Genomic DNA, 60948 nt, shown 5'->3' with positions numbered 1-60948 from the left:
TCTCCAGTTAAACCCCTCTCATTCTCAGGGATTATGTCCCTGTAAAGAGTGTCTAAAAAAAGTCAGCAGATGTTGTGTGTTGTATGGACCAAGACGGGGGATATGGGTGAGGACGCCGTTTTCTGAGATGGCTGCACACATAGTAATATTCCCTTCTCGTTGGCCTGGGACATCAATGGTTGCTCTCTGTCCAATGAGATTCCTTCCACGTCTTCTACCTTTTGCCAGATTGAAACCCGCCTCATCAAGGTATATGAATGTGTGCAGTGGTTCCCTGGCCTCCAGCTCCAGTACATGCTTAATTACAGAAGTGAGAACAGGGAGTGAGAAAAACTATAGCCTAACAACTTTTCCTGTGTAACATAATGCATTTTGGATAACATATTGTAGAGTATGCACGGTGAATACACATACACAGAACTGTCATGTAAGTGTAGTGCATGACACTACACAAAGTAAACAGTTTGCAGCACTGATAATTAGAATAAGCATAGAACACATACATGTTTTACCTGAACATACTGGTGACGGAGCTCCTTCACTCCGTCGCTGTTCCGTTCAAATGCCACATTGTACAATTGTTTCATGCGCATTTCATTCCTCCTGAGCGCTCTGTCAATTATAGCGACTGAAACAGATTCGATATTCCCAAAGATGTTGTCATCCTCTATAACGGCACTTTGTATCTCTCTTAACCTTATGGCATTGTTCGCAATAACCATTGCACAAATGGCTTCCTCTTGTTGCGGAGTAAAAAGGGGCCCTCTTCCACCTCTGCGAGTTTGTCTTGCAATCCTTTGTGGTGCAGAGTAAAATTACAGTAAATTTGGCAAATCTTTACTGTAACACTACTGTACACTACAATACACTAAATGTGTGATGCAGTAAAGCTGTACGTCTAAATGTAAAAGGTACAGTGACAAGTTCTTGTCCCACTGCAAGCTTCATGTATGACACGATGACAGTAGTGCAGTGCAGATTGTTTAGTGCTGAATTACTGTCCATTTATGCACACCTGTTCTCCCAACGAAATGTTTGAATAATTGAATTTACAGTGGTTCTCCCAACATTTGGCTGCACCCTTCGACCAGCCTCAGCCATTGTGAGGCCGTGATTGACAACATGATCCACAATTGTAGCCCTGATTTCATCAGGGATCTGCCTATTGGCCTCTTCTTCCTCTTCCCCTGTTTTGTCGCCGTCCCCTTCCTCCCCGCACCCTTACCCCTCTTCCATGAGGCTGACCTTCCATTTCTGTGTCACAGTATTGTAGAAATGGTACACACTATGTCCTGCTTGGTTCATATATGTTTGTAAAGTGGGAGTTTATGGGATTCAGCTCTGACAGTGATTGTAGAGAAGTGGTTTATCATTGGTTGCAACTAATGCTTCACACACCCCTTCTCATCAGTGAAATTTGAGATTCATCTGAGAGAAATTATTCAATTTAGGAGACATTTTCAGGAAAAAAAAGATAAAAAAAAAATGTGTAAAATTAGCTTGACAGATTTTGTATGTAATGACTCAAGCAATGAAATGAGGACTATTAGTTTTATATGGAATGACTATTCAGCATTCACAAGTATAGTTAATTTTGACTGACATGACATAAGCGAATGATAATGTTGTAAATAGCAGAGAGTTGTATGAAAGCAATTGATGCATGTCCAAAAGCATTTGCAATTTGTTCGAAGGAATGAGAAACTGCTACTATGATGTGCACAAATGACTAAATGTTGTGGAGATTGAACTAACTGTTGTGCAAATGTAAAGAGTGATGTGAGAAATGCACCAAAGCGACTGAGAAAAACTGTATTTGCAGAAAATGACAACTGGTAAGTTTTTTTTTTTAAATACAATAAAAAAGGCCACGTTTTCAGATCTCAAATAATGCAAAGAAAATTGATGTTATTTTAACTTCAAAAGAGTTCAGAAATCAGTATTCGGTGGAAGAACCCTGATTTCCAGTCACGTGTCTTTTGCCATGATCTCTACTAGTCTCACTGATGTTGGGTCACCTTCTGCCACTCCTGGTGCAAAAATTCGAGCAGCTCTGCTTTGTTTAAAGGCTTGTTGGAAACATTTGGGATAATATAAATATACAAGTCAACAAAATATATAACATTGTTCTAGTGATTTTGGATACTTTATTCAGTACTTGGCCTCTGACATTCCGTAATTTCATTACATTATTGTCATCAAAAACACTCAAATGATATCTATAATACATTCTGTTGCCTCGGTTCTGTTTAGCAGTGGGTTATATTGCTGCTCTCCCTGCTCTTATCCATTCTGCACCGCACTGATGAACAGAACAGATCTACACCACCAACCCAAACTGTATGCTAATTCTTACCATCTTTGATGGTAACAGTCCTGACAGAATATTAGATTTTGTATTGCCTCTGATCAAATAATTATCTAATACAATATTCCAAACAGGATTATGGAAAAAATGCCATCATAAATGAGATAATTATCTGTTTTTATTTATTATCTTGAACTGATAAAATTATCTCGCTCATAGACCATGCACTTTGAAAACATTCAGTCAAATCTGCATAGTTTCTTATTCATTCCTGTGCTTCAGTCGGCACCACTATGCTAAGGACAAAATTCCAGCTCCTTGTAAAGGTGCTGCTTAAGCCAGGGCATCACAGAGAACACACTGATGTGGAAGTCCCGGGCGTCTAGAGGCCGGTCATCTCTGACAGCCGTCTTCGAGGCACATGTCTCCGTAGTGCCCCAGCTAATGACTGCCACCTGTGAGGGAATAACAGAAGATGAATGACTTCAGAAGTCTCTTGTTCACACTTGTAGTTTGGTTCCCTTTGTTCTTTAGGTCTGGACCCCCCACAAAAAGTAAACATATAGTCTTGGTTCTCTTAGCATTCACACTATACAAAACAAAAAGAAACGGCTTTTATCACATTTTACAACAGAACTTATCGAAACATCCAAAACAATGCTGTGTGCTGGGCTATATGTGCTTGTGGTATTTTTACCAGCTGAAAACATGTGAAGAGCTTAAGGCAGGAACTCCTCCGTCACACTCAAACAAAGACCTCCTTCAAGAAGATGCGGTTTAAACACCTGTACTGAACTGTAATGGGCAACATAGCTCCTATGACAAGAAAAAACCAGGGTGCGTCCGAAATCACATACTTCCCTATGACATAGTAGGCGAAAAATAGTATATGACAAAAAAAGAATGTCCGAAATCACAGTACTCATGAAAGAGTAGGCAAAAATTTCTACTTCCAGTGAGATTAAGGCCACGGGAGAGGATTTGTGAATTACAGTGAAGCGACGCAACTGATGCTGGTAGATCACATGATATTGACAACATGTCGAATGTAGTACGTCTGGACTACGTTCATACTACACAAATTCATATATAGGACATACTTTTTTGAAGTCACACAGTAAGTACTTATTCAAAATAAGTACCTACTCAAGAGAGAGAGCATGGGAGTCTGGTGCTCAAACAAGGAGGCTAAAGACCACAGTCTCTAGTGTTAGTCGCTAGAGTGTCTCTTGAGATCGGGGGAGTGAGGTTTACATACAGCTCATATTGGTCTACATCCGTTGCACACACACACACACATACACACACACACACACACACACACACACACACACACACACACACACACACACACACACACACACACACACACACACTCGTTTTCCCCCTAAATGAGGCGTACTCCACATGCCAAAAAACTATTTTAATGGAAAGTTGTTTTTCACACTTTCCATTAAAATAACTTTATAACATCAACATATTGCATAGTTGTGCTTGGAGACAGTTGTTTTATTTGTGATGATAATGCAATTAAAAATGCCAAAATGTGTGGACATCATTTTTAATCAGGCTATCATACAAAGAAATTATAAACATGCAAAAACAAGAGGCAACAAAAGAAATATTAATAACTGAGTATGCTGTAGTCTGTGTTCTTTCCAGTCTCTTCCAGTTTTTCTATGCATTTTTTTTTTTTGCATAACATTGTAAACCTGTAGCTGTAGTTTGCTTTTTTGACAAATAATTTTGTCAGATACATAACCAAGTTTAGTGTTTTGTTCTTCCCTCATTTGTAATATTTAAAAAATATATTAAATATTTTCCTCATATTTTGATGTTTTAATTGAACCATCATTAAAAACAAATACCCTCCTCCTTTAGGCCATGTACATATTCACACTTAATAACACTTATGTCCCTATAATTCACTTATCCTGGTGATAAATATTTTCCCTCGATTCAAACATAAATCTAACACAATTGTCTATGTTTAAAGTCAGAATTAAATGGAAAATCATCCTAGAAATTTCATATTATTTGCCAGTGATATCAAGACATTCTTTAAAAACAAGTAATATTATCTTACATAATTTTGTTTCTCAATTAAATGTATTATTAAGACAAAAAGTTTTGAAATGCATTTTAACTTCCACCTCTGTGCTCTCTTTTTATCAAGACAAATGAAATCTGAGAATAAACTACAAAGCACTCACTTGGAAATATCGCATCCTCTTACGTAGAAACAGAGCTCCCCCAGAATCCCCTGCAAAGAATTACACTCATTATGCGTCATCTCAGTGTGGAGATATGAATGTATATTTAATTTCTTCAACCAAACCTTTGCAAGTCATTTTATGTCTGTTATTCTCTGTTCCTCCAGTGCACATGAACCTGTCTGTGATCACTTCTGACAGAGATGCGGTGCTGTTTTCAGGGAAGGTGGATCTTGCTTTCTTTATGCATTCACCTCTCTGTGGAATAAAGTTTTATATTATTATGATATACATAATTATACAACAGTTCTTCTGGTTCTTGAATCTCATTGGCTGATATTCTAGAGATAACAGCTCTCCTACCTTTTCAAAAGTTTATTTGTGTACACCCGGTACTAGCAAAGTGTACCTAATGAAGTGGCCAGTAAGTGTATAGAGAAGCTGGAATTGTGAGTCCCGGCTCAAGGTCCTCCCCCTTCCCATCCCTGTTATTTTCTGACTCATCTACACTGCATTATCTAATAAAGGCACAAAAATATTAAAGTTTTGTGATTTTGTAAGGACCGCACTCACTTTTGCACCACTATGTATGTGGGTGTCTGATCGTTCATTTCCCTGTCTGATGAACTGAGCCGGAGTCTCTTCCAGATGGAGCAGGGTACTCTCTGTTCATGAACACAAAACATTCATCTTATCATAGAATTATTATTATTATTTTTTTTTTATCCTTTAGCTAAATATTATGAGTTTTAGTGTGTTTTGAAATTCAATATTATTCACTATAAATGTCTTCATAACAATATATGAATTGAATTTTATGAATACTCACTGTGCTTATCACATGTAGCATCTGGATCCAATCTGAGAGCCCGGTTTGATGATTTGGTACAAGGCAAACAAATGGGCCTGTGTATAGATGTAATATAGTAAAGGATTAGTTCACTTCAGAATTCAAATTTCCTGATAATTTACTCTCCTCCATGTCATCCAAGATGTTCATGTCTTTCTTTCTTCAGTGGAAAAGAAATGAAGGTTTTTGAGGAAAACATTCCAGGATTTTTCTCCATATAGTGGACTTCACTGGGGTTCAACGGGTTGAAGGTCCAAATGTCAGTTTCAGTGCAGCTTCAAAGAGCTCTACATGATCCCAGACGAGGAATAAGAGTCTTATCTAGAGAAACTATCAGACATTTTCTAAAAAAACAAACAAAACAAATTATATACTTTTTAACCACAAATCTTGCACTTGAGATGCTCCATGCATGACGTAATCATGTTGGAAAGGTCACGCGTGACGTAAGTGGAAGTACCAATCCACTGTTTACAAAGCGAACATGCAGACTAAGTCAAACGGCCTTTACAAAAAAATATTAAAACAGTGATGTCGGACGATTTTGAAAATGAGAAAATAAGATGGAGTTTTTCTTCCTACCGTGGTACTTCCGCCTACGTCACGTGTGACCTTTCCAACATGATTACGTCATGCGTGGAGCATCACAGAGCAGAGCAAGATGAGCATTTGTGGTTAAAAAGTATATAATTTTTATTTTTTTAGAAAATGTCTGATGGTTTCTCTAGATAAGACTCTTATTCCTCGTCTGGGATCATGTAGAGCTCTTTGAAGCTGCTCTGAAACTGACATTTGGACCTTCAACCCGTTGAACCCCAGTGAAGTCCACTATATGGAGAAAAATCCTGGAATGATTTCATCAAAAACTTTAATTTCTTTTCGACTGAAGAAAGAAAGACAAGAACATCTTGGATGACATGGAGGAGAGTAAATTATCAGGAGATTTGAATTCTGGAGTGAACTAATCCTTTGATTGGTAAGACAGAACTCCAAAGCAGTTTGCTTGTTAAGCCATGACATACTGAATACTGTTTCTGGTTCGAGTCTCTACTCTGTTTCAACTGAGAATACTATCTCAACAGCTGTTTATAAGCATTATTTATTTATAGCGCACAGTGTACACAAGCATTATTTTTGTTCTCCACATCTCTTTTTTAAACACCAGAACAGGTTTTAAGTCCGCAAGCATCTAAATATATATCCAAGGGAAAGGGAAGTTGAATTTTACCTTGCCTGCGATGATATCGTAAAGTTTTCCCTCATCCTAATCAGAGCGATGTCGTAATCATAAAACTCATTAACATTCTTGTCCTTGAGGCCTTTCACATTATACTGTGGATGAAGTATCAACTCCATGGCTTTAACTTCACTCTTACCTTTGCAAGAGAATTGAAACATAGTAAATGAAGTTAAGCTCCTGTGCATGACAGGATAAAATCAACATCAATTCAGAGTTGAACAAATTCACTGTTCCTTGTCAAATTCATTACTGAATGTGATTTTAAAACTTTCTTCAAATTGGCTTTTAGTTTTAGCTGACTTTATAAGAGATTTTCTTTGAGTAGCATTAGTTACCTTGAATTATTCCATAAAAGTGTTGGCAAAAACAACAATTCTTACCATGGTAAACTTTTATGTCAGCAGCACTGGCAACTGATACAGACTCTCCAGTCACCTTCATTAAGCAGTGTGCAGCTGTCAGTACCATGCTCTTAGTCACTATAGACCCTCTGCATGTTTTAGGTCCCTGGATGACAAAAAACAAACAAAAAAGCACTTTAGTCTTTATCTAAAGTTTTATTAAAATGTAAAAAACTCTTGCAATGAATTTACCAACCCAGCGAAGATCGACGTGCCAAGGTCTGGTGTAAGAGTTTTCAGACTCTTCCTCTTGGGCCACTCCACACTTCGTCACAGCAGAATCACCTGATTTGTACAGTAAGGCATTATTATTAGTAAAGCTGCTTTGGGACAATATATCTGGAGAAAAGATATTCAGATTGAAACTGAAAATAAACATATTAAAGTCTCCGGACAACGATTTCAACTGGAGGACCCTAAAGGTTCTCTGATATCTGATTACTCACTGATCATTCGGTTGAACACAGATCCCAGCTGTGTATAGTCCTTCAAAACAAAAATATGCTGCTCATCTTTCTTGGAAGAGGCAATGCTTGGGAGATCTTTCCTGTTAACTTCTCCTCCGACAGCAAACACATACACATCTGTGAAACATATGAATGCACACAACTGGTTAAACTAAGAAATAATCATTAGGCTGTATTTTCTGAAACATTAGATTAAGGCCTTCACAACCACAGCTACACAAAATACACCCACAAGGAAATAATGTATGATAAACTGGCTTACAATACCTCAAATAATTCACATGCTCCCAAATAATCTGCTGATCAGATTGAAAAGCCTTCATGTAAACATGTCAAATGATCTGATTAAGACTGATTTGAAATTCAGTGGTGTATTCCTGAAATAATCTGATCAACAGGACAAGCATGTGAATATGATGATCTTCTCAATCGGATTCAAAAATAGCTTGCACACATACACAGTGCTGTGATTTGTGTTTACCAGAGCACTTTTATAATAAGATCTCTGTTTACACACTGTTAAAAATAAATGCAATTTTTTCAGGTAATGGTCTGTTTTTTTTTTTTTTTTTAAAGAATTTTCCCGTTTTTTTCAATGAAAGGCCTGTTGTTTTACAGATATTTGCTAAAATTTTAATTGACATAAAATTGCTTGTATTTTGGCATCAAATTTCTGTTTTTTAAAAGGAATTTTTCTGTTTTTACAGAATAATGTATAATTTTATATAAAATGTTGATTAATATTTTACAGATTTTGTTCTGTAAAAATAGAAAAATGGAAATGAATCTATAGCTACAGAAATCTGCAGTCATTCAACATGTTTTTCTTAGCATTAAGGATAATGTTTTGGTTAAAGTGAGGGTTTAAGGTTAAATAATAGTATACATACACTGTCAAAATATTATTGTGATTTTAATGGTAAAAGACTGTAAAAATGCTACGATAAAAAACTGTTCATTTGTTAACAGAGATTTTAATGTAATTTTACAGTAAAATGCTTATAAATTTAGTTTTTGGAAGTGAAAAAGAACAAGTCATTGTTTAATTTACGGTAAAAACAAAACAAAACAAAAAAAACATGTGAAATTGACATTCCCAGAATTCCCTGCATGATACTTCACATATGATTTATTTTTGTTGAAATAACTCTGTTTCTTCTTCTTCAGTTGATGAAATACGTTTTCTTCCCCTGTAAATTTAAGTTAAATCTGTAAAACTTAAATGTTGCTACCATATTTTTTATGGTAAATGTCTGGCAACCAAATCTGCTTTTTTTGTTTCTTTTTTTTTTGTTACAGTGATGTGTTTTAGAGGTGTATGACTGTATTCTAACAATTAATGAATGTAAAAGAAAAATATTTTATGTCTGGTTTTTATGTTTATTTTGTGTAGAATTACAGTAATAAACAATAAATATAGGACAAGAAATTGCTGGGTTTTTTTGTTTTGTTTTTTACAGTTTATGTTTTTTTTCTGACAGTATTTTTCTGTTTTTAAACAGACATTTTCTGTCTCACCAAATTTTTATTTATTTATTTATTTTTTTTTTTGTACAGTGTATACTTTTAAAGTCTTACGAACATGCATGTGTTTATTTACATCTTATAAATTGGTCAGTGGAGGAGACTGAACTGTTTATTTGATAAAAAAAAAAAAAAACAGCTTTCAGCTTTCCTTTAAAGGGTTAGTTCACCCAAAAATGAAAATTCTGTCATTAATTACTCACTCTCATGCCGTTCCACACCCGTAAGACCTTCATTCATCTTCAGAACACAAATTAAGATATTTTTGATGAAATCCGATGGCTCAGTGAGGCCTGTATAGCCAGCAATGACATTTCCTCTCTCAAGATCCATTAATGCACTAAAAACATATTTAAATCAGTTCATGTGAGTACAGTGGTTCAATATTAATATTATAAAGCCACGAGAATATTTTTGGTGCGCCAAAAAAACAAAATAACGACTTACATAGTGATGGCCAATTTCAAAACACTGCTTCAGGAAGCTTTGGAGCGTTATGAATCAGCATGTTGAATCAGCTGTTCGAGCCGTAGGCAGTTTGACACGCGATCCGAATCATGAATCGACACACTGATTCATTTGTGCTCCGAAGCTTCCTGAAGCAGTGTTTTGAAATCGCCATCACTATATATGTTACAGTTCCCTCGTCTCCAAGACTCCATTTCCCATGACCCTCCTGTTTCTACACCTGCACTCACTTCCCTCGTCAGCTCCTCATCATCACCCATCACCATCACCTGGACTTCCTCGTTTGCACTCCCTATATATATGGACTCACTCCCTTCACTCCTTGTCTGTTCTTAAATGTTATATTGTAGTGTTTGGTTGTGTGTTATGCGCCTGCTTTCATTAAATACCCATTAATTGTGGATGTCCGTATACGACTCGTCTATTGCAACCAGCACCCGTAACAGAAGAACAGACCCAAACCGTTGGACCTCCACATCATATAATGGGTATTTTTCTGACTCCTGTGCTTCCTGTAGCCCTCAAGACGGACGAAAGACTTTGCCATCTGCGGCAGAGTGGCAGGCCGTTGGAGAGGTATGTGGAGGAGTTTTTGGAGGTTTCTCATCTGGTGAGCTGGCCTGATGCCTGTCTTAATGCTGTGTTTTTGATGGGACTGGACAAGAACGTTATTCGTTATAACGAACCAGCCTGTCATTTCTCCTTAGTCGATTCCCTGAATGTGATTCTCCTATTAAATGGTTCTAAGTTTGAAGTAGATAAAGCTCCTGAGAACCAGAGTCCTTGTCCAGCCCCACCAGCAGCTTATCGGGCATCACCAGCTCACCTCACCCCAAAACCCTGCACATACCGCTTCAACGGTCCTGCCCACTCCTGGCCGCCAGCCGCCGCCGAGCCCTCAGCTCCAGCCGCCGCCACCTGATCGAATTTGAGGGGATGGACTTTTCCATTCCCCTTCGAGCCAGCCACTCCAGTCTCAGCCGCCGAGCCAGCCGCTCCAGTCTCAGCCGCCGAGCCAGCCGCTCCAGTCTCAGCCGCCGAGCCCTCCGCTCCAGTCTCAGCCGCCGAGCCCTCCGCTCCAGTCTCAGCCGCCGAGCCCTCCGCTCCAGTCTCAGCCGCCGAGCCAGCCGCTCCAGTCTCAGCCGCCGAGCCCTCCGCTCCAGTCTCAGCCGCCGAGCCCTCCGCTCCAGTCTCAGCCGCCGAGCCCTCCGCTCCAGTCTCAGCCGCCGAGCCAGCCGCTCCAGTCTCAGCCGCCGAGCCCTCCGCTCCAGTCTCAGCCGCCGAGCCCTCCGCTCCAGTCTCAGCCGCCGAGCCCTCCGCTCCAGTCTCAGCCGCCGAGCCAGCCGCTCCAGTCTCAGCCGCCGAGCCCTCCGCTCCAGTCTCAGCCGCCGAGCCAGCCGCTCCAGTCTCAGCCGCCGAGCCAGCCGCTCCAGTCTCAGCCGCCGAGCCCTCCGCTCCAGTCTCAGCCGCCGAGCCCTCCGCTCCAGTCTCAGCCGCCGAGCCCTCCGCTCCAGTCTCAGCCGCCGAGCCAGCCGCTCCAGTCTCAGCCGCCGAGCCGCCCGCTCCATGCTCCTCCACCCACATTTCCATGATGTCTCTGGGACTCCTTGTTGCTACCCTAAACCTCCCCAAGTATTTTTTGGGGGAGGTACCCAAGTACCCGTGGGTGGGGGACATGTGGGGAATACACATGGGGGTGGGCTCCGAACACTGCCGTGGCTGCCCACGTCTCCTGTCCCGCCGTGGCTGCCCGCTGCACCTGTCCCGCCGTGGCTGCCCGCTGCACCTGACCCGCCATGGCTGCCCGCTGCACCTGACCCGCCATGGCTGCCCGCTGCACCTGACCCGCCATGGCTGCCCGCTGCACCTGACCCGCCATGGCTGCCCGCTGCACCTGACCCGCCATGGCTGCCCGCTGTACCTGACCCGCCATGGCTGCCCGCGGTACCTGACCCTACCCATGCCTCTCCCTGCACCGGCATGAGGTCTCCAGGGCGCCCACCCCCCCTCCCCGGTGTTCCATCTACGGCGCGTGGTCGCGCCTACCGGGAGGGGGAGGTACTGTTACAGTTCCCTCGTCTCCAAGACTCCATTTCCCATGATCCTCCTGTTTCTACACCTGCACTCACTTCCCTCGTCAGCTCCTCATCACCCATCACCTGGACTTCCTCGTTTGCACTCCCTATATATATGGACTCACTCCCTTCACTCCTTGTCTGTTCTTAAATGTTATATTGTAGTTTGGTTGTGTGTTATGCTCCTGCTTTCATTAAATACCCATTAATTGTGGATGTCCGTATACGACTCGTCTATTGCAACCAGCACCCGTAACAAAATAAGTCATTATTTTGTTTTTTTGGCGCTCCAAAAATATTCTCGTGGCTTTATAATATTAATTATAATTAATCATCGGATTTCAACTAAAATATCTTAATTTTTGTTATGAAGATGAACAAAGGTCTTATGGGTGTGGAACGACATGAGGGTGAGTAATAAATGACAGAATTTTCATTTTTGGGTGAACTAATCCTTTGAAGTATCTTCACAGCAAAAACAACAATTATACTAACTGTGCCTTTATTTCTCTGAACGTGGCGACTGGACACTGCACATGTGCTTATGTTTTCTTAAGGATATATAAATGCATGTGAAAATGTGAGTTGCATTGCAAATTTTAGAGTTCATATAAACAGATTCAGAAATGCTACAAATCAAACTGAAATTAAAATAAGGGAAGGGTAAAGGTGAGTTAAATGGACACTAAACACTAAACTATACACTTGTGAGATTTTAACAGAGATGTTTGTGTTGCACAGAAACCAATGTTAGCAACTGTAAATTTTAGGACTTGTTAATTTTGAGTTTTTTTGTGCTATTTTAATCTTCAGGGTTTAAAATCTTCATTGTGTCAATGTCACAGGATAACTGACTTTTCCATTAACCCAGAGTTTTTGAAAAAAAGAGAAAAAAATAGCCAATGGCAGTAGGACAGAATCCTACGGGAACATTTTCTGGGTGGGAGCTGAAAAAATGTGTAAGTTGCAGGCGTGAGCAGACAAATTCTAACATACTTTTGGAGAAGTGGATGGGAGCACGACATAATCTTGCAGGCATAACCTCTAAGCTCAGCAAGCAATTTTGCATTTAAAGGATGTCTAATAGTCGTCCGAACACAGCCCTGATGTCCAGGCTCAAACCAGGCAAAATTTGGGCAGTAAAATTTTAATCTAACCATAGCCCAAGAATAGACACACAGTCTACACACTGAAGATCAAAGAATGTCGCATTGGGGTCAAAGAAATGAAACCAAACACCTTGTAATCACTGTTGACTTTGCTTACATGATGGAATGTCATACATCTCGCAAGTTATTTTAGCAAAAACGACACGTAACCAAATTTAAGGTTATTTTGGTTAGATTACTCATAGTCGGACTACATTGGGTCTATAGTTGCTTGCTGGGAGGTAAGGTTCACCAAGATACTCTGTGAATGGTTAAGGTACATCTTGTACCGTTTAGACACCAACATGAGTGGTTAAACCTCTTCAGACAACAAGATATTTGTCAAGTTATAGTGATTCGAAATAAACTGAAATCTGAGCAATATTACATGAGAAGAAAAAGAGGGTTAATATCAAATTAGAGTAAAACGAACCCAGGAGCTCCTCTTGAGTGTGGTCTACACTGCTGGGTTTGTAGCCCAATATGCTCCGGATCTTTGCTAAAACGGTTTGTGGATTGGGTCCCATATTTGAGTGGCCTGGATATACACAAAAACAAAAGCAAAATAAGTACATCATTCAATGAGCTTTCAAATTACTCACAACATCTGAGCTTAAAATACTGGCTATTACTTTAACATACAGAATCTGCAATCATGATGAGCTCATATTTAGGAACATTGAGGGCTTGTACAGTAGTTAAATATGTAATGTTATATAGTTTACTTCAAATTAAAATTCTGTGATCATTCACATATTTTGTGCATAATTTGTGGAACAAAAAAAAGGAGATATTTTGAAAAATGTCTCATTCATACAATAAAAGTCAGTGGAGTCCAATGATGTTTGGATTCCCATTTTTTTTTAATGTTCCCCGTGAGTAAGAAAGTCATACAGGTTTAAAACAACATGGGAATAAGTAAAAGATTACATGATTTTTACATTTTGTTGGGGGTAAACTACCCTTTTAAGGTAGATTGAGGTCTCATGTGTCAGCCACATACATCATTGAGGATGTCTCATTTCAGAAAAGTAACTTGATTGTTATTCCTAGTGAGACATAATTTCTTTCTTACACTAGAATGAAATGGTTACTTTTCTGAAATGAGGCATCCTTGATGACATACAGTATAGGCCTGGTTCTGGAGGACCCCCAACACTGCATTATTCTATGTATCCCTAAACCAGGGTTGAGAAACAAGACTGCCACATCTACAGATATGTATCCACATGCCGATTCTACACTAATGTATATATTGTTCAGTCTTATATATGTATATATTGTTCAGTCTTATATTGGTATATGTGTATATTGGTCAGTCTTACCATCAGTTGCGATGATTATGACGTTCTGAGTCTCATTGAACTGATTTCTCTTGGTCTCCCTGAGGAAACCCAGCTGAGTGTACACCCTTTCTAGGGCTTTATACAGATTGGTGCCTTTCTTATTCCCATGGCCTGAAATTAAATATAAATTTCATAAAACTGGAAACTGGAGTAAGAAAGCTACAATAAAGATGTAGTAAAACACATGGTTCAGAATTTTAAAAACAAACATTTTTACAACGAACATACTTGTGTATTTAAACTCGTCTAATTTCTTCAAGATGTAATGCATATCATGACTATCCATGCTTGTAATGGACACTATTTCTTTGGGCTCACTGGCATATGAGATGATGTCAAACTTCATGTGGACTTCATAGCTATCCAGCTGGAAGAAGAACAACATGTTATTATTGCACAAGACTTTATTTTGATTCAAACACATGACGGCTGTTTTATGCTTTAGAATCAGGGGTGGGAAATTAAAGAATTATTTATATGTGTGTGTGAGAAGCAGAGATGCAGAGCAGGCCAATTCAATTAACAGCGCGCAGAACAAATGTACAGGCATTTTTTGTGGCCCATGTGAAATCGGTGGTTATTTCTCTTCGACTATTTCCCTATAATATGAATTTGAATTTTTATAAGTGCACTATTACTGTTCAAACACTCATCCCACACTATGGAAAATCTGAATGTTAAGTTTTATTAAAAAAAATAGTGCAGTCCTTTTCAAAGACTGAGATATAAATAATCATTAACTGTTATTTTGATGTACTACATAGTGAACTTTTCCCTCACAAAAGTATCATTTTATGGTTCAATAAAATATTGTAACAGTTGTATTTTATTTAACATTGATATCACAATAAGTTATATGACAAGAGCTCTTTTGTTTTCATGTGTTGCTGACTGCTCTCCTTGTTATTTCATTGTTAATAAACGTTGTATGGAAGATATAAAACCAGACATACTTTTCCTTTATAGAAGAGAACTATATTAGGAATTATAGGGCAACTTATATTGTAACATAACTAGCAAAGAGACTGTCACTACATATTTTTATGTAAGCATCATGCAATATACTGTACAAAGTATTCAAATTTTGCAGTCTATCCTAACCTAACCACAGGCTCTACTGTTCACCACAATAGTAACCTTCAAAACTGCAACAACAAAAAACCCTATAAATCTCAACATAACAGATTAAATGCTGTAAACACATCTCTCCATATATTAATCTTGTGCAAAAACACCTTTTTAACAAACACTTGAATGTGGGTATGTTTCATAAAATTTTGAACAAAAACAAAGTAAATCAAGTCCATCAACACCCCAAACCTTCACAGTCCTGTATCTGTTCATGGGCTCAACATTTCATTCAGTAACACTAGGCAGTTTAGATGTATATGCTGTTGAATGTTTGTTTGATGATCGTGTTAGTTTACGTGTTAGTTACACGTCAGAAATGCTTCTCAGTGCGTTCCAAACGGGATATATCACCCTCCGAAGGGCACTTTGGAGTGAAAACAATCATGGCTGCCATATTGAAGGGTCGCTCCAAACCGAAGTGCTCAAAACTGAACACTTCAAAGGGCCCTTCAGAATGAAGGATTTCGAAGGGTACAACTTCGTCACAGAATGGGTACAGGAGGCTGGGAGTTCGATTTTACCTAGAAATGTATGTATACTATTTTTCCATTCTACTGTAATATTTATATGAGTTGGTAGGCCTACATTATTATGGTCAAAATGATATTGTACTCCAACAAAAATAATTAACAGCTCAGTTTATCAGTCCATTCAAATGTTTCAAATACATAGACACAATATACATATTTAAAGGGTTAGTTCACCCAAAAATGAAAATTCTATCATTTATTACTCACCCTCATGTCGTTCCACACCCGTAAGTCCTTCATTCATCTTCAGAATACAAATTAAGATATTTTAGTTGAAATCCGATGGCTCCGTGAGGCCTTCATAGGGAGCAATGACATTTCCTCTCTCAAGATCCATTAATGTACTAAAAACATTTAAATCAGTTCATGTGAGTACAGTGCTTCAATATTAATATTATAAAGCCACGAGAATATTTTTGGTGTGGCAAAAAAAAACTAAATAACTACTTAAATAGTGATGTCCTATTTCAAAACACTGCTTCAGGAAGCTTCCGAGTGTTATGAATCAGTGTGTCGAATCTGCTGTACGGAGTGCCAAAGTCACGTGATTTCAGCAGTTGGCAGTTTGACACGTGATCCAAATCATGATTCGATACACTGATTAATTTATGCTCCGATGCTTCATGAAGCAGTGTTTTGAAATCTGCCATCACTAAATAAGTCGTTATTTAGTTTTTTTTTTGCCACAACAAAAATATTCTCGTCACTTTATAATATTAATATTGAACCACTGTACTCACATGAACTGATTTAAATATGTTTTAGTACATTAATGGATCTTGAGAGAGGAAATGTCATTGCTCCCTATGAAGGCATCACGGAGCCATCGGATTTCAACTAAAATATCTTAATTTGTGTTCCGAAGATCAATGAAGTTCTTACAGTGAAACGTAATAAAGTAATAAAAGTAATAAATGACAGAATTTAAATTTTTGGGTGAACTAACCCTTTAATGTAAATAAATAAACTAGCATTAAACAAAATGCATGCGCAAATGCACAAAATGTGTGACGAAGGCACTTCCTTGATTGTCTCGTTAAGATGATGCAGAAGTGCGTTCCAAAAAAAGAGTTTTTTTACCCCTACACCCTTCATCCCTTTGAAGCTCTCACTCCGAAAGGTAAACCCTTTGAAGGGATTAGGGCATAGGGATGAGCCCTTCTGAATGGAACGTAGTGTCTATCGCTTGTTTCAACATTTTCTTCACCTGTGTTTTGAACCAGAGATTCTGTACTCTTTCAGAAGATGTGTAATAGCACCCTCTACTGTATAACATTAAAAACATGGATTGCTGGAAAATTCTGTCAATGGCGGGGAAAGAGTTAAGCACAATGAACCTTCAGTAATATTTGAATGAAATAAATCCATTTCAATTGGTTAATTTCACTGTCCACCCTAAGCTGGCACTCTCAAATACGTAATCATGTTGGAAAGGTCATGCAAAAGACAAACATCTTGGATGACATGGGGGTGAGTAAATGATCAAGAAATTTTAATTTTAAAGTGGACTAATTCTTTAACTGCTGAATGAGGTTTCATAGTTTCTTGACACTTCTGAATCTATCACATTGGTGGTGATGCTGAAGCCCATAGGCTTGTGTCTTCTGCATCATCAAAATGTGATTGGTTTATGTGGATGGCCAAGCTGAGAGAACACAGAAGACAGGTAGTGTCAAATTGCCGATACCAATAGGAAGTCGATTTATTTGAGTTTTCTAAATCAATTGTCCAAGAAATGGACAATAACCACAATGGTAGTTGAAGAAACTCAGGGCTACAGGATTAGTTTCGAGTTGACAAAGCCTGAGTTTCTTCAACTACCATTGTGGTTATTGTCTATTTACATCTAGCTGTTTTAGAGAACACATATAAATAAGTTTAACATGTTATTTTAAATAAATATATTAACATGTTTAATTTACAGCTTTTTTTAATTGTACAGTTTGCAAAAAACAAACAAACAAAAAAATAAATAAATAAATTAATTAAATGTTTTACAAATACACACCTTACGGACAAGTTCAGTAATGGCAGTTTTTGCCATTTTAAAACTCTCTGGTGAAATGCTTCCTGATGTGTCCAAAAGGATGAAGACATTCAGCCGACCTTCTTCAACCCTAACAGTCCTACCCAAATATTGTCCTAGTGATTGCGCAATAAAAAAGCAAACAAACAAACAAAAAAAGCAAAGATTAATGTTCCTTACTTGTGTACAAGAATATTATGTTTTAAAAATGTCTTTTTTCACCTTTCTTTTTGAAGTCAGGGTGTGACACATCCATAACTGCAGTCAGAGATCCTCCTAAAGCCTGAGCAACAATATCTGGTTGATCAAATGAGTACTGAGCTGAAAAAAATAAAATAAAAAAATTGAGTCAGTCTCACTACATTGTGTAAATAAAATGTTGCTTTCCTTGACTGACCATAGCAGCGTGGTTCTGTCCCACTCCATTCCTTTGAATCCAAACATTTTCTTTCAGATGGGCCAAGCATATCTAGACCTAGCTGACACAGATACCGCACTCTGTCTCCAATACGGAAGCGTTCCCCAGAACGTGAGGCCCCTGGAGGGACCCCTGGGTTTTTGCAGTCCTCAGCTGGAACAAGAAACACATGATACATACATTTATAATTATATACATTTATATTTTCTTGATATCAACAATTCAGTTTTCACTGATAATTCTTGATATCAGGAATTACATTTCCACTAGTAAGTTAATTTTTGATATCAACAATTCAATTTTCACTACTTAAAATGCTAATTTTTGATATCAAGAATTACATTTCCACTAGTAAAAACTAGAATTCTTGATATCTGTAATTGTATTTTCACTAGTGAAACGTCACCATAGGCTGCCATTCAAATTCAATTGTTGATATCAAGAACTGATTTCTTACTAGTTGAAATTCTAATTTCACATATCAGAAATACAATTCTTACTATTAAAAATGCAAATGCAATTGTCACTAGTTGAAATGTCAGTTCTTGATTTAAACAGTTGAATTGCTACTAGTAACAATGTTAATTTTTGATATCAATAATTTGATTGTCACTAGTGACAATGTTAGTTTCTGATATCATGAATGTGATTGTTACTAGTAAGAAAGCCATTTTAAATATCTGAAATTATATTGACATCAGAAATACTGTCACAGACACGCCAGGCTCCACCTCACCACAGTACCCACGCACTCAATCACCAGCTTATTAATCACCGCCACCTGCACCTCATTCACTCTGCAATCACCAGCACTACAAAGCCATCACTCTCACACACACTCACTGTCCGGTCTCGTTTGCACTACGCCATGTATATGCTTACCTTAAGGACTCCCCTTCAACATACTTACCTGCTCCAGCGATCTCCTTCATCTTCTTCGTCTCCTGGTCCCTTCGTGTGCTTACCCTTCTGTGTGTGTGAGTGTCTCCAACGTCTCCCTCCATCTCAGCTCAACTCCTGGATCCACAAACCACACAAGGACAGTATTACTTTATATTCATCTCTCAAGAACCTGATAACAGCCATTATCACTCTGTGTTCCACATATTGTTCCAATAAACTCACCTGGATTGCTTTTATCTCTGCCTCCGTGTCTATATCATAACAGAAGACCGGACCATAACAACTAACGGCATGAGTACAAACGATCCATTCCAGGAACTCGTGGACGTGCTGCGTCGAGCACTCACACCACAGCCCTCAACATCGTCATCCCACAACACGGCTGTCTCCGCACCCACCAGCACCACTCCTTCACCTGCATTCACCGCCAGTCCCATGGCCAAACCGGCGCCCTACTCTGGATCGGCGGAGGAATGCAGCGGATTTCTTCTCCAATGTGAGCTGGTCCTGGAGATGCAGCCGCACCTCTACACCACAGACACGGCTAAAATAGCGTTCATTATTTCACAACTGCAAGGGAAGGCTCTGCAATGGGCAGATTCGTTGTGGACCCAGAAAGGCCCAGTCGTCCAATCCTATTCGGCGTTCGTCTCCCACTTCCGGGAAGTATTCGGGAAACCTCTGACTGATTCCTCGACTGGTGAGAAACTTTATAATCTAAAGCAAAGAAACCTATCTGTTAACGAATATGCCTTGCAGTTTCGAACGCTAGCCGCCACCAGCGGATGGAACGAGCAAGCCCTCATCACCACGTTCCGTCAGGGGCTGGAACCCTCCGTGCGGCTGCATCTCGCTGCATACGAGGACTCCATGGGATTAGAACGCTTCATCCAACTCGCCATCCGCGTGGGGTCCCGTATGCAGTCGTGCATTCAAGAACACCAGGGCCAGTCATCCACCACTAACCTCCTCCGTCGGTCCGAACCCGTCAGCTCCCCAGAACCAGCCAACGAACCCATGCAAATTGATCACTCTCGTCTCACCCCTAACGAAAGACAAAGAAGGCTGGCCCTGAATCTCTGTCTCTATTGCGGAACAATGGGGCATAATCTCTCCACATGCCCAATCCGTCCTCCTCGACCCGTGGTGAGTGCAATATTTCCCTCCATTCAGAAAATGAAACCACTCACTACAACTGTAACCCTTACTGCTGCTAACATCTCTGTTCCAGTGGTGGCGCTCCTTGATTCAGGGTCAGCCGGAAACTTCATCTCAGGCACCCTCTGTAGACAACTCAACCTTAAGATCTCTCCTTCACCGACGAGCTATCAAATCCACTCCATCACGGGCAAACCCCTAAGCCGCAGACACATCCGTCACTGCGTGGGTCCACTACAACTCAGCATCGGTATCCTGCACACTGAACACATCCATTTGCTGGTTCTGGAGGAATCCACCGCTGACGTGGTTCTAGGGCGCCCGTGGCTGGAACAACACAACCCCAACATCTCCTGGCGCACGGGCGAAGTCCTGAAGTGGGGCGATCACTGCTTCCCAGACTGCTTCCCAGCGCTTCCTGTTCCAAAACCTCCACTCTCCAAGTCTCTTCTCGTGAATGCCACGTCCATCGAGAGCCCTGTTGAGAAGCGCTCCGTGGATGTTCCCCCTGACTACGCCCCCTTCAGCGACGTCTTCTGCCCGCAACGCGCCTCCAAGCTTCCTCCACACCGGCCATGGGACTGCGCCATCGATCTGCTGCCGGGTGAACCAGTGCCCAGGGGACGCATATACCCCCTGTCCATACCGGAGGAGAAGGCCATGGAGGAATACATCAAGGAGGCACTCGAACAAGGTTACATCCGCCCGTCTACTTCCCCTGCTGCTTCAAGCTTCTTCTTCGTGGCAAAGAAGGACGGAGGCTTGAGGCCATGCATCGATTACCGTGCACTCAACAAGATCACCATCAAGTTCCGATATCCACTTCCCCTCGTCCCAGCGGCCCTGGAACATCTCCGCGGTGCCACTGTGTTCACCAAGTTGGACCTCCGCAGCGCGTATAACCTCATCCGGATACGTGAGGGGGACGAGTGGAAGACCGCCTTCGTCACGCCCACTGGACACTACGAGTACCTCGTGATGCCGTATGGCCTGGTCAACGCCCCCTCCGTATTCCAGGATTTCATCCACGAGGTGCTCCGGGAGTTTCTCCATAAGTCCGTTCTGGTTTATATAGATGACATCCTCATCTACTCCCGGAGCTTGGCCGAACATCGCCACCACGTTGCGGAGGTCCTCCAGCGCTTACGGCAGTTCCATCTCTTCCTCAAGGCTGAAAAATGCTCATTCCACCAACCCTCCGTCCAGTTCCTGGGGTACGTGATTGATCACAGTGGCATCCGGATGGACGAGGGGAAGGTCTCCGCCATACAGTCCTGGCCCACTCCTACCACCATCAAAGAACTCCAAAGATTCCTAGGTTTCTCCAATTTCTATCGCCGGTTCATCAAAAACTACAGCACAATCGTCAGTCCACTCACCAACCTCCTCCGTCACCAGCCCAAGTCTCTGTCCTGGTCTCCATTAGCCACCGACGCCTTTGAGACCCTGAAGAAGGCCTTCACCACCGCTCCCCTCCTCGTCCACCCTAACCCGGACCTCCCGTTCATAGTAGAGGTGGACGCATCTACCACCGGAGTGGGAGCGGTCCTTTCACAGCAGCAGGGGACACCAAGTAGACTCCATCCATGCGCCTTCTTCTCCCGCAAGCTCAACCCGGCGGAGGTCAACTACGGGGGTCAAGGAGACCCTCTCGTTGCTCAAACAACGCTTCTGGTGGCCCAACATGGCCAACGACGTCAGGAGGTACGTGCAGGGCTGCAGGGAGTGTGCCATCTCCAAGAGCCCACGCCATCTTCCCACCGGCAAGCTCTTTCCTCTGCCCGTTCCTGAGAGACCCTGGTCACACCTGGGAGTGGACTTCGTCACCGATCTCCCCGAGTCTGACGGTCACACATGCATCCTGGTGGTGGTGGACCGCTTCTCAAAGTCCTGCCGTCTGATACCCCTGGAGGGTCTACCTACCGCCATGGCCACCGCAGAACTAATGTTTAATCATGTTTTTCGCTATTATGGATTACCTGAAGACATCGTCTCCGACAGAGGACCCCAGTTTGTCTCACACGTCTGGAAAGCCTTCTTCTCCCTCCTGGGTGTGACCGTCAGCCTATCGTCTGGATACCATCCTCAGTCGAACGGGCAGACGGAACGGAAGATCCAGGAGATCGGCCGCTTCCTGCGTACCTTCTGTCACGGCCACCAGAACTCCTGGAACCAGTACCTGGGTTGGGCCGAGTACGCACAAAACTCTCTCCGCCAAGCCTCAACGGGACTAACACCCTTCCAGTGCGTACTCGGCTACCAACCCCCGATGTTCCCCTGGGACGGGGAACCCTCCAACGTTCCGGCAGTCGACTACTGGTTCCGGGAGAGCGAGAGGGTGTGGGACTCAGCTCACCACCAGCTGCAGAGGGCCCTGCGCAGACGCAAGATGGCAGCCGACCTTCGACGCTCCGAGGCTCCTGTCTACCAGCCGGGGCAGAAGGTCTGGCTGTCCACCCGGGACATCAGGATGCGTCTGCCCTGCAAAAAGCTGAGTCCCCGCTTCATTGGCCCGTTCACTATCCTTCGGCAGATCAACCCCGTCACCTATCGTCTCCAACTCCCGGCACAGTATAGTAGAATCCATCCTACATTTCACGTATCTCTACTCAAACCTCACCACCCTTCTGTTGTTCCCTCCACAGAGCCTGACGTGGCAGCCGCCGAGCCCCCCCTTCCACTTCTCCTAGAGGACGGCACAGCCTACGTGGTCCACGAGATCTTGGATTCCCGGCGCCGTGGTGGTAAACTCGAGTACCTCGTGGACTGGGAGGACTATGGTCCCGAAGAACGCTCATGGGTTCCCAGGAATGATATCCTTGATCCTCTTCTGTTACAGAACTTCCATACCAACCATCCAGACAGACCTGCCCCGCGACCCAGGGGAAGACCACCACGACGTCGGGGTCCGCGGCCCTCAGGAGCGGGCCGTGGGAGGGGGTACTGTCACAGACACGCCAGGCTCCACCTCACCACAGTACCCACGCACTCAATCACCAGCTTATTAATCACCGCCACCTGCACCTCATTCACTCTGCAATCACCAGCACTACAAAGCCATCACTCTCACACACACTCACTGTCCGGTCTCGTTTGCACTACGCCATGTATATGCTTACCTTAAGGACTCCCCTTCAACATACTTACCTGCTCCAGCGATCTCCTTCATCTTCTTCGTCTCCTGGTCCCTTCGTGTGCTTACCCTTCTGTGTGTGTGAGTGTCTCCAACGTCTCCCTCCATCTCAGCTCAACTCCTGGATCCACAAACCACACAAGGACAGTATTACTTTATATTCATCTCTCAAGAACCTGATAACAGCCATTATCACTCTGTGTTCCACATATTGTTCCAATAAACTCACCTGGATTGCTTTTATCTCTGCCTCCGTGTCTATATCATAACAAATACATTTTCAGATGTCATAAATGAACATTTTTACTAGTAGCAATTCAATTGTTGATATCAAGAACGGACATTTCAACTAGTGACAATTGAATTCTTGATATCAAAAATTTGCATTTTACTGGTAGCAATGTAATAATTTATATAAAAAATTACGATTTTTACTAGTAAGAATTTTATTTCTGATATGTGAAATTGGGATTTCAACTAGTAAGAACTCAGTTCTTGATATCAACAATTGAATTTGAATGGGAGACTATGGTGACGTTTCACTAGTGAAAATACAATTACAGATATCAAGAATTCTAGTTTTTACTAGTGGAAATTCAAATGTTGATATCAAGAAGTAACATTGTTACTAGTGGAAATGTAATTCCTGATATCAACAATTGAATTGTTGATATCAAGAATTCATATCCTGAGATGTGAATAAAAGTCAAAATGGCTTACCATACTTGCCATTATTTTTGTGATGTGGACACATTACCATGAAACATATTTGCATTATGTCCACATTCTGCTACTTTGGCTCGCCCTCAAACAAATGTAGTTAAAAGACCATAATAATAAAAACTGAACATTAATTCAAGTAAAACTCTTCTAGTAGGCCCTCTTAACAAAATTATGAACCTGTTAATGAGCATAAAATGGACCATTTAATGTTACAAATAAGAGTATATGTTTGGATCCAAAGGAATATAAACGCTTACAGTGGTCATCACACACTGGCGTTGCACCAGTCCATCCACCCCATTGAGTGCAGTTTCGCTCAGCAGATCCGAACAAATCAAATCCATCATGACATGAAAAGGTCTGTTTTTCTCCAAACTTGAACCACTGTTTCCTCGGCCAGAATTGCCCGTTGTCAAGCTGAAGTTGAGCAGGACAAAGAATCTCTAAGAGTGAGACAGAAACATGGGTGCTTAACATGGAAACCAAACAATCAGTCAGTAGAGCTTTTCATGCTTAAAATTGTTAACCCTGGCTTCACAGAATCTTCGGTTATCTTTTTTTCCCCATGTTTCACACTGTTTAATCTTTACCCTAGATGAGGAATTATTCAAGCACAGCAAAATCAGCCGTGTTAAACGAACACCTATGGTATAAATATGAGTCTCACACACAGGTGTTAAAAACTAACACTTGATCTACTCTTTGTAGTGCTAAATGTTGAATTATCCAGGCAGTTAACTAATCAATTAGGTTTACTTTACAAGTGATGATTGGCCATTAGTGATGACACCTATTAAAAGCAAGTTTGGATGTAAAAGCTGTTTAGAGTTTAAGGTTTCAATCTAGTTAGAGTTTAACTAGATTGAAATGTGAAGTCACCATATGGCGATCAGTGTTCCCTTCAGTAGGGCACTTGGACATTGATTTATGGTGAATTATTTTTAGTTTAGCCATTGCAACTGTTTTAACAAACACAATATGCATGCTGGGTACCAGCATAGTGCCAAACTCAACAATGGCATGGATCTTTTGATTTGTCTACAAACATTGTTAGGTTATGTATAACAAGTGCTGATGTCTAAGCAAAAATCTGGCAAAATGTTATATACTTCCGGGACATCAGGATGCGTCTGCCCTGCAAAAAGCTGAGTCCCCGCTTCATTGGCCCGTTCACTATCCTTCGGCAGATCAACCCCGTCACCTATCGTCTCCAACTCCCGGCACAGTATAGTAGAATCCATCCTACATTTCACGTATCTCTACTCAAACCTCACCACCCTTCTGTTGTTCCCTCCACAGAGCCTGACGTGGCAGCCGCCGAGCCCCCCCTTCCACTTCTCCTAGAGGACGGCACAGCCTACGTGGTCCACGAGATCTTGGATTCCCGGCGCCGTGGTGGTAAACTCGAGTACCTCGTGGACTGGGAGGACTATGGTCCCGAAGAACGCTCATGGGTTCCCAGGAATGATATCCTTGATCCTCTTCTGTTACAGAACTTCCATACCAACCATCCAGACAGACCTGCCCCGCGACCCAGGGGAAGACCACCACGACGTCGGGGTCCGCGGCCCTCAGGAGCGGGCCGTGGGAGGGGGGGTACTGTCACAGACACGCCAGGCTCCACCTCACCACAGTACCCACGCACTCAATCACCAGCTTATTAATCACCGCCACCTGCACCTCATTCACTCTGCAATCACCAGCACTACAAAGCCATCACTCTCACACACACTCACTGTCCGGTCTCGTTTGCACTACGCCATGTATATGCTTACCTTAAGGACTCCCCTTCAACATACTTACCTGCTCCAGCGATCTCCTTCATCTTCTTCGTCTCCTGGTCCCTTCGTGTGCTTACCCTTCTGTGTGTGTGAGTGTCTCCAACGTCTCCCTCCATCTCAGCTCAACTCCTGGATCCACAAACCACACAAGGACAGTATTACTTTATATTCATCTCTCAAGAACCTGATAACAGCCATTATCACTCTGTGTTCCACATATTGTTCCAATAAACTCACCTGGATTGCTTTTATCTCTGCCTCCGTGTCTATATCATAACAAATACATTTTCAGATGTCATAAATGAACATTTTTACTAGTAGCAATTCAATTGTTGATATCAAGAACGGACATTTCAACTAGTGACAATTGAATTCTTGATATCAAAAATTTGCATTTTACTGGTAGCAATGTAATAATTTATATAAAAAATTACGATTTTTACTAGTAAGAATTTTATTTCTGATATGTGAAATTGGGATTTCAACTAGTAAGAACTCAGTTCTTGATATCAACAATTGAATTTGAATGGGAGACTATGGTGACGTTTCACTAGTGAAAATACAATTACAGATATCAAGAATTCTAGTTTTTACTAGTGGAAATTCAAATGTTGATATCAAGAAGTAACATTGTTACTAGTGGAAATGTAATTCCTGATATCAACAATTGAATTGTTGATATCAAGAATTCATATCCTGAGATGTGAATAAAAGTCAAAATGGCTTACCATACTTGCCATTATTTTTGTGATGTGGACACATTACCATGAAACATATTTGCATTATGTCCACATTCTGCTACTTTGGCTCGCCCTCAAACAAATGTAGTTAAAAGACCATAATAATAAAAACTGAACATTAATTCAAGTAAAACTCTTCTAGTAGGCCCTCTTAACAAAATTATGAACCTGTTAATGAGCATAAAATGGACCATTTAATGTTACAAATAAGAGTATATGTTTGGATCCAAAGGAATATAAACGCTTACAGTGGTCATCACACACTGGCGTTGCACCAGTCCATCCACCCCATTGAGTGCAGTTTCGCTCAGCAGATCCGAACAAATCAAATCCATCATGACATGAAAAGGTCTGTTTTTCTCCAAACTTGAACCACTGTTTCCTCGGCCAGAATTGCCCGTTGTCAAGCTGAAGTTGAGCAGGACAAAGAATCTCTAAGAGTGAGACAGAAACATGGGTGCTTAACATGGAAACCAAACAATCAGTCAGTAGAGCTTTTCATGCTTAAAATTGTTAACCCTGGCTTCACAGAATCTTCGGTTATCTTTTTTTCCCCATGTTTCACACTGTTTAATCTTTACCCTAGATGAGGAATTATTCAAGCACAGCAAAATCAGCCGTGTTAAACGAACACCTATGGTATAAATATGAGTCTCACACACAGGTGTTAAAAACTAACACTTGATCTACTCTTTGTAGTGCTAAATGTTGAATTATCCAGGCAGTTAACTAATCAATTAGGTTTACTTTACAAGTGATGATTGGCCATTAGTGATGACACCTATTAAAAGCAAGTTTGGATGTAAAAGCTGTTTAGAGTTTAAGGTTTCAATCTAGTTAGAGTTTAACTAGATTGAAATGTGAAGTCACCATATGGCGATCAGTGTTCCCTTCAGTAGGGCACTTGGACATTGATTTATGGTGAATTATTTTTAGTTTAGCCATTGCAACTGTTTTAACAAACACAATATGCATGCTGGGTACCAGCATAGTGCCAAACTCAACAATGGCATGGATCTTTTGATTTGTCTACAAACATTGTTAGGTTATGTATAACAAGTGCTGATGTCTAAGCAAAAATCTGGCAAAATGTTATATACTTCAGAAGTAGTATTTCATCACAACTATTGATGAGAGAAATTACGTTTTTTGAAACTTTGAATTGCAAAATGATTGTTTCGAATGCCCCACAGATGACGCCTCCTGGTCAAAACAGTGTAAACCAAATGCACCTGTATTATTGAAAGTATAATCTATTAAATGAAATTAACAAATCGTCATTAAATATGAAGCGTCTCTGTAATATGTTATTTTATTAAATTGTAGGACGTGTTTAATGAAGAGCCTGGTTAATCAGGCCAAAAATAAATAAATAAATAAATTTTTCATTAAAAATATCTACAAATTTATAAAACTTATAAAAGCTATAAAAGCTACTAAAGATATATTTAAAACAGTTCATGTGACTACAGTGGTTCAACCTTAATGTTATGAAGCCCTGTTTACTGAAATCACGTGACTTTGGCAGTTTGATACACGCTCCGAACCACTGATTGAAAACAAAAGATTCATAAAGCTTCAAAGCTTCATGAAGCAGTGTTTTGAAATCGGCCATCATGACATATTGTTGAATAAAGTCTTTTTTTTTTTGGCACACAAAAAAGTATTCTCGTCGCTTCATAACATTAAGGTTCAACCACTGTAGTCACATGAACTGTTTTAAATATGCCCAGAAAGCTACTAAAGTGTTAATCATCTTGCTGACAATGGAGGCCTCACTGAGCCAGCGGATCTGATCAAAAATATATTAATTTGTGTTCTGAAAATTAACCCTTTAATGCCTTATTCTGCATGACCATATTCTACATCAATAATCCTACCCAATTCCTAAATGTAAAAACTACCTTACTATTACGAAGCAGTATTTGGGAGTTTATTGAGGCAAAAGTCATTAGTTAATAGTGAAAATTGAAAAAAAAGTGAAATGTGACGTGGCCAAGTATGGTGTCCCACACTCAGAAACCATGCTCTGCATTTCACCCATGCAAGTGCACACACACAGCATTGAGTATTGAATGCACACACAGAGTGGTGGGCAGCCATTTTTGCTGCAGTGGCCAGGGAGCAATTGGGGGTTCGGTTTCTTGCTCAAGGGCACCTCAGTTGTAGTGATGTCCGGTTCGTGAACAAATTGTTCTTTTTAACCGGTTCTTTTTAGTTAACCGGTCAAACCAGTTCACCAAATCGAACTGAACAATTCCAAACAGTTTGCATCTCAAGTCAGCACTGATCCACAATTTTTTTTAAAGTTACTCACTTTCGGACATTCCTGACAGTCTCTGACCTGAAATAAACTAACATTCCGGCGTATAGTTACTCCAGTAACTCAAACACACAGCATGAACACATGCTGTGCTGAGAGAACTGATGAGAACGAGCTGCTGATACTGAGCATGCATGTACTACTGAATGTACGGTTCTCGAATCACCAGTACAGAACCGAGAACTGTTTCTTTCAGTCACGTTCGATACTGAGAACCGATAAACCGATGAGCTGAGCATGTTTGTAATTTCTTCAGAAGGATGAGCATAAAGTGTAACAATATAAACCACATTGGAAACATGTTTATCACACAATTACTGTAGGCCTATTATTTTAAAGATTGGAAACACGATTAATGGACTGTAAAACCATATTTATTTGTTTTATCAATAATGCATGATATTTTCATGAACAGTTTATTTAATTTCTAAGTAATATTAAATAAATGCATAAACTTTTGCCAAGGTGTTTAAAGTGTTTATAATGTGTTAATCAAAATAGTAGAAATGTATTAAATATACTTGATACAGGCTTTGACTTTTTTTGTCAACAGCAGTTCTGAGCTCAGCACACCTACTACTACAGAGGTCCTCGAGTCAAGAACCAGTTAGAGCAGTTCTCGAATCACCAGTACAGAACCGAGGACCGTTTCTTTCGGACACATTCGATACTGAGAACGATCAGCTGGAGTTACTGAGCATGCGTGATAGCACCGCGTCTGAACTGAACTGTTTCATTCAGATAACTGATGCTGTTCTGATACCATGTGTAACACGTTCAGTGGATGTGGGAAGAAGGAGGCGGGAACCGGCGAACGTTCAAACAAACTTTAATATAAAATAAACAAAGAACAAAACGAAAGTAATGCCGGCAGACCCTCGCGGACGTCTGCCGGCCACACAAACATAACAAAACATAAAATAAAGTCCAGGCCTGGTCCTCTCTCGTCCTCCACGGTCGTTGCTCCTCCTTTTATGCTCCCGGAGCTCCTCCGTGAGAGACTCAAGGCCGGTGCGCCTCCCAGGTGATGCTTGTTATCACTTGCGTCACCGGCCTCGCGCCGTTCCCTCACGGCTCTCGCCCGCACTGGTCGCCACACCATGAGCATGGGGGGGACCGAGGAATTGAATGGGGGGTGAATTTGGCGAAATGTAATTTTATTTAATAACAAATAAAACGTACTGGAAAATTCAAATGCAACTAGTTTTATTAAACAACATTTTAACATGAACATGCAACTGTTCAGTCAAAACATAAATTAATTTTACTATTTACTATTCTGTATGCACGGTATATTTTAAGCTTTATGAGCTGGATGGTTTCAGTAAAGTTGATGAAGACTAGTTTATTTACTTTATATCTTTAAGACATATAAAACATTGTGTTTGCACACCATGTGCCTGTATTGTGTGCTTTTGCAAAACGTAAATGCAAGATACTTATCCAAGATGATAACAATTATTATTATTATTTAACTGAAGTCATGATTACACATTACTGTATTCGAATGTGTTTGAATGTATTTTCATGCACCTGGAAGATAGAAATGATGCCATTATGTGAGGACGTAAAAGAACCGGTGATACCTTATTTTTAACTGGTTCATTGAACGAACTGTCCGAAAGAACTGGTTTGAACCAGACTTCCCATCAGTACTCAGTTGTGGGTAATGATTTCCTGCCAGTACTGAGACTCGAACTAATAATCAAAGTCAAGCTACCCAACCAAATGTAACACTAATCACCATAATGGTGATGCCAAGTGAAATCAATGAAACAACATCAGCAATGTTCAATAAAGCTAAACCTCTACGAATCATATTCAGAGAAATTAAGAGTTTTAATTAGTTACATCTAAGGTGTTTTTTATTTGCAGTTGATTTCCATCTAAGGCTGGCTACACTTTTGAAGATTTTAAGCCCGATTTTGGGCCTGATTTGCAGCACCCAATGATCTGGGGTGTGTGGCCCGATTCGAGGCTTCTCACAACTGACTTTTTGTCCAAAAAATCCTCAATTGTGTGGTGTCATTACTATTATTTTACTGCTCCCGAACACGTCGAGCCCACACGATCCCAAATCTTGTCTTGATCAGACGTGATATCGCGATAGCCAATGACAGCGAGTAAGCTTCATGTTGCATGCTTCTAGATGAAACTTTCCAGCCACAAACATACCATGCAAGTGGAGTATTGAGAAAGATGATCACCCATATTGTTCAGGAGAACCAGCTGATGATGTCGATTGTCCTCCATTTGTTTTTCTTCTCAAGTCACGTTTGATCTTGCAAGTCTGTGTGAGATCTTGTCTCACTGTGAAAATGTTACTACAATCAACAGGTGTGTGGTCTTGCGGTCCGGACGGATCTTCTAGTGTGTGCATTTGGAGGATTATAAAGCTAGAAATTGGTTGAAACGGCCCTTATGTCTGTGGTCTCCCACAGTTTTAAAATCAGTAAAAAATTGGAAATAGTCTAGTGTGTCTAGTTTTTTTTTTCTGTTCATGTTCATCCTCTCTCCTTCAGTAGGAGAGTAGTGTCATCGCTAAAGGCCAATCATCACTTGTAAAGTTAACTTAATTGATTAGAGTTTAACACCTGTGGGTGAGACTCATATATATACACCTACACTGTCAGAAATAGGGGTACAGTAGGAGTCCATATATGTACCTTTTTGACCCCTTTTTGGGGCCAAAAAGGTACATATATGTTCCCAAGCATATGCCAAGGGTACAGCCCCAGTGAGAAGCCATTGTACCGCTAAAGGTACAATTATGTACTATATTTTCTGAGAGTGTAGAGGTGTTCATGTAACACCATTTGTTTTTGCTCTGTGGTTAAACACTGTACATTTGTAAATTCCAGCATAATTCATATTTGCAAATTTATGAATATTATTGGTTGGACAAAGAGAGCATGCAGACTATTTAATTAATGACTCTTGCACATGAGCTGGACAGATATATTTCTGATCCTATGCTTTAGAACTTGGTTTTATACCCCAGCATTAGTAGTGCTAACCCTCAATTAAAATACATAATAAAAGTCTGAAACTTTGTTTTTACTCAGAGTGTTAAAAAGAATGATGACCCAGGGTTAAGCAAACAGTAAAAAAGTGCATATGTGTATATATATATAGGAAGAAGGTACCCTTGCACACAGCATTGAGTGTTCTCTTTCCATTTGGAAGTCTCATGGCTGACCATTGGCCATCTCTGTCACAGACTCTTTGCATTGTCGGAAAAGGGTATTGTCCTTCCTTGCAGTGATAGGTCAGCACGCTTCCCTCCAAACCCTCATTGGAGTAGGACACATTTCCTCCCTTTATGGACACTTCCAAAGAGCAGTTCTTCTGTGGTTCCTCATAATCTCCATAATCACTTGTTTCTACAATACACAGATTCAATTCATAGTAATCCTAGAATTAAATGACACTGGAAGCTAATTTTTTAGTGCAAAATAGAACTGAAAAATAAGTTATTTATGCATAGTATCTTTTTACAATGTAGACTAGGTCTAACTACAATACAGTCATGATATGGTTCCCTTTACCATTGTCAATGTCGGCTTGTTTATGCTGTACAATTTAGTTTCAGGTGTACGATACAAATGAGGATGATGTTCCTTGCTATCTGCCCACATCAATTGAGAAATTTAAGTGATTATTGATGATAAAAGACCCATAGTTGTGGCATTATTTACACCACAATTAAGAATTTAAGCAATAAATTAATACGTTTTTTAAAACTCACTATAGTTTGCAACAAGAGAGACAACTGTGTCAGTGAAAATCATGCTTGAAATATGAGATATGTGATGTGTAAAGAAAACAAAGAAAAATGTAAACCATTTCTGATGTTTTTTTTTTTTGTTATTGTTGTTGGCACAATTCTTTTGCATGTACAGTCTGATGCAATTTGGGGCAAAAGTTGGTGCTGTGAAAGTAACAAACCTCATGTTTCTAGTCTCAAAGCCCACACATATTTCATTAAGCCTGTATTGGTATCCAATACTTTACTTGTATGGGATGTTGCCTCTTTAAAGTTTACCTTCACATTTGACCCTGGATATCTTAGGCTCCCATTGTCCGTCAGAGCTGCAGACTTTTTGGCTGATTGGATAAGGTTCAGATCCATCCCTGCAGCGATAAATTAGCAGACTACCTTCAACACCGCCATTTGAATACTCCACCGTGCCTCCAATAATGGATTCAGATGTGGTGCAGTTTTTGGGCTCTTTTATGATATAGTCATAGTCATATTCTGATTGCGCTGAAACAGAGAAATATTGAATATTGTTAACCTTTACATTTGATCATCTTAGATCTGAATTGAACCGATTATATTGTGAAACTAAACAATATCCAATCAGAAAGCGAGCCGACCAGTGTTGCGGGAAAAACGCGGACTTGGGCTACTTTTACATTGTTGCCGCGGGTTGTTTTTCATGTCCACGTGTTGAAACGACTCCAAATAACTTGATATTCAGCTCCTGGAATGCAAATTTAACCAGGGGAACCCCGCCAAAATGCGGATTTTACCCCCCTGAACGTGATTTTTACCAGCAGACCACCCCTGAAATGCGATTGGGCTACTTTTGAGTATCAATTGGGTGGGTTTTGTTGTGAAAACCTGGCAACCCTGGAGCTGACCGAAGACAGAAGCATAACAAATGCAGTCATGGCGCAGCACAAAGTTAAATGGATTTGGACAGCAGAGAACTTGTTGATCTGTGAGACAGTTTATACAATGTGTCCTGTAAAACATACCAAAACACTATCATCACAATTTCTTCCTGCCTATTGTCCGTCATGTTTATTCTGAAGTCTCGAGAGATTTTGCGAGATGTCCTGTGTTTACAGTCGGGACTCTGGTCAGTGTTGCCAGATGTATGATAATTATCGTATTTGTGCGATAATTTTGACCTCTGTATGATCAATAATGAAAAAATCCCATAATGTACGATAATTTCAGAATTTTGTGACACTCAAATGATGGTCATTGTAATCATAGGGCTTATACTCATTGATCTAGCTGGAACGCCCATCTCATCTCACGTTATGTTTTCTCGGCCAATCATTGCGGAGAACAACTCTCATGAGCACAAGTTAACGTTACTGTTGCGGCGCTAAGTTAGGTCAGTTGTTTCCCACTAAGGTACACCTAGTTATTTATCTATTGAGGTAATTTGCAGGTCGTTTCAAAAAGTTGTTGGTCTAGATAAATAGCTGTATTCTGTACGTTTGACTCGTCAAGTCAACTTGTTCATTTATTGTGTCAAAGTAGCTTTACAGTGATAGAGGGAACATAATTTTGGCTGTACAGCAGCTCTAGAAGAAAACAGTGTGATTGTCCAACTTAAATAAGTTCAGTATTGAGTCATTCCATTGAAAAAAATCATTAGTTATTAATTTAGTTAATTTATCTATACAGCAGCTCAGATCAAAACATATAAAAAGTCATGTACGATAATTTTCTTCCAAATATGATAATTTGAGCTTCTGGTATGATACTTGGACTTTTCCAATCTGGCAACACTGACTCTGGTTGAAAATCTGTTCTTGTGTGGTGTGCTGTCTTTGTCATATCATGGTACACCACACACTATAGAAGCAAAACAGTTAAATCTAGGTTTTTGTTTTTTTTTATCCTTGTGTGTGGTCTCTCTCGCTTTGAAAATCGAATACGTTTTCAAAAATCTTTTAGTGTGTACACAGCATTAGACACAGAATCAAGCTTTTCGAAAAGGTTATACAAGTTTTTTTTGACTGTAAACCAAATGAACTAAACTTTTAATACTAAATATATATCTGACAAAATAATCTAGACTCTGAAATTGATAGAAAAATAGCAGCTAAAAGGATTAAAGTACTGTTCCCATGGTATCACAATGTCCAATTTCAAAATGGTTTCCACAGGATGAATTTTGAGTGGTTAAGCTTTTGAATGGTACCTATGGTGATTAAGATATGTGGTAGGGAAAAAGGCAATAAAAAGCACGCCAAGTGTCCCCTATACCAGTCCACTGACAGTTAACAGGCTATACTGTTTTAGGTCTTTGTAGTAGAGTAATGAAGCAAATTTCAGATTTTAATTCAATTCAAAATTTGTCTGTTGAACACCCTCACCCATATTTGATAGTTAAATACCTCTTTTCTCAAACATTATCTTTGACAAGTACAACAGAGAGTAGTAAACAGAGAGGAAGAAAGGGAGGAAGGAAATAAAACGAGAATGCACAATATTAGAAATGAGAAGCACCCAACGTGCAAACAATAACAAGCAGACAGTTCTGAACAATCCATCTGTTACAAATATTCAGTTGTGTTTGTTCTTAATTTCGTTTTCATGGACTTTTAGGGCCCTATCATACATCCGGTGCAATGTGGCGCCAGGTGCGACGCAGGTGTTTCTTGCTAACAGTACTGCCACTCCCTATACGCAGAGTATGCATTGCGTAGGGCACCAACTCACAGGGGGGGCACCACCTTTGTTCAAAAAAAAAAAAAAAATCTTTGCATATAGTGCATAAAATTGCATAGTAAAATTAACTTAAAAATAAATGTAAACAGAAACATAGATATTAAAAGAATTATGGAGTAACTTAAGCACATGCAACACGCCATTCTCCCTTCGCCCCGCCCCCATCTCACACTGACAACAGCAGTCTGGTGCTGAGAAGCGGAAATAAAAAAGAAAACAAGATTAATCACGTGCATCATTTTTAGGTATGTTCACAAACATGTGATACTTTATATTTTTGACTATTGTAGTTAATGGGTGAGATTAATTAAACGTATTTAACGACGTTAAGGATTTAAACACTAGCAATGCATCTGCCTGATTTGATACTAATGCAATTTTTTCATAGCTACAATTTCATAATCACATTATTAATGTGCTATGCATTGGATTTTGAACCATGGTAAAGATACTTGTAGCCAGATTTCACGATTCCTCAATTAATTTTGAGTGCTCGATTTCGCCAAAATATTAAATAAAAAGTAAAATCATAATTAGACCATTTTCTAAGGCTTCACGATATATTAAACAATTTAAAAGATGATAATATAGCATTACATAGTGCTATCATATATAAACCTACTCTAACACAGGAGAATACTTGTTTCTAAGTCATTTCTCACCACGGTTTCAGAATAAAAGTTTAAACCCTTGTTCTGACTCTGCATGTTTTGATCACATGTTCTTGTTGAAGAAGTCCTTAAACTAGCGAACGTTTCATTGTCATTAAACTGTCAAACGAGGATTCGGACATGCCCTAAGTGCACCTGCGCCATGAGTTTAGATAGTTAAAACAGGGCCCTTAGTTTGAAATCATTAGTCACCTTTGTTTGATTTTCACGCTTCTTGTGTTGTCATGGTTACTAATGTCATTAGGTCATTTAGTTTAGCTGTGTTACATTAATTACCTCGTTTGTCAGCATACTTAAGTTCATCATCTTCACGTGTTTAATTTAGTTCTCAGCATTTCATCATGCTATTGCTACAAGACCAGTATTTTAAAAAAAAAATGCAGTGTATGACCTTTAGCCTAATACAGTTTAAGAGAAATTAAATTAAGAATTAAACATTTAAAGTACCCAAGCTCATTTTTCTAAGTGAAGGGGGAAGTTGTTTAAGTGGATGTTGCCACGCTGCTGCTGGCTTTTTACAATATTTATTACAGAAGGAAACAAAATTGGATTGTGAGCATGCTGATGCAAGGGGAAGGTCTACAATTATTGCTTTAGATAGATTAAGCCAAAACGGGTTAGGAAGATTGAATAAAGGGAGGAAAAGAAATTGGACAGTGCCAAATCAAAGAACAAAACAAAACAGTCAGTGTATTTTTATTATTGCCTGTGTGTAGATATCTTTTGTACATGTATTTATTTTTTATTTCACCTTAATTTAACCAGGAGAAACCTTCACTGAGATTAAGAATCTCTTTTACAGGAGTGTCCTGGCAAATTTGCATATACACATATACAAAAATAAATAACAACATAACAAACATACAACCTTTTAAAAACATTTACATGCCATTAATTAATTCTCTAAATTATGTATAACAGCTTTAAAATGACACCAAGTTATGTAGCCTCAATTATAATATCAAGATATTTGTACTCCGAAACTGAGAAGTCCGAAGAGCAGTGGAGCTATCTAATAAAGTTTTACTATTTTGTTTTTTTAACATTTAGAACAGCTTCAAAGCACAAAATCTTGCTTGAATAATGTCAAAGGCAGATTTGAAACAGCCCAAAAATTGCTGCTTGGAAGGGGCCGTACAATAAATAACAGTGTCACCTGCATAAAAATGAAAAATGCATTAACAATGTTTAAACTAAGACAATTTATATATAAAGTAAATAATAACGGTCCTAGCACAGATCCTTTGGGGATTCTCCACAACCTCCAATAAATCTGACTGAATACCTTCAACCTGTACAACACACTGGATTTTTTCCCCTTTAAATAAGTATTTAACCACAGAACTATATTATCGGAAAATCCAACACTTTTAAGTCTAACAACTATCAAAACGCTTGGCGACAACACATTCGGCTTTTATCAGTGCTAGTTTTTTGGCGTTGGTTTGGTGTGTCCCTATAAGAGTACTCTGCTAACACAGTGCATGAAAACGCAAACATTCAGGTTTTAAACCAGTTTAAACCAGTTTTGACATAGAACTTGAACTTTTCCACTTCTGCATCTTTACACTTGCAAATCATTTCAGAAATATGTAAATAAATGAAAGTTATGCCAACCAACCAAATTGTTAATTGAGTTTTGATATCATCTGGGGGAAAAAAACAAAACTCTAGGAATTTTTTACATAAATACTTCTTAAAGGGTTAGTTCACCCCAAAATTAAAATTCTGTCATTAATTACTTATTGAAAATTATTTCATTTATTACTCATGCTCATGTCGTTCCACACCCAAAATACTTTTGTTCAACTTCAACACAAATTAAGATATTTTGGATAAAATCCGATGGCTCAGTAAGGCCTCCATTGACAGCAAGATAATTATTGCATTGACGAGAATGTCTCCCAAGCATTTTAGGTGTTCTGTAGCTGGATGGATTAACCCACATAGCTCTCTCCATTTGCTCCTGCTGAAGATGAGGTGGATTCATTTTGTTTTAGAAGAAAATGCTCCCTCAACTCTACCGAAATTAATTTATGTCTGCGCAAATCATTTCACACCGGACTGCTTTGTGAACGAATGTCCATACAAAGGAACAATACAAAACAGAGACTGTGCTAAAAATTTGTTACTCAAGGATATACAAGTAAAAACTGTTCATGATCCAGTTTACAGTCTCCAGAGTGATACTGGATACGGAAGTAATGAAAGTGAGAGCACTTTATTACAGTTCATTGCAGTTGATTTACGAATATGAAGTTTACCATTTTATTAAGCACCACCCGAAAAGGCATAGGGTCTTTCTATATTTGTTTACTGATAGTTGTAACGAGTGTTTCTGTGTACTTCGCTGTGTATGTTGATGATAATGCAAGGGAGAAGAGAGAGAGAGTTTATGGATAATATTTTAATGCACACTTGCACTGTGTTTTATTAAGCTCTTACAGTGATTTTCTAGAGTGAAAACAGACGCTTCATATTTTGTGTGAAGTACAATAAACATTATAAAACTCATCAGTAAACAGGCTTGTATTAATATAGTGCATAAAAACAAGAAGACAATGTAAGTTATAACCATAATTAAACTAAACTATAACTGTTCTATCTCCATGCAGTATATATTCGCAGTTTCTGACATTATTGTGCGTCCTGACTGAATCCTGACACCGGAGAATTAGCTTTTGAAGCTCTGCCCTCTTAGGCCGAGCGCAGCTGCTCATTTGCATCTAAAGGGCACACACTGAAACAGCGTGTTTTTGCTCACCCCCAAAAAGTGGCAATTTTAACATGCTATTAAAAATTGTGGGCTATTTCGAGCTAAAACTAAAACTAAGCTAAAACTTCACATACACACTCTGGGGACATAAGAGACTTATTTTACATCTTGTAAAAGGGGGCATAATAGGTCCCCTTTAATGTTATGAAGCAAATCTTTTGTTTCGAATCAGTGGCTCGGAGTGTGTATCAAACTGCCAAAGTCACGTGAACTATGGAAATTTCAAAACACTTATGACGTAAGGAAGCCTCGTTTATGGAAATAACGTGACTTTGGCAGTTTAATACATGCTCCAAACCACTGATTCGAAACAAAATATTCATAAAGCTTCGAAGCTTCATGAAGCAGTATTTTGAAATTGCCCATTAATGACAGAATTTTCATTTTTGGGTAAACTAACCCTTTAATACATAATAACAGCCACAAAATGACAGATGTTTCAGCTACAGGCCTTCATCATATTTCTGACATGGAGGAACACATTATCATTCTCAAACTTTGCATGAAAAATGCTCTTATAGGGAACTTACCTTCAGATACAGAGATGTACAAGAAAAAAGTGATGATACATGCTGTGGCGTAGTGCATGACTGACATGATCAGTGCTAGCTCCTTTTAACTCTCAGATATGGGTGAAATACCAATATGAACCTTTGTAACTTGTATTTGAGCAGTGATTAAACATTAACATTTTTAATGCAATTCTGGGAAATACTATAAAGTAATCAATTTCGGTAAGTCTTAAAGGCGAAGTGTGTAATTTCTGTCCCAGGGAACATAATTTCTGAAATAAAAATGGTTTTGAAACATAATTTCATGATGAAAGATTAAATCTGGGCAACTTTGATAGACCATGTTCTTGTTCATAGAAAGATAATAAGGCAAGCAGGACAAAGTGTACAACCCAATTTGAGCAGATTCTCTGTAGCCTCCTTAAAAAGGAAAATGAGAATTTCAATTTCAATTTCAAACACTTTATTTGTCCCCGAAGGGCAATTCACAAGGTCATGTAGAGTAAGATAAACAATATACGTCAAAAGCACCACACAATAAATAAACACGTATATTCTACAACAAACTAAAAAGCAAGTCCTTACCATATATAAAATAAGGAAATTAATAAATGTGTGTGTGTATATATATATATATATATATATATATATATATATATATATATATATATATAAAAATTACACACTTATTGACAAAAGTATTGGGACACCCCTCCAAATCATTGAATTCAGGTGTTCCAATCACGTCCATGGCCACAGCTGTATAAAATCAAGCACTAGGCATGCAGACTGCTTCTACAAACATTTGTGAAAGAATGGGTCGCTCTCAGGGCTCAGTGAATTCAAGCGTGGTTCCGTGATAGGTTGCCACCTGGGCAATAATATCAATTGTATAATATCCAAGGCACACATTCCAAGTAACTGTGCAGTTAAAGGGTTAGTTCACCCATAAATTAAAGGGTCATGAAACCCCCCTGTTTTACCCTGGTCGTTCACACCTATGACTTGAAAAAACTCAGTGAAAATGGGCGTGTAAAGCTCTGGAAAAGTGGGAGTGTAGAGGGGGGGAGAAGAAGGGAGAGAACAACCAATGAAACAGTGACATACAACACACTCATTATACAGAATAATGAATATTAATATATGAGCATGGAGAAAATAACAAACTCCCAAACACAAGGAAAAAATGCGAAAGAATATTTAATAGGGCTAATAATAGAGTACATTGATTACGTTTACGAGCACTGCAGTCTCAAAATCAGTCTTTTGTCTATTAGAATAATCGCGTCGTCGTGTTCAGATAGGCTACACCACTGTATCAGTGTCCAGTTTGCAACTATAAATCATTTGAAAAAGACTTAATGAAATATGTGTGCATAACTACACCGTGCTGGTTAATGTTTGGTGCAGGAGAATGTGTGAAATAAAAACTTTAAACACGGATACTTTATTCTGTATTAGCTATGTGCCACGTGGCTAGTGTTATTAAACTCAACGCGGAGCTCCGCGCTGAAACTGAGCATATGCTCGCCCCAGTGTTCCCAACATAGCAATTTTGTTGCTAGATTTAGCAACTTTTCAGACTACACTAGCAACTTTTTTTTCCAAAAAGCTCCTAGCAACAAATTCAGCAATTTTTAACATTTATTTGGCAACTTTTAGCAACTTTTGGAAAGTGACTCTAATCAAAACAGCACACGTGCAAGCTAGCTAAATAGACTGAGCGGTTGATTCATAATTCCTTAAAGGAGGATGTTTTGTTTTATACATTTTTGCAATATTACTTGAAACTGTCTTTACTAACTGATAAAAGACTATTTATTAGGTGCACTGAAAGTAATAATATTAATATACATCATCTGTGCATGAGGTAGGGCCTTAAAAACATCAGCCAATCGTTTACGCGATCATCGACTGGCCCTCTGGCTTGTCAATCACTGCCGTGACGTTCCTTGTGAGAGACGAGCGCGGCTGCGCGCTCCAGTAACTTTCCACACTCCACAGGCGCCACATGCAATGTTTTTGTCAGGAGCCAGGAGTAACAACTGCAGATTATGAGTTACCTGCGGTGAGTCCGACATAATGAATCCACTAACACAACACAGCGAATGCCGGTGGTAAACACTCGTGTTCCAATACTCGTGCACGAGTTTTGGGAGGCATTCCCTTGAACTGAGCTGTGAAGGAGGGGGGTTGTTCTTACGCATGAGCTCATTTCAAAAACTCAGTAACAGTCTTTGGTTTCTCAGTCGATGAAAAGATCCTCTTTAGCACCTTTAAGATCGCTGTGGAAATAGCTGTAAAAACCGGAAGACAAAAGACAACGAGTGGGGGCGGGGCTACACAAAAAGGCACGATCATTTAGGTAGCATATTAACTACCACAGGGCTTTAATTGTTCAGTTCATGTGTAGTTTCACTGGTTAAAAGGAAAATAGCCTACATAAAATGTAATTGTTCAAAAGTGTTTAACTGTTGTTAAACAAAATTTTGTATTTAAAAATAAAAATAAATCTGGTCATGAAAAAGTGTTGTTTGTATTCATTTTAAAAATGCTGTGTGTGTGTTTATTTTACAAAACAAATCTAAATTAGCATTTCAAATAATATCTCTAGTTTTGCGTTGCGATTACGTAATGACGTCATGGCGCAATTACGTCACAATGTCATTTAGCAACTTTTAGCAACAAAACGATTTGCCTTTAAATAGCAACTTCCCCTGAAAATTAGTTGGCAACACTGGCTCGCTCCTCGTGTTTATCAATCACAATCGTATTTTTCATGTGTTCGTATTCAAACTTCAGTTCTGACCGCATCGCAAACAAAAAACAAACACACGTGCTGTGCTGAAGGAAACACAAACACACGTGCTGTGCTGAAGGAAACAGAGCCTACGTCTCGCGTGTTTGAACGCAGCTAGTGCAGGCAGAGGTGAATGAACAGCACTTTTGTGAAATTTGAATTCTCCTCTGTAATGCGATCTCACGCAAACATATTTTCCATTTGTGCTGGTAGATTACAGCAAAACAATCCACATCCACACAAACCTCTGCTCTAGTCGTGTCGCATTGTGTTGTGGCACTGAGGAAACGAACACCGACGATATGTCTCTGAATGACAAGAGACCGAGGCGAGAGAAGTGATACTTCCTCATGCATAATACTGCAATTATAATCCTATGTATACTACAGCGCAGTGATTGGATTAAAGGAGCTTTATGTCATGCAAAATATGTCGAGAAACAGTCTACGTCACCATGTTCGACCATGTCCACACATACTTGGGCCGAGAACACACGATGACGTCAGATTTTGTGACGTTGCTCCGACTTAGCTTTTCAAACAGGAAGTCAGAAATCGCTCTGAAAAATGCAAAAATAACTATTTTTCACTTATGAATAACATTAATGAGTACCTTTAGTGTTTTCAATGATGTGCAGCCTATACATATCTGTTTACATCTCAAAAAAAGTTTTTTGGGGTTTCATGACACTTTAAATTTCTGTAATTAATTACTCACCCTCATGTCGTTCCACACCCGTAAGACCTTCGTTCATCTTCGGAAAACAAATTAAGATATTTTTGTTGAAATCCGAGAGGTATATGACTTGTCTGTAGACAGCAATTTAACCACCGCTTTCAAGGTCGACGTCACTGCAGTGGTTCAACCTTAATGTTATGAAGCAATGAGAATACTTTTTGTGCGCAAAAACAAAACAAAAATAACGACTTTTTTCAACAATATCCTCACTTCTGTCATTTTCATACAGTGTTATGGTTCAGCGCTTCCAGGTTTTACGTCGAAATACTTTACGTCAGTGTAGTCTAGTTTTTTTGTAGTTTTCTTTGATTTTTCCCTCCCAGCCTCATACTCACCCATCCCAGAGCGACACCCCATAAGCACTGCCACACACACTACTGCATATAGTATGCATCTGAGCTAGGCTACATGTAATTGAGAGCATTCTGATAGACTGCTTATGTGTGTGTTATCAATATGTTAGTTTATTATAAGCAACACAAGACTTTAACAGCCAATGACATTTACAGCTGGAGAAACTGGAGTGATTTTCTACTGTTTAGTGTTTATCACTATCTAACTCAGCCAGTTAAGATCTACATTTAGACTTAGATATTATATGAATATGGTCCCTGGAACATATGTATTATTAGCTGGCATCTTCAATGCACATTTAAAGGTACAATATGTAAGATTTTTGTATTCAAATATCTGAAAACCACTTACACAGTGTTATATATTTTGTTCAATTGTGTACTTACATTATCCTAAATGTTAAACAATTATTTGTAAATTCAGAGAAATTGACAATTTTAAATAGTGCCTGTCACTTGTCATCTGTCAGTGATGTAATATCTGCGTTATCCATGGTTTCCACTTGTAATGCCATAGTAACCATGGTAACAGACGTGGACAACTGCGTACGTCTAGCGGTACGCTGTTGTTGTTTCATTCAAACATTATGGACCATGGCAAGCAGAGTTTGAGACAAAAGGAGAAATAAAACAAGGATCAGTATCAGCATGGCATTTTCGAGATGGTGAGAGCTTTGCGATAAACTTCAACTTAACAGAAACACCGCTCTTGCATGTGCTTTATTAGACAGTGAGCAAATGTACATAAAACGAATTAATGTTATGTAGCTCAACACGATAAATGTTATCATCAGTGTGATATTCCAATGTTGATCTAGCTTACTGCTAGTCTCATATAGCCAACAAACTAATACATAGAATAACATTATAACTTTCAACACACTCAATTGCAGTTTAGTATGATAGTGTAGAGTAGAGGTAGACCGGTTGATATATTATTTTTGGCATTTTTTAATTAATTGGCCATTTGTGCTGCAAATTAGGCCAATTAATAGGCAGGCACATCAGCGAGCAGCTAATTGTTGTTGTGGAACACGTGACGCTGCCTCTTGCGACAAGCAGATTACCATTCATCCAGCATAAAGGCCCGGGTATATTTCATTTTCGGCATGCATTCGGCTGCATCTCGCGCACAATGGACAAATGCACGGGTTACTTCCTGGTTGTTGTTAAGCCAGCTCGGCATTTCCGGTGAAATGATAGCTGTTCATTCTGTATTCGCTGTACATCGACACAAAACCATCAATGGTTTACTTTTTAATGTTGTACTCATATTTTAATGTAGTTATCACATTTACCTAATTTGCCAATAAACCAGTTTTATTGATTGCAATAAAGACAAAGCTATTGGGACCATTTAAAAATGCTGTGTCTGTAATTAGACACACACACGCATTATTTCCACCAGCACTTCAAATGTTATTTTTAATGTGATGACCACAAACATTATTTGTTCATCCTTCTGAGATTGTCCCCATTGTAAAACCGAACATTTAAAAATGTAGGAAATTTAACATTTGATAGAAAACACTTATTTAAAAATAAAAAAGACAATAATTACCACTTTAACGAGCAGGTGGTGGCAAAGTAGCATTTATTTGCGCATATATCAGCCATTTCATTTTTTGACTAAATATTAAACATTATAAAATAACTAGGTTTAAAAATACATTTTGTCAATGTGAAGTATGAAGTACTCAAAAAATCTCATGAAAAACAATAACTTTTCTTGTGAATGAATGACACAGAAAGCGAGCACCGCTCTCTCTTTATAATCACAGCAGCTGTCAGTCAGTGCAGCACAAGATCAATGATTTCAGCATACAATGTGCACTATCTAGTGAACTGCTGTTTTCAAGCGCGCAAGTCACTTGCACATGCCCTGTTTTACGCGGATCAACCTGGACGCGGACGGGGTGTGCGAGCCTAGGCTACTGCAGGGCTCTCAAGTTTTGAAGACAGGCAAGAGTGACATTCCCCCCACAACAATGGGGGTGTTTTGTTTGGAAAGGATCACTGAACACAATTTAACCAAATACAAAGTATTATTCAATTTCCATTTATTCATTTAGGGGGCTTTCCTGAATGATAAGATGCTTAGTTGCCTTTTACCGAACATCTTTGACAGACAGATTCAATGATTAATGCATCCATGACCAGGATATAAAATATGACATGATTTTAAAGTGACCTATAACATCGACGATGTAATACACTTTAATTTATTTAGTGCTAATAAATGTATTAAGCCTATTTGGAGAGAGAGATGTTTAATGTGACCAAATGGAATGGAAACATTCTCTAACAGCAGTCAAGTTGTCATTGTTTGTGTCAAACAAGCTGCGAATTTGTTGTAACATTAAAATATGAGATCATGACTTACTCTGTGCTCAAAGTGATGCTCAGAGCTCCAGTGTTTTCCTCTGTGGGTGAACGAGGATAATGGTGAACAATTCCAGGATATGCTTTTTTTCATTGGTTGTTGCGGTAAATCATACCCAGATACAAGAGTGCTATTTTCTGATTGGCTAATGTGTAGCCTCTTTCTTTTTTTGATTGGCTGATAAGTGGCAGGCTCGGGGGGAGACGCGCATGATTCGAGCGGTGCGGCCATTACCATTTTGGGGGCTGCGGCATATTAAATATATGATAAATAGTTTTTCAGCGTGAGAAATACAATGTGTGGCGGGAGTGCGTGACACAATACCGAAATAAGTGACTGTCACGCTCAATGCGTGACACTTGAGAGCCCTACTGGTAGGCACGGGTACCAAAACCCGTTAACGAGCCCAGCGGCTAAATACTAGAGACGGAGCCGAGACGGAGCAACGAAACGCAAACAAACTGTTTCGAATAGGTAATTACGTTGTAGCCTACTAGAATTGATGCATGCCTATCATAAATGCAACAAGTCATTTACATGTAAAAGTAGAAACGCGTGCAATTCAGACGAAACTTATGTCTAAAACGTGCACGGTAATTTTCCTCATTAAATGTGTCTGTGGGTCCGACATAGCCTCCAGGACAGTGATCGTCAGTTACCAGTGCACTCTTATGCAGTTATGATGAGCTCCAGGCAGTGTAATATGGGTGATCTCTTTTTTTATCACTTAGATTATGGCCCTTTGACTTATAACAGTGTCTGTCAACAAACATAACAAAAAGCATGCTTCAGAACACTTTTGAGAAAGTGCTTAAAAAGTTGCCATGTAGGCTACTATTATGAATTAGGCTACTACTAAGTTTATTTGACGTAGAAGATTTTTGATTACCTGTTTTGTGTATTTAATATTTAAAGTATATGCTATTTTTAAAATTTAAATTATACAAGTGCATTATTATTATTATATCCATCAGCATGATGACAAGATCCATGATTCCATGCTCATTCACTGCGCCATAAATCTATGCATTGTTGTGGCATATTGTGGCTTTAAGAGCGCAAGTTGCAACTATTATTAACAATAATGGAAATATGAGGCTTATCAGTATGTCACAGTATCATACTGTTTGGACTTTTTCTGTTTTGCACCATTTCCTGCCAGTCTGTCATTATAATTATGCATTTCGATTCACAAGCTTGCAATTCGATTCGATATCAGTTATTTTGGATATAGTGTATATCAGGTACAGTTACATGGCAAATAAATCATTCTTAAGGGAATGATTTATAAAAAATAAAGTTATAATAGGCCTACTAACTGTAAAATTATTGCTTACTCCAATTCGTTTTTTGAAATATAAACATTTAAATGGTCGCTGTCAATTTGAATCTGACGGATTTATTCAAACATTCATTATATAGGCTGTTGAAGAACATTAAAAATTATTATAAATATGTAATATGGTGCATATATTTAGCTAAATGCTCCTCTCTAGAGTTCTTTTTTTTTTTAGCTGACTAAGGAGTTTATGGTCACTGAATATTTTTGCTCTGAGGTAAATGTGATTTTACGTCTGTTTACAATCTGTTAACATCTTTGTTAATAAACACTGATTGAGCAATTACACAAGGCATGATACAGATTTCAGTAAGTTGTACTCTATCTTTTAACATACCTTCAGATGTTTATTCATGTTTATTTCACACTGTATTCAAGCAGAGGAGATGATCAGTTCATGTGCACTTCATGCTGCAGCTTCTCTTGAACTTAGGATCTTCTAAGGCAATCTGCCACACCACTTTGAAGAGCGCCAAAACGTTTTTTTATTTTTTTTATTTAGTAGTAAATGGACAGAATTTGACATGAGACTTTGTTTCATGTCAAAAGCAACAAAGCTTATTGTGATTTATTGGATGGTTACGTATACAGTGTATACCTGCTAATCACGTAGACTACACCGCTGCTTTGTTTTTGACAAAACATCCAATGTTTCGGGTGTGACTGCACATTTTCGGTACTGACAGTAATGTGTTGGTAGTGACCATATTACAGAATTTTAACCCTCGGATACTAAAACATACTAAAATGCTAATGATTTACATAACGAATAACATTTTTCCCCCCCCTAAATAAAGGATTGTGTTCCCTTTTGTCACTACCAAAACAATGATGTCACAACTAAAACTTCACCACATGTTTTGGTAGTGACAATTTGATACTTTTGAGCCACTCAAAGATGATAATCAGATAACACAGCTAACACAGTTCTGAACAGTTGTACACACATAAAAACTAAATTTTATGGAATAACACCCAAAAAAGTTTGCTTAATTGCAGAAAAAAATGTGTTTGGTAGTGACGTTTGTTAAAGTTGCACACAGATTTTCAGACTTCTGAACACATTTAACTCAAAATAATATTTCCTGATCAAAAATGTGAAAGTGTGGTTAAAATCAGTCTCAGCCAATGGACTAAAACATACACTGTTTCGGTAGTGACATGAACATGCGGGACACTTTTTTTTATATATATATATATATATATATATTTTTTTTTTTTAACTTCAGTTTGTTCCACAACAATCAAATATGAAAATGCAATAAGCATTTCAATATTTTCACAAGTTAAAATTTAGGGGTTAAAAAAAAACCTGGACTAATCAATGGGGAAAACTACAAGGAAGTACACAGATGGCACTAGGAACAGAACAAAATAATGTTGGCTGCATTCCAATCCACTTTTAGACATGCACTAGCGAACTTCCCTAAGCACTTCCTCCCCACCACCATTTGGAAGTGTGTTCCACTTTGTGAAGTGGATGAGGGAAGTTTATATAGCAGACCCTTGCCCCCTCGATTTTGACTGAGGTAGTGAGTCTACTCCGATGTACACTTCAAGCAGCTCTATATCCCAAAATTCAACTTGATTGTGACGTGGGGGGGGATTGGGCATGTGTGTAGATGTGTGTAGAAAATAGAGGATTATTACGGAGCTCAATCCTCTCAGCTGACTTGGCTTTAGGAATATTTGGGAAGAAAGTTCTGAATACCACACCACTTTCTTTCAACAACACAGGATGCTGGACCGTAATATTATAGCATTACCAAGATACAAAAATAAATTGATTTGATAAATTAAAAAAAACAACAACAACAAAAGAAAACAATCTATTCTATGCACACACTCAATGGATTTAAAAAAACAACTTTTTTTTTTATTTACATTTTAAAACATGTCCAGGTATTGTCTTTTATGGATAAGTTCACTCATTATCTCAACCAAATGGACTGAATTAATAGCCTACCTCAGGATTTCAGATAACTAAATGTATGCAAAAGTTTTATCAAAACTCAATGATGATGGACTCGGACATTTCAACTGAGAGCCAAAGTGCATATGAGGTAAATTATTATTATTATTGTAAGTAGTAGTAGTAGTAGCCATGGTAGTATTTTTTTTGTTATTTATTCAACATTTCAGTTCTGGTTCTAAACTAATACTTTGTTTTAACTTTCATAGAATGTTTTCTGCAACCCAGTTTTTGAGCCTGATGAAGAAAATGAGGAAAACAAAGGAAATTTCAAAATTGACATTTACCTTGAACCTACTAAAAAGCCAGCTGCAGGTAAGTGTGCATACTTAGACCCCCCATCTTTTTGGGACATTTAATGTAGGATATTCTTAGAATAAATACTGCATTTTATAACACACTAGTGTAATCTGTAAATATTTAAGCGTCATTAAATGTTGCAGTGAATCTAATTTATGTATTCCATTTACTATATTTTTGTCTTAATGTCTTGTCTTTTATAAAAGGTCACAGTGTGGTAAATGACTGTTTGATGACTTTAAGAGAACAGCTGGGTGGCCATGGAACAATAATGATATCAACTGGTGTGTTGTTGATTACGGCTATTCTTTGCATCATACTGCTTGTTCTCAACCGTGAGTGAGCAAATCTAATTTATCTTTTATATGGTATTGCTGTTTTTTGTAAATTTGCCTAAATTCGGTTTAGTTTTTCTTCTAATCGTCTTTATTTTTTATTTTATTTTTGTGACAGGTCAGGCAAATTTAAAGAAATCTCTGTTAATTGACACAAATCATTTAATAGCTTATTCCTTACATTTTGAATGTTATTTTCATTATTTCATTTGATGTTTTATTTTCAAATTATAACTTAGTTGTTTATTGTGATGCTGAGTAATGAAAGGTTGAGGTCTTTCAAGGCTGCCCAGTAGCTTTGGTAGTATAATAAAGCTTTTAAAAGAACATTCTTGCTGAGAAAAAAAAACTAAATCACAGGTAAGGCTTTATAAGAAATATACTGTATATCAGTAAGAACAATGTAAAACAATTTACATAAGATGACAAACAATAACTAATTGAATAGAGATGCAAGTAAAAACAATGATTAGATGAAAAAAAATCAAAGGAGAACATGGGGAAAACGAGGGGTGGGAATCACCAGAGGCCCAACAATGCGATAATATTGCGATTTTAAACATTTTGTGATATGCTAAGTATTGTGATATCACATTGCGATGGAAATGTCCCCAAATGAAAACTTTAACCAATAGGCAACAACTGCCAATGTGGTCAAACAGTCAGACTTATAACCCGAAGGTTGCGGGTTTGATTCTCAATACCAGCAGGAAAATGTGGGTGAGGGAATGAATCAGCAGCGTTTTCTACCACACTCAATGCCAGCGAATGAGGTTTGCAGTGTGTGTGCTCACTACTCACTGCTCCTAATATGTGTGCACAAACATGAATGGGTTATGCATGTTAACGTGAAATCTAACACATGTAGTTTCAAATTAAAATAAAAAATGTTACATTGAAATAAATAAAAAATAAAAATAAACAAAATTACTCTTAAATTAAAATAAAATATGCTACTGTTTACTCCTGGCTTCAAAAGTTCAAAGTCATTTGGACAATTAAGAAATATCAGCATTCTGCTCAGAAAGAGGAGCTGATCAACAGGCATTGAAGGCAGAGTGTTTCTTTGTGCCGTGACAATGTCTCCAGCCGTTGAGAAGCTGTTGAGTACCTGGGATAGGTATATTAGGTGTATTTCTTCCAGCTTGGCCAGGAAAGGATAGAATTGGTCATTTGATTTTCACCAGCTTAGTGGGTCTTCTGTGCGTGCCAATGGTGTGACTTCCTTGTATCTCTTCATCTCCTCCCCAGCTATGGAAGATAATGATTTTGGTAAGGCTTCAACATTACTATAAGTATGACCAAGCAAGTCCTTCGTGGCTTGTTGGCTGGTGTGACAGGGGTTTTTGGTTCCTCTTCATCATAGCCATGTTCCTCCTGATGTTCCTGAGCTTCCTCAGAGATGATCTGTTGCCTCGTTTCTTCCTGTAGAATACACACACAGAGGGAGATACTAAAGGTTTAATAAATATTTAATATTTTACCTTTGGTAAATATTAAATTATGGGCCATGTTCACACAGCAACAGAATATGGTTGTCAGTCCTGTATTTGAGTCCTTAATACGGTTACGTTCACACACAGTACGGTTAATTACGGGTGTAACAACTGCATTTTATAACCGAACTCACACCCGTAAATTTTCAGGACTCACAACCGCATTCTCAGAATTTACGCGCTGTGTGAACGGAACTGCACTGGACAACTAGTTGTCTGTCACATCATACAGTGCAAGAGAGCTGCTCTTTTAAGGTGTTTTATGTGTGGTTTCACTTTCGGTAACTTACTGGGACAGAGATATGAGCTGTGCGTCAACTTAAGGTGTTAGATCCAGTCACTGTTCTCCACCGGAGTGGCTCCCGTCAGTTTTGTGTTTCTTTTCCAAATTCAAATGCCGTGTCATGCGCGAGACGTCGCAAAAGACGTGAGACATGAGTGCAACGGATAAAGACTCCGGCTAGCGCGTTTACATGCTGCTGTTGGTTAATGAAGTTTAAATGGATGAACTCGCAGTTCAATTGGTCTCTGATGTCAAAGTGATGAGACTTTTTTCAGTTTTATGGACGTCGCCATCTTTAATATTTCATTGGTCACTGTCGTTATGGTAACTAGTAAGAGAATACGGGTTTGACACTCATTACATGTTCATACAGTGTATGAACACATTTGGTAACTCATTTGTTAGTGATCACATCATTATCTACATAGTGTAGCTGACTGATTGCTGTTGCATTAGTGGCCAATGAGCTGCCAATGAATCATAGTTTGCTGTTAGCAGTCTGCAGCGTGCTTTCAGAAACCCTCCACCTTACATGTAGAACAGCAGCATGTCTTACATTCTCACAGCAAGGTCTGTGAATGTAAAGATGTCAAAACTGTGTCCCTTTCCCCAACTGGCCACTCCTCCACCTGGCTACCATATAACTAAAACACATTGACATAATAGGTTCAGCCCACCTCATTACATCATTAGGGGAAAACAGAATATTACATAAATACATATAAATTCAGACACGCATAATATTTAAACAAAATAATTTTCAGGCTCCTACACAATCCCTTAGTTTTATTAAGAGCACATCAGAAGGCTGCCAGTGTTTTTTGCGGTACAAATGTTCTAATATATGGGTATGTTTAAAAGGATAATTTAGGCCATTCACATTCAGAGTTAAGATATTCAGAACATGCATTGTATGTTTGTATGTATGCCAAAATTGTCTAAGTGAAGAGAAAAAGCAATGCCATACTGGAAGTGACATGTAAACTTTAATATACACTATATATTCCAATCCATTTAGATGCATAATCCTTTTTTTTTTTTTTTTTTTAAGTAAAATAAATAAAAGTATGTATGTCTGTTGGAGGGAATAGAAACAAAAATGAGAGAAAGGAATGACAAACAACTATGTACAAAAACCAAAGCAGACCGCACATTACCCAGAGTGTAGGTCTGCATGAACAACAGAAACAAAATTTGTGACGTAATATGACCCACAGAGCCAAAAACTTAGTAATCAAACTTGTTCTCCATTTGAGAGTCCCTTTGCTAAATACTTTAGTACATGCAGATGTGTATGGAAGCATATACACTGAAAATAATGACTTTGTTGTATGGTAAAATCTATTACATTAATTCATGTAATTTATACATTGTAAAATCAAGATTAAGTTGGTACTATAATATCTTGAGTAAAATGTACACATTTTATTCATGTAATAACATAACTGAGAAGAAAAAGTAAATTGTATCTTATATTTACAAATACTATTTAACTATTTTATAGTCACAGCACATTCACCAAAAAAACTAAGTAAATTTTAATCTGAAAAAAGCAAAGTGTGTCGGTGCGCTTTTTTTTTTTTTTACAACAAGATCCGGCTTGCAGTGGCAGAGACGGTCCGTAGACATTGGTCTGCGAAGCATCAATGGAAACTTTACAAATCCTGACCGCTGTTGGAAGCTTCGCAACCGCGTGCATTAGATACAGGGCATCCGTACTGTCTCATATTGTTTACCTTGCTTTTTGACCCATCACGATGCTCGTCGCATTGCTGTAATCGTCTTTATTTATTTAATTGTTTGGAAAGTCGTGTTTTTTGTTTGGTTTTGCTACTGAAATGGAAGCACTCACTTAAAACGAGGATGTATGCTGCTTTTTTTAATAGGCCTATATTTAAATGAACATTTACTTAATTTTATTGTGTATAATCTACTGGGGGATTTATAGTTCCCAGAATGCTTTGCATCGGATTTAATTTGAAGAGAAAATTTTTAATTTGTTTATCTTCATGTGTTTTAAGCAAGATAAATAAGTAAAAGACTTGTTATTATTGTTTAATGTTCTATTAAGGTGGGATTTAGAAAAGTTTTTGTCATGTTGGGAGTTTTGGGGGTTACCGTCGTGGTGACAAGTGGAGCCTGACGTTAGTTTGACGACAGGTTAGACCGGCATGTTAAACAATTACTGAATAAGTAATTGTAAGTAGTAATACTGTTAAAAGTTTTATTCTTACAACATTCTGCTTAGAATGTGTGAGTTTTGCTAAAGTTAGAGTAAAACCAAGGCAAGAATTATTGCAGTGTATATAATAATAGTGAGTAATATTAATTTATTAAACTAAGTAATTCAAAATGTGAAATGGATAGACATTATAAAATCTACTTAATTACTTCTAATAGTAATAAATACTAATAAAATTTACTTGATATTTTCACATTTTAAATTTAAATTTACTTAATTACTTTTAATAAATACAACATGATAAGTTAAATATAATTAAGTAACATTTACTTAATGTCTTCACAAATGTTACATTTAGAGTTAAGTACATTTTACTTGATACTGGCAAGTAAATTGTACTTGATATCACAGCAGTAAAATTTACTTAGAAAAACTGAGTGCAAATTGTTACAATGATTTTATCAAGTAAATCATACAAGTTGTTTTTATCAGTGTAGGTAGCAATTTCAATTTGAAATGTAATATGCAAAATGGCAATGCATTTCTGTAAAACATTCTTCATCTTAAAGGATAAGTCCACTTTTAAATACACTTTTCCTGATAATTTACTCTCTTCCATGTCACCCAAGATGTTCATGTCTTTCTTTCATCAGTCGAAAAGAAATGAAGGTTTTTGAGGAAAACATTCCAGGATTTTTCTCCATATAGTGGACTTCACTGGGGTTCAACGGGTTGAAGGTTCAAATGTCAGTTTCAGTGCAGCTTCAAAGAGCTCTACACGATTCCAGACGAGGAATAAGAGTCTTATCTAGAGAAACCATCGATCATTTTTAAAAAAAAAAATACAACTGTTGATGCCTTATAAACACAAAATATCATCTTGAACACACTTCCCGTTTCCACATTCTTCAAAGCGCTTGCGCTGAATGTTCTGTGCTTTTCCTATTCTACTTACGGAATGAACGCGGCGCCAGTTTCGAACTGAATACTGGGTTATAAACTAGTGAAGATTCAAATAGTCAAATTATCTCTCTGCTGCCTGCTGTTCTGGAGCCATGTACAGCTGGATTATGTGGGTTTCCTCTTGTGATGAAAAGACAGTGATCGTTCGATTTAGGCTAACCAGGTAGGCTGTCTCCCAGCCCAAGACACCACTGGAATCAAACTGTGTACTCTGAAAATTTAGAAAATCACTGCAATGCGATCCCCTGCGATAATTTTTAACACATTGTTAATGGGGAGAGGATACACATACATACAAAAACAGGAGAGAGAGAATACTCCAATGCTCAGCACTGACCTGAGAGATATCGTTATTTTTCTTTATTTTATTTTATTTAACCTTTATTTTACCAGGCAAATTATAAGAACATGTTCTTATTTTCAATAAAGGCCTGGCAGGAGGAAAAAAAAGTCTCCTGAAAGACATACAGCCATACATTAAGATATACATACACCAGGAAAAAAAATCAGTTAAAACATTTACAGGTTGTAATAAAAGCACTCATTAATAATTTTTTTAAATGCACAAACTGGAATATATGTCTCTAATTTCAATAACTTCTGTAATACATTCCAATCATTTGGGGCAGTAAATTCGAAAGCAGAACGACCATAAGTAGTTTTCTTTCTAGGAATAGTCAAGGAGATAAAATTAGATGATCTAGTTGCATATGTATTAGTTTGTAATTGCAGTTTTTGAAGATAATTTGGTAGTAACCCTAGTAAAGCTTTATAAATGAAGATATACCAGTGTATTTCTCGTCTTGTATGCAATGATGTCCAGTTCAGAGAAGAATATAATTCACAATGATGCGTTCTGTAGGGTGCATTAGTAATCAATCTAATTGCTGCATGATACAACACATCTAATTGTTCCAGAACACCTTTACGTGCATTTCTATATATCACATCACCGTAATCAAACAAGGGTAAAACAGTGGTTTCAACAAGATATTTCTTAGCTGATATAGTAAATACAGATCTGTTTCGATATGGAAAACTAAGTCTTGATTTAACTTTCTTCTGAAGTTGATTTATATGATAAGTGAAAGTCAAAGAACTATCGAGCCAAATTCCGAGATATTTATATGAAGGTACTACTTCAATTTTTGCCCCATCTAAGGATGTAGTATCTTTATTACCTTGTTGATTTTTCCCGAACCACATTTCGTTTTTGTACTATTTAGAACCTATTTTAATTAATTAAAAGCTTCTAGAATTTTATTAAAACATTCCTGTACCCATTTTAAGACTTAATCATATGATGATCCCACAACGTAAAGAATAGTATCATCTGCATATAAATGGATATAGGTTTTCTGACTACAGATCATCTGAGAGATATTGTTAATGTAGATTGAAAACAGAGTTGACGCTAACACAGAGCCTTGTGGAACACCCGTGTTAATAGTTAATGGTTCAGATAATTGCTGATCAATCTTTACATATTGGGATCTATTAAATAAATAATTAAAGAACCAAGATAAAGTTGGATTTGACACACCAATATTACTTAACCTAGATAATAGTACAGAATGGTCAACTGTGTCAAACGCTTACCAGTGTTTTTTCCTGGAGGGGGGAATTCTGGCATCAAAGCCCAACCCGTTGGCTCATGTTGTTTAAATGAGACATTAAGCAGACATAAAATGTCTGAGGGTTGAGGCCCCCACCACAGACACAGCTTCTTTTGCCCAGCTCATGTTCCACCCTCTAACATGTACATTTATGTGTGCATGGCGCATCTCCATCCTAAGAATGAAAATGCACAGATTCAGTCAGCAATTATTTTAAACTGAGGACATACATTGTTACATTTCCCAGACATGCCACATGATGTCTGGGTTAACTCGAAACTCGGCGAAACTCTGTAGTGTCAGTTAGCTCCCACACTGATTCCAGTAGCCCTGAAATCACGGCCTGGATCTCCTCAGCCCCGCGCGTTTGCCGCCTCCAGTGCTTCGCCAGTTCACCTGGGCTGACCATGAGCTGTGCCTCAGTGGGAGCCTGTCCACCATGGCTGCTCTTCCACTCCCCTCTCTTGGCTGCCTTAAGTTCTTTCACATCCTCCTGATCCCACTCAAAGATACAGGAGGAAAGTTTTGAACAAAAGGTACCATAGAGAGGGTGGTGCTCTATAGTAAGTCCGCAGTACAATCTTCTCATAAAATGGAAGATATCTAGCCTTACAATAGGCTTCCATGGCCGCAAAAGATTTAGCACCGCAGGTGCACCTGTGGATAGGGAAAATAAATAATCAAAAAGCATGCATTTGATTTCATTTCAACATACTTTTCAGTCATTATAATTAATTATAATAACATTACATTGATGGTAATAATAACGCTAATTACCATCACCAGTAGGGAAACTATTAACTTTTGTAAAATATATTACAATGCACATTTGTGACCCTGGACCACAAAACCAGTCATAAGTCGCACAGGAACGTTTGTTGCAGTAGCCAACAATACATTGTATGGGTCAAAATTATTAATTTTTCTTTCATGCCGTTCATTAGGATATTAAGTAAAGATCATGTTCCATGAGGATATTTTGTAAATTTCCTACCATGAATATATAAAACATTTATTTTTGTGAGTGGATTTGCATTGCTAATTTTAAAGGTGATTTTCTCAATATTTTTTTTTTTTTTTTTTTTTTTTTTTTTTTGCACCCTCAGATTCCAGATTTTCAAATAGTTGTATCTCAGCCAAATATTGTCCTATCCTAACAAACCTTACATCAGTGAAAAGATTACTTACTCAGAATAAGCTTTTCAGATGATGTCTACATCTTAATTAAAAAAATGACCATTAAGACTTGGTTTTGTGGTCCAGGGTCACATTTGATAAAGTAGTAATCTGAAAAACCCACCAGACTGATTGCAGCAATCCCGGTCAACATAGATGACCTCTGGCTCTGGCTCGCCAGCATTCTGGTAGCGTCTGACGATGCCCTGGCACAGCTCCTCCAGTCCTGCACCTTCAGCTGTTGTCAGAACACTGTTCAGAACCTGTCCAAGCTCATTGCCAATATTGGTCATTCATGCAACCATGTCCCCAATGCAACCAGCCAGCTTTTTGGTGATCTGAAAAACAAGCATAAGGAAACATAAAGACATTCTAACAGGCTTAACTATACATTTTCTTCTTTTTGTTATGGTCCATTACAATATATTAGCTACTTCACTTTGCTGGAATGGCATAATAGAGAAGTGTTTTCTCTCTCGCTAGGGGGCGCTTGTCTGAAGTTTAAAATCATTGGTTACCCGTAAGCCAATCAGATACGTTTAGTTATGACGTATGTTATGTGCCTGTACAGCCGCATCGAAGCACAGACATCATGCATCGAACTCAAATCTATGATTGAACTTTCACTGTAAACCTGTTGTAAACACATGATAAAACAAATGTTTATCAAACACTCTTCTTGTTCTGGCTTCAGTTTGGAAAAGAGTTGAATGTTCTCCATTACAGAGCGAATTGCATCCCGTGTCTCGTTTTCCATTTCCGCGGTCGTTTCGGTTTTCGATTTCTCTAACCTACAATGTAAAACTCGGCGCTTAGCATCTACGTCACGGCTCTCAGCCCGCCCTCTGTTCGTTGATTGGCCCGGCTATTTCCAGACCGGTGGCAAACAGAAAGCTCTGATGCTGTATCAGACAGAGTACAGAAGCTAAATGAAATTGAGCGGAAGTAGGAAGTCTGACGTAGTCAGGCTAACAATATATATAACACAAATGCAAACTTTTTCATCATTATGATGAAGTTATATCTATTAATAAAATGTTTAATAATAATACGTTTTATTTATATAACGCCTTTCCAGAGCTCAAGGACGCTTTACAGTGTACATAACAAGGAGGAGATAATACGAGTAGACAATGAGAGAAACAATAAACATGAACATGGAAGTATACAGGAAAAAAGTACAAAATTACAAAACAGGACTTAAGAGACATAACATTCAGAGAAATATTAGTAATAATGCAGAGCAATCAATCAATCAAATCAAGAGGTATAACATTCAGAAAACAGGTGAGTTTTGAGTAATGATTTAAATTCAGAGATATTATTAACACAACAGAGTGAGGGAGGGAGAGAATTCCAGATTTTGGGTGCGATAGTACTGAATGATCTGCCCCCCAACAATCTGCATTGTAAAAAGCGCTATATAAATAAAGGTGAGTTGACTTGACTTGATAAGGGGGAGCCAAGCCATGCAGAGATTTAAAAGTGAGCAGGAGAATTTTGAATTTAATACGGTGGGCAACTGGGAGCCAGTGGAGATCATACAAAATTGGGGTGATGTGAGCAGAGCGCTTGGTATGGGTGAGTATTCTAGCAGCAGAGTTTTGAAAGTATTGTAATCTGGAAATGGAGCTGGAAGGTAGGCCAATGAAAAGAGCATTACAGTAATCAAGGCGTTATGAGACAAATGCATGGATGACATTTTTAGTGTCTTTGGTACTGATGAAGGGACGGAGTTGGGCAATGCAACGTAGGTGAAAGAATGCAGATTTGGTAATAGAGGTATTATGAGACTGAAAAGATAGGGTGGAGTCAATGATTACACCTAAATTCTTAACAGTGTTGGATGTTTTGATGTGAGAACCAGCAATTTCACAGGTGAGATTGGTAGAAATATTGGTGAGTGAGTTCCAATGAAAATAATCTGTTTTGTCCAAGTTGAGTTTCAGAAAATTTGAATTAAGCCAATCTTTTATGTCTTCTACACAAGCAGAGATTTTGTCTGTTTGGAGAGGTAGAGTAGGTGTGCAGATTGAGTATAATTGAATGTCATCAGCGTAAAAATGATAGTTGAGACCATGACGTTGTAGAATCTGACCAAGTGGTATGATGTAAATTATGAATAATAAAGGCCCAAGAACGGATCCCTGGGGAACACCTCGCTTCAGGGGGACAGTCGGTGATGGAAAATCCTTAACTGAGATGTGAAATTGTCTGTCAGAGAGATGGGATCATGGGAAGAAAACCAAGAAAGAGCAGAACCAGAAATACCCAAATCAGAGAGACGAGAAACAAGTAATTCATGGGAGACAGTATCAAAGGCAGAGCTGAGGTCAAGTAGCAGAAGTATAGACAGAGAACCAGAATCAGCTGAAAGCAGTAGATCATTCACTACCTTTACAAGTGCAGTTTCAGTACTATGGAGGGGGCGAAAACCAGATAAGGGATCAAAGAGATTATTTTTAACTAGAAAAAACTGGAGTTGGGAGGCAACAGTGCTTTCCAGTAATTTTTCTATGAAGGGTAGAATTGTACAGTACAAACGGTAATTAGATAGAACAGAGGGGTCGAGGTTGGGGTTTCTTGAGAACAGGGGTAACTGCAGTAGTTTTGAGTGGCAGAGGAAATGAAGCAGAGGTAAGAGATGCATTGATGAAGTGAGAGATAGGTGCAGAGATGGAAGAATGGCAATGTTTCAGGAGAGAAGTAGGAGCAGGATCAAGTAGACAGGGAGAAGAGTTGGATTTCAAGATTAACTTAGAGACAGAAGATGGGGTCATCAAAGAAAAACAAGAAAGAGTTTGACGGGATTGATTTGGTGAATAGTTGTTCTTGTATCAGTGGAGAAGCATTAGTGGACAGCATCGGTCTTTTTGAGCAAATAATCCATAAAAGAACAGCAAAGCTCATTAGAAGCTAGGGTGTCTTGAGGTGGTGGTTTAGTAAGCTTATTTATCGTATTGAATAAAGCTTTTGGCCTGTTACTTGATTTATTAATTGTGGCAGAGACAAAACTAGAGCGAGCTGAAATAAGAGCAGATTTGTATATTTTGAGATGAACAAGAAATGCTAAGTAATGTATTGTAAGACCATTTTTTCTATAGAGACGCTCGAGCCGTCTACCAGTAGCCTTGAGAATACGGAGCTTAGGGGTATACCAAGGAGAAGAGTGGGAAGAAGGGACACTTCCGGTCTTAATAGGAGCATGCTGCTGTAAGATTTCAGAAATTATGGAGTGATAGTTAGATAATATCATGGACGGAGAAGAAATATCAAAGACATCTGAAAGGTTCAAAGAAACAATAGAGCTACAGAATGATGCAGCAATAGCTTTCAAATTGCGGTATGAAATAACAGTTTTAAGGCATTTCTTATGCATAGGCAGACTTAAGCTAAAATCAAGAATTTTGTGATCAGAGATACCAGTGTCAGAAGAAGAGATGGAACAGATATCAACCCTTGATGTACATATCAGATCGAGGATATGACCATGAGTATGGGTAGGAAAATGAACATGCTGAGTCAGATTAAAACATTCAAAAATAGACATTAATTGATTACTGTTAGAGCAAACAGTATCGACATGAATATTGAAGTCACCAAGCAGGAGAATGGGAAATGACAATGAACAGGCAAGGGTTAACAGTTCACTGAGTTCAGAAAAAAAGT

At 38.7% G+C, this 60948-nt stretch overlaps 2 protein-coding genes across 3 annotated transcripts in view; one reads left to right on the top strand and one right to left on the bottom strand.

Moving 5' to 3' along the window:
* Positions 1-1856: 1856 nt before the first annotated feature.
* On the bottom strand, positions 1857-39475 carry si:ch1073-280e3.1 (complement factor B). Of its 2 annotated transcripts, XM_067366392.1 has the most exons (19): positions 39362-39475; positions 32952-33173; positions 32053-32289; positions 26832-27017; positions 18125-18298; positions 17950-18048; positions 17710-17843; positions 14269-14407; positions 14020-14151; positions 13128-13232; positions 7459-7596; positions 7209-7297; positions 6992-7118; positions 6600-6747; positions 5351-5427; positions 5095-5186; positions 4647-4779; positions 4522-4571; positions 1858-2763 (listed from the first exon to the last, which is right to left on the bottom strand). In XM_067366392.1, exons 1-19 carry the CDS (start codon positions 39426-39428, stop codon positions 2605-2607), a joined length of 2508 nt encoding a protein of 835 aa, XP_067222493.1. In that variant the 5' UTR covers positions 39429-39475; the 3' UTR covers positions 1858-2604. The 2 variants fall into 2 exon arrangements, with proteins under 2 accessions (XP_067222492.1, XP_067222493.1); XM_067366391.1 differs by lacking the exons at positions 26832-27017; positions 32053-32289; positions 32952-33173; positions 39362-39475 and adding exons at positions 24320-24505; positions 25337-25944 and having other exon boundaries at positions 1857-2763.
* A 9502-nt stretch (positions 39476-48977) lies between these two features.
* The window catches only part of mfrp (membrane frizzled-related protein), a 120582-nt gene continuing 108611 nt past the window's right edge, over positions 48978-60948 (top strand). Inside the window, exons 1-3 of the mRNA XM_067366400.1 lie at positions 48978-49019; positions 49138-49247; positions 49442-49563. Of these exons, the coding sequence (XP_067222501.1) occupies positions 48978-49019; positions 49138-49247; positions 49442-49563 (274 nt within the window). The remainder of the gene's footprint in view (positions 49020-49137; positions 49248-49441; positions 49564-60948) is intronic.

This window comes from Chanodichthys erythropterus, chromosome 17 (genome assembly GCF_024489055.1).
Source record: "Chanodichthys erythropterus isolate Z2021 chromosome 17, ASM2448905v1, whole genome shotgun sequence".
Classification (NCBI taxonomy): domain Eukaryota; kingdom Metazoa; phylum Chordata; class Actinopteri; order Cypriniformes; family Xenocyprididae; genus Chanodichthys; species Chanodichthys erythropterus.
Note: the sequence above shows the minus strand (reverse complement) of the source record. Positions and strands in the feature narration are given on the sequence as shown.

Excerpts from the sequence above, each read along its gene's own strand:
- si:ch1073-280e3.1 (XM_067366392.1), bottom strand. The coding sequence starts at position 39,428 with ATGTCAGTCATGCACTACGCCACAGCATGTATCATCACTTTTTTCTTG. Across the intron at positions 7,597-13,127 it reads CACTCAAGAGGAGCTCCTGG|ATGTGTATGTGTTTGCTGTC; the intron begins GTTCGTTTTACT and ends TATGTTTCACAG. Across the intron at positions 7,298-7,458 it reads TGTGTTCAACCGAATGATCA|GTGATTCTGCTGTGACGAAG; the intron begins GTGAGTAATCAG and ends TGTACAAATCAG.